This window comes from Cupressus sempervirens, chromosome 2, assembly GCF_028749045.1.
Source record: "Cupressus sempervirens isolate cs-2001-9-10 chromosome 2, ASM2874904v1, whole genome shotgun sequence".
In the NCBI taxonomy this organism is placed as follows: Eukaryota; Viridiplantae; Streptophyta; class Pinopsida; order Cupressales; family Cupressaceae; genus Cupressus; species Cupressus sempervirens.
The window spans coordinates 246,761,112-246,833,200 of NC_143119.1; the positions used below are offsets into that span (position 1 = coordinate 246,761,112).

General features: G+C 34.5%; 1 pseudogene; it reads right to left on the reverse strand.

Annotated features, from left to right (window-relative positions):
- Nucleotides 1-19,691: 19,691 nt before the first annotated feature.
- Nucleotides 19,692-44,879, reverse strand: LOC149571965 (calmodulin-binding receptor kinase CaMRLK-like; annotated as a pseudogene).
- Nucleotides 44,880-72,089: the final 27,210 nt, after the last annotated feature.

Sequence of the window (72,089 nt, forward strand, 5' to 3'; positions counted from 1 at the left end):
CTAAGGGTGAGTGTTCATCATGTTTAGTGGCTATGCATCTCAAGGAGAAGTATGATAAAGGAAAGTCTTCCAAAGCACCAATTTTTCTCTAGTTGGTTCACATGGTATTAGCAGGACCTTTTGTAGTGACTTTAATCAGCCAAGGCCGCTACATCCTTGCATTTGTTGATGACTTTTCACTCTTCACATGGGTCTACTTCCTTCACCAAAATAATGAAGTGGTTGATAAGCTTCAAGCCTTTAAGAATCATGTTGAATGCAAATCAAGGAAAGCCATCAAGGTTCTATGGGTGGACAATGAGAATAGATATGTGAATAGAAGACTTAGAGACTTTTGCAAACATGAGGGAATTGATCCCACTAGCATTCAGTCTCTATAAGACAGATATTGTAGCTATGAGGATTAGAACTCTCAAAACCATGGCAAGTTGCATGATAAAAGCCAAGTCTCTTGATTCTACATTAAAATTTGAAGCCATTAGCAATGCTACTCACATACTTAACAGGTCTCCTCATAATGCCTTAGACAAGAAGACTCCTTTTGAGGCATGGTGTGGTAGAAAACTAGTTGTGAGACACTTTAGAGTTTTTGATTGTCTAGCATGTGAAAACCTATCTTCTAGGGGATGCAAGGCACTAGCACCTAGGCCTTGTACTTTCATAGGATATGAAGACAATGTGAAGGCTTACAGACTAATGGATCTAGAGACTTATGAGATTTTTGTGGAGAAGGATGTTCACTTTGAGGAAAGTTCACCCAACTTATCCTCTAATTATCTTTGCACTTCATACACAATGGAAATGAATAGTGACACCAGTGATAGTGCTTCAATAGATTTAGACATGTTGGGTTCTATTGATAGTTGCAGTGAGCGATCACATCATCAGTATAGTCCACATGCTTATATTGCCATAGTAAAAGGTCCAGCAAAGAAAGCTACATGTTGTCTTCTAGCTCTAGCTTTAGTTGATGACAACATGGTAGACATTGCAGGTTTGTTCATGGAGTCACACACTGCAGATTTGGGAGATAGCTTTGATGATTTTCATCTTCTTTTTGATGAAGATGATAGTTCTATTATTGTTGCAAGGGCTCACTTTGACCCTCATGTCCATTCTCTACATGATTAATCTTTCTAGGTTAGCATGATTGTGGATCCTTATGAACAACATTTGTCAGAGGTCTCTTTTTCAGTTGAGGAGATAGATGGTTCATTGGAATAGGTTCAACAAACATCCTTTCCAAATCTGCATTCATTCTTTTCAACACAGTTGGAAGGGGTGACCATCAGTATCAGCACAGGGATACTTGAGTAGGTTTCAGGGCCACCATGCATCTTCAAAAGTACTTTTGCCTTTTTTTCTTCATAAAGGGGAGGAACATCATCCAGCATTCATGGACCAGCTTCTTCCTTGGAGTAGCAGTCACTAGTTGGCATTCTTCATTTGGGGGGGGTGTGGACTACCTTGTCTCTCTTCCTCTTCTTTCTTATGGGGGGGATTTTTTCCTCTTATGAGGTTCTTGTTCTTCTCATTCTTCACTTTTGTATATATTGGATGTATGCCATAATGGTTGGGGGGGCGGCGGGGTGTCTTCATTACTCCATCCATCCATGCATCCCTATTCATCTCTCTTTTTGGGGGAGGGTTTTTCCCATGAGGTTTTCCCTCTTTCTCTATTTTATGAGAGATTTCATTTTCATTATGTACATGGGTACCTAACATGGCCTAGTAGCCGGGACCCATTTTGCATTTCATCCTAGTTTTTTTAAGCTTAAGGGCATTCCCCTAAGTTGCACTTAAGGGGGGGTGTTGGTGTGAAAATATATTTACTATTTACACTTACTTAAGTTTACTTTTGTTAATGCATTATTTTATTATATTGCATTATTTTATTATTTTATTTTGTGAGACACTTAGGAGTTTTCTCACCTTTTTGAGTTGTCATGTTGACAACATAGAAGTACGCAACTCTATTTCAACATATGGTGTTCACAACATTGGAATTTGCATCATTCACTGAGTTTTTATGTAGACAACACAATTATTCACGCTCCCTTTTTAGCACATGTTGTCTATAACATTGATTTGTGTGTTACACCCTTGTAGGCTTATCCTCTCATCATCACACTTACTTTCGTGCTTAATGGAGGATAACCCATATCCAATGGACATTAGCCTGGTTGTATGACTTATCATGTAGCTAATTCTGAGGCATTCTAAATGCATCTCAGAGGCCTTTATATACAGGCACTCCTAGTGTACTCACAATGCATATTGAATGAATATATCATCATTTTGATTATGCTCTCTCTTTCTAGTCTACAGTTGTGCTTGTGTTTAAGTTTTTAGTTCTTGGGTGAATTTTTCCCTAAGGAAAATTCTTACAGTTTTCAAAATAGTACATGTAATTGATAAACAAAGAAACAGTCACATATTTGAAATTAAGAATGATTCTCTAATGAAAAATTAAAGTGTATGATGAAAAAGAGAAAACAATTCAAAAAGTCACCAATTCATTTAAACTAAAAAACTATTCAAGAGAATAAAATATCCTTAAACATAAATTAATTAATTCTACAAAGGTTGTTCATAACTACCTTTGAACATTGAGAATTTACAAATTCAAAAAACCAAACAAACCTCAAAGTTTGATGTAATAAAATACAAAATGAGTAAATTATTTCCATTACTGGGTAACAAGTATAGTGCCTAAGTTGTAGGTTCAACATATCACTATCACAATTTTATAAACCATGGTAAGGTAATAACCATGTTCCATATCTAAATTATTACTATCAAAACCTTTGGAAAATAGAACTTGCCTCCTTACATAAACTATGTAATGTCCCCTCCTTGGGGCTATCTATTTCCCATGTTTAACATACATTACTATGACACTAAGTTAATAATAATAATAAATAATTCATAATTTATTTGAAAATTAACATATTCAAACTCTCTTACTCCTATTCAAACTCAATCCTAAGGAGGAGAGGGAGTACTTGTCATAGGGTACTCAAACACCAATCTACAAGTGGACTCCCTCAAGGTCTTCAAAACACATTCATACCAATCTTGGAACTAATTATGATGGATTAGAAATAGATGTTGGATGTTGGATGTAGGTAGTAATGCTACTTTGACTTGTATGCAAGGATGAAGTTCCTATCAACAACATTGACCTAATAGTACTAACCAAACTGGGGTCAAGTTTCCATGGTTGGATGACATTCCTGGACTTTTTGAATTAGACACAAAGGTTTCTTGTCAACCCTTCATCCTCGAGATAGATGAGCAATGTTTAGAGAAACATCACAGATGGGTCTGAGGAAACAAAGAATTTTTGCACTAGGCAATGTGCATTAAGCAAGATAGGTTTCTTTGATCAAAGGATTTAACTTCCATGGTAAGTTTTGAAGCCTTATACAAAGGTGATTAAAAAGTGTTAATGCAGTTGTGGTCTAGTTTGTCTTTTTTAACATTTTGAAAGTTGTCCCTTGGTAGCCAAATGATGCAAAATGTAATGCCCCACCCAGAGATCCTTGGAACAAGGATTCAATACAAGCCAAGATATTTTTTTTTACAAGTATGAATGCACAAGACAACATTATATAGGGATTGCAAAGATTGCAACAGAAAACTTCACCACAATCTCGGCAACCAACGGATCTTCGAACGCCACTACCAAACTAACACACACAAACAAAAGTGAACAACAACCGCACACAAGATGAGGGCTCAAAGAAATGACCACACATCAACAAAACACCAAGCTAGGGTAGAATTTAGAATCCTGAAATTTGGCTAAGTCTAAAATCTTGAAGCCATGAAAATTGGTTAAGTCTAAATTTTTGAAGCCCTGAAATTTCCTAGAATCTTTATCTTATCTTCAAGAGGTTTGAAACCTATCTCAAAAGATTTGTCGCATATATTAAAATATATCTTAATTATAATTTTATGTATATTTAATTATTTATACTTTGATGGTATTAAATATACGTCAAAGTATAAGGAATTAAATATACATCAACTTATACTTAAACAATATATTTTAAACCCTAAGAGACAAACTACTTGAAACACACACAATGGAAATCAAAAAGAAACACCATAAGGTTTAAGAACACCAAAGAGGGTACCTAAATCAACTCTCAAAAAGTTTGAACCAGACCGAAAAGTGCCCGATGCCCGTCCACACAGGTTTTTACAAAAACTAGGCGATACTTTAATACAAAATAGAAAAGTATCGCGCGACATTTCTAAAGAAGGAGGGTGACAGTTTCAGGGATTGGGCGATACTTCTCCTAAAGGCATGTGACACTTTGAAGGTGTCATACGACATTTCTCACAAGGAGGTGCGATACTTTCCAGTATCGAGTGATATTTTTCCAAGAGGCATGCGATAGCATCAGGGGATGCATGACAAAGTTTCAATGGGTGTGTGATACATTTTTGTATCACACCATGCCGATAAAATATCACCCATAGAAACACAAAAACACTTAAGGAAACCACAAAAGAGGAACAATAGAGAAAAACTGAGTTCAAAACCTCCACACCAAGGAGTACTGGATCCACATAGATCGAGGAGCGAACACTAGAGAGCATAATCAATAATATTCCAAGGAATAAGAAAGAGGAACATCTATCCATCTAAATCATATAAATAATAGAATGTATTGAAAACAAAATCACAGTGAACATAAACAAGATCACAATGTACAGAAATAACATCATAATAACTAAACAACCAAACTAAGTACATAGTTCCTCCCAACCATCAATGGCATCATAAGACCATCATGGGCCCTAGCCATCCCCTGTGCATAACATCCCAAGCCACCAATCAAATCGTCAATACCGTCTTAATAGGGATGTCACTACTAAACATGCTAATAACCAAAAGCATAAGGAAATCTAACATGCTAGTAGTACAATAGAAGATAAACCTACAAGTAGATAACATCACCTATCACATGCTAATCATCATAATAAGGAATGCATCAAAACTAAGATCATCTAAACATGATAAACAACATCCCAATAAAAGCATAAATCACAAGAAGCATACACCATAAACCAAAGTACCAAGTGAACACATCTAGCCACAATTGCACTAGGATATAAGATTGTCTCTATACATCAGTCCCTAGCAATGGTGAAAGTAGCTACACCTCCTAACCACATGGCACTCGTAGGTCCACACCCACCATGTTGATGGAGATAATGATCTAACCACAAACACACAAAACAACATCCATGGCTAACACTCACGCAAGATAGTATGATGGCTATAACCAAGAACCTAAGACAATGCAAGGAGTATAGGTCTTGGTTAGACACTCAGTAGGCCACTAAGTAGGGGCTGACATCATGGAGAGTCACTTAGCATCGAAAAGCCTAAGCTAAAAATTATGCAAATTCAACATCCCTAAATGGAAAGGCTCTAGCACCCAACATTTTTATTATCTTAAGTTTTAATAAAACTCACATATTTTATTTAGTTATCACTTACTTAAAACTTTCTCTGCCAACCCTATGGTGTCATGACACTTGGCTGCAAGATAGAAGCCCCCTCCATATGCTACCCTACCCTACCCATGCTCATCCTACAACAAGTGCCCGTGGGCATGCATACTCCCATCCCAACCACAATTATCATAAATTTTGAAAGTACCACGAAAGATCGGGCCTCGCAAGTCACCTGACAAATGTACGCACATGTACTCATGTGTGGCACACCACCATCATGAAGATCAAAACACAACGACAGGATGAGAATACAATGCAAAAGATAACATCCAACTGAAAGCAACATGAGAAGGATAGATTCTACATGAATCCCAAAGCCAATAAAACCATACATCATGAAATCACTCAATCAGCCTCAATCTAGGAGTATGGATTCTACACAAATCCCAATGATGCAACAAGACCAAACATCATGAACTCACTCAACCGGCCTCAATCCGGGAGCATAGATTCTACACGAATCTTAGTGTCCATGAAACAATAACAAAGATCCAAAAGAAACCATAAAACCACTTATAAAATCACTCAACCAACCACAGTGTCAAGAGTACATATGCGACATGCACCCCAATGCAACATAAAAGTGCAATAGTGGTCTGACTAATATCCGTGCTAAGAAAATATGAGAAAAATAGGGTGGCATGCAAAACAAGGTTTAAAACTTCAAAATTAAAATCCATTTGACCTTTGGGTACAAAAATCCCAAAAATCCAAAAATAAACAAGTTTAGACACCGTATGCAAAAATAGTCAGCATAATGGCACAAAACCCCAAACACTCATCCTAAAAAATAGGGAAATGTTCATACTCGATCAACCAGGTAGAACCAACATACAGAAATGGAGGGGAACACTAGTTCTCAGCCTCCAAACAAATGGCTACCAAAAATAGAAGCTAAAATGGAGTAGAAACAATAAAACAGGAAATCCATACCTCACAACCAAAAGGGCAGAATGGGAATCTGAACCATAAAATAAATAGCCCACAAAAGTAGCTATAAATCATGGCAATCCAAGGTTTCCTTGAGCTAGATCCAATGAGCCCAACCTCGCAACGATCCCACGCCCGTAGCTCCCACAACAAAAAAAATAGTAAATCCTCATGAAGAGGATTTTGGATTTTACTCTCCAACTTTCTAATTCAAAAGTGAGAAGTGAGGAATTAAATTCCTCTTTGGATATTTATTCACTTTTCGAGTGAATAATTGATTAGGGCAAATAACTAACCAACCTAGTTAAACCCCGAATTGACCCAAACAAAAATAGGTTATTCCTATAAATACGAATTCATCTATGGAAAAGGTGCAAAAAATTAAAATAAATCAATTAAGAATCCAAAAAACCCAAAAACAAAGAAATTGCCTTAACAACTTTCATGACTACGAAACTCTAAATGCACAGACACGCTCACTGGTCTAATCACATAATGCAAATGAGTTCAAATTTAATAATAACTAAAAGGTTTAATTAAATAATTAAAATAAGGATACATTGACCATACAGGGATGACATTGGTAAAATATGAATAACTAAATCATTAACTCTGTGTGCCACTGCCAGGGATATAAATCCTGTACACTAAACAACATGATCAAGTGCAATTGCATATAATAACATAGCCAAAGAAATAAATGCATTAAATCACCTAATTTAACCATTTATTTAATTATATTAAAATAATCTATTTACATCACTCACATTGGCATAAAGCATAACAATGCAGGAATGAAGTAAATAACCATAGCATTAAATCCATCACCTAACATAATTAGAGGTATGTCTAAATACCAGATAACCAAATCTCATCATAAAGAACATTGTCATCTCAAAATGGCATCATATGCAAAATGATCAACTGAATAGCATAGTAGTCAAAAATCTATGATACTAAAATCAAGGTATAACATCTGACCCTCAAGTCCTCTCGAATGTAAAACACAACATAAGTAACAAATATCTCTTAGATCAAAATATAACAAGGTAAATGTCCATAGCACATAACCAATGAATTCAACACAGAGAATCCATTTCTAATCATTTAAGTATTTAATAATGGTTGTTTAAACAACATTAAAAAGGCACTTAAAACACATAAGCAAACATAGTCATAAACATGACTATCCATTACTATAGGAACCTAGTCTAGTGTAGCATGGTAATAGTACATAGTGCAATCTCTGCACACATCTCAAGGTAATCATGGAACAACCTCATGATACCACATTGATCTTGGTAAGCACTGGCACAAACCTCAATGAACCATAAATCATATCATAATCTCATAAATCAGTCAAAGCATAATCAAGGCAACTGATACAGAAACATACATCAAATCACCTCTACACTATAGACCACTCATGGTCACAATCATGATCCATCACAACAAAAGATCAACAAGGTTGCATCCATCAGGATGACTTATAGAAGTCAAATGGGAGAGGCACTACATCATCCCCCCCAAAGACTAGGCTTACTCCTAGAAGCTCGTAATCCAAGAATAGAAACCAAAACACACCAAGAGCAAAATCAAAACCGAGCAATAGGAATGACTCAAGAAACTCTCCACAAGTCAAACCAAAACACTCCAACATTCTCAAACCATCATGTCAACCCCAAATAGTTCAACAACAAGAGGAAGGTGTCACACTGGCACAAGGTCCTCCAATAAGGAACCTTCAATGCACTAGGAAAAATCCATCTAGCCATAAAATCAACAATACAAGGCAAGAAAAATCCTACTCTACCTTGTCCACAGGTGCCCAACTACGACATGCACCTAAAACATGACCACAAATCAAGGTCAAAACACATCACACTTCCAACAAGAGTTGGAATCATGGGGAATAACCATCCCAAAATTCCCAAGAATATTATCATGTCACACATGATCATTCTAGAATCCGTGTAAACTCACCCTTAAAACAAAGTGGATGGCATTTTACCAATAAAAATTATGCACTCCAAAAATTATACTCACCACTACCAACCACCAAGCATAGGAGCACAGCGCCCCTCCAAAGGACAAAAGCTCAACTACCGCTGGTAACTAGGGTTACACAACCCAACCAGACAAGGTATCACCTTCTTACAAGGTTTCAAAGAATTCCACTAATGGACAAAATCATGTAAAACTTCATACCAACTCTCAAGATGGTAACATCTGTCCAACAATCCATGCCCCTCCAGCACCATGCTAATAAAACCACACCCACCCTACCGCTAAACTCAATCTCCAACCTCAAGTCAACAGTTAATGAGAAAACTTGACCGAGACAATCCACATGAAGATATAAGCTTAGGGAGAAAGATACCATAGAGTATTAGGACTGAGAGGGAGTAACTCTCAGCCTTTGCACAAAATTAGTCCAAGATGCATTAGGGAACTCACCATTCCACCAACCATCAACATACTCATCTGAAAACACTAACTGAGCTAGTGGCATAACCATGCTAGCCTACTCTCACAAAAGAGAAAAGGATATGGAGATGCACCAAATTCAACATCCAAAAAGGAGAATCTAGACTCATCAAGAGCTGAGTCACTCCCAAATGACAAGGAAACATCAACCTCGAGCAAGGAATGCTCATAAACCACACTTCACCTCACAAGGGTGGTTCTATGCTATAGGAAACACACAAACCTCAGCATGAACTCCTACAAGTACCTAGTAGATTATGAAAACCAAATAACACTTCCATTAAGAATAACATGAAGAGTTAAACTTCTCCAATGGCCATAAATATGATATTTCATGATTGAATTGGCCTCTACTCAGAAAAGGTACTTGGAACATTGATCAGCAACTCCAAAAGTGTGAAAGAGTTAATAAAAGTTTCCCTAGGAGAAATTTTACATTAGCACAATCTCGCACAAAGTTTCTCAACAAAGCAGGCAAGAAAGTGCAATGAACCAGTTTCTCATGTGAAATGCCAAATCAGCACAAAAATTGCCTTCACTCCAAAGACCATAACTAACACGTCCAAACTCCAATCGACTCCCTTCAAAAGGTGTCAAAAAGATATCGAAAAGGAAAACAACATGACAAGTCTTAGAGAGTCCTAAGATCTAAGAGTTTGAGTCACCACTCAAAACCAAACCACAAAGGAAAAAAAAATAGTCTTGATTACCAAGACAAGTGACAGACAAAACGTCCAAAACAACTCAAGAACACACATGCCCAAAAAAATCATAAGACATGGAATGAAAGGTAGTTCACACACTAAAAACCATCATTACTTATCTTTCATAATTTCATTAATTAAACATAATATAAGCACTAATGCACAATGAAACTGAAAGGTTTTCAAAGCAAGCATCCAAGAATCACTTACCATAAAACAAATACATATCTTTCAATTTCTTTCAAAAATAACATTAATTTTAATCACCATTTAAAACATTCAATTACTTTAACAACTTTAATTCTATCAAAGACACACTAGCATGTTCTCCATGATATTATCTCTTGAATGTACTACCAGAGGTTCAAGATGAACATGATAGATTCACAACAGACAATTGGGCAGTAGCTAAAACACATCCAAAATAGTCATCATCAAACATAATCAAAAAGCCCAAATGGGGGAATCGCCAATTCCAATAGTAAGTATCAAAAGAGCTCATTTCAACAATAAGTCAAATGTGACAACTATTAAAAAGAGCGCAATAGATAAATTTTGATGACATTTTGATGAGTATTCCAAGAGAGGAAAATACTGAAAACCAATGCTAGCCCAACAACATGAGGAAAGTACCTCTAGCCAAATAAAATAAGGCATCAAAAAAATCACATTACAGGTGATGACTGAGTACAATCACACAAGAGGGATAAATCACCACACAATGTTAAGGAATACATCATCCTAGCAATGTTAGAGAACACACTCACACACATCAAGCAGTATACCATCAGTAACCTCATGCATATGCAAACAACAATAATTTCCATGCAATGTAACATTTAGATATCCATCAAATTAATACCATTTTTCACAAGCTTATGAAGCAAACAAATTGGGGACTTAAGTTATTAACCCAAGGATATAATGCAAGCCTACTTCTTTGCAATGATTCATAATATACACTCATTTCTAAATGAAAGGAACCATTTCATTACTATAACGACAAAATATAGAATCACAAATAAGATTCATCTATTTACTTACAATTAGGAGAAAAATAGGGAATCAATACACCTTACTCCACAAGGAGAACAAAAGAGGCACTCAAAGCCAACACATGGACACCAATCAGTGGTTCCATCCAAAAAGGGTCACACAAGCAATCAACCAAACAAAGGCACATCGATTCTACTAAAAAAACTAGGAAGACTCACTCCCTTCTCCATACACTAATCTAGTTGCATCTACTGGATAAGCAAGTCCATCACAAGTAGATACCAAAGCAAAAAAGATCATGAGTTCTCACCATGACACTCACACTCAACCAACATAGCAACAACTATATGAGCAACATATACATAGAGATCCCAATGTTTGAACATGGGCTCTGATACCAGATGTAATGCCCTGCCTGGAGATCCTTGGAACAAGGATTCAATACAAGCCAAGATATTTTTTTTACAAGTATGAATGCACAAGACAACATCATACAAGGATCGCAAAGATCGCAATGGAAGACTTCATCATAATTCTGGCAACCAACAGATTTCTAAATGCCACTACAAAATTAACTTATGCAAACAAAAGCCAACAACAACCACGCACAAGATGAGGGCTTGAAGAAATGACCACACATTAACAAAACACCAAGCTGGGGTAGAATGCAGAATCCTAAAATTTGGCTAAGTTTCAAATCCTAAAGCCCTGAAAATTGGCTAAGTCTGGATTTTTGAAGCCCTGAAATTTCCTAGAATCTTTATCTTATCTCCAAGAGGTTTGAAACCTATCTCAAAAGATTCGTCGCATCTATTAAAATATATCTTAAGTATAAGGAATTAAATATACGTCAACTTATACATAAGCGATATATTTTAAACCCAAGAGACAGACTACTAGAAACACACACAACAGAAATCAAAAAGCAACACCACAGGGTTGAAGAACATTGAAGAGGGTATCCAAATCAACTCTCAAAAAGTTTGAACCAGACTGAAAAGTGCCCACTGCCCGCCCACACAGGTTTTTACAAAAACTAGGCAATACTTTAATATAGCATAGAAAAGTATCGCGCGACATTTCTAAAGGAGGGCAACACTTTCAGGGATTGGGTGATACTTCTCTCAAAGGCATGCAATACTGTAAGGGTTTCGTACAACATTTCTCACAAGGAGGTGTGATACTTTCCAGTATCGCGTGATATTTCTCCAAGAGTCGTGTGATAGAATCAAGGGATGCACAACAAAGTTTCAATGGGCTTGCGACACATTTTTGTGTCGCACCATGCTGATAAAATTTCACCCATAGAAACACAAAAACACTTAAGGAAACCACAAAAGGGGAAAAATAGAGAAAAACTGAGTTCAGAACCTCCACACCGAGGAGTATTGGATCCACATAGATCGAGGAGCGAACACTCAAGAGAATAATCAAAAATATGCCAAGGAACAAGAAAGAGGAACATCTATCCATCTAAATAATATAAATAATAGAATGTACTGAAAACAACATTGCAGTTAACATAAACAACATCGCAATGTATAGAAATAACATCACAATAACTGAACAACCAAACTAAGTACGCAGTTCCTCCCAATTGTCAATGGCATCATAAGACCATCATGGACCCTAGCCATCCTCCATGTGTAACATACCAAGCCACCAATCAAATCATCAGTACTGTCGTAATAGGGATGTCACTACTAAACATGTTAATAACCAAAAGCACAAGGAAATCTAACATGCTAGCAGTACAACAGAAGATAAACCTGCAAGTAGATAACATTACCTATCACATGTTAATCATCATAATAAGGAATGCATCAAAGCTAAGATCATCTAAACATGATAAAAAACATCCCAATGAAAGCATAAATCACAAGAAGCATACTCCATAAATCGAAGTACCAAGTGAACACATCTAGCCATGGTCACAATAGGATATAAGATCATCTCTGTACATCGGTCCCTAGCAGTGGTGAAGGTAGCTACACCTTCCAACCACATGGCACCCGTAGTTCCACATCTGTGGTGCTAATGGAGATAATGATCCAACCACAAACATACAAAACAACATCCATGGCTAACACTCACACTAGACAGTATGATGGTTGTAACCAAGAACCTAAGACAATGCAAGGAATACAGGTCCTGATCAGACTCTCAATAGGCTACTAAGTAGGGGCTAACATCATGGAGAGTCACTTAGCATCAAAAAGCCCAAGCTCAAACTTGTACAGACTCAACATCCCTCAACAGAAAGGCTCTAGCACCCCACATTTTTATTATCTTAAGTTTTAATAACACTCACACATTTTATTTAGTTATCACTTACTGAAAACTTCCTCTACAAACCCTATGGTGTCATGACACCAGGCTGGGAGATAGAAGCCCCCTCCATATGCTACCCTACCCTACCCATGCTCATCCTATGAAAAGTACCCATGGGCATGCATACTCCCATCCCAACCCCAATGATCATAACTTCTGAAAGTACCACAGAAGATCAGGCCTCACAAGTCACCCAAAAAATGTATGCGCACATACTCATGTGTGGCACACCACCATCATGAAGATCAAAACACAAGGATAGGATGAGAACACAATGCAAAAGATAACACCCAACTGAAAGCAACACGAGAAGGATAGATTCTACATGAATCCCAAAGCCAATAAAACCATACATCATGAAATCACTCAATCGGCCTCAATCCAAGAGTATGGATTCTACACAAATCCCAATGATGCAATAAGACCAAACATCATGAACTCACTCAACCGACCTCAATCTAGGAGCATAGATTCTACATGAATCTTAGTGTCCACAAAACAATAACAAAGGTCCAAAAGAAACCATAAAACCAGGTATAAAATCACTCAACCAACCATAGTGTAGGAGGACGGATGCAAGAGATAGCCCAATGCAACATAAAAGTGCAATAGTGATCTAACTAATATCCAAATGGATCATCAAGGTCCACGATCCACATTGTGCCAAGAAAATTTGAGAAAAATAGGGTAGCACACAAAACAAGGTAAAAACTCCAAAATTTGGAAAACTTCAGAATTAAAACCCATTTGACCTTTGGGTACAAAAACCCCAAAAATCTAAAAATAAACAAGTTCAGACATTGTATGCAAAAACAGTCAACATAATGGTGCAAAACCCCAAACCCTCATCCCGAAAAATAGAGAAATGGTCATACTCAACCGACCATATAGAACTAGCATACAAAAATAGAGGGGAACACTAGTTCTCAGCCACCAAACAAATAGCTACCAAAAACAAAAGCTAAAACAAAGCAAAAATAATAAAATAGGAAATCCCTACCTCACAACCAAAAGGGCAAAATAGGAATCTGAACCATAAAATAAATAGCCCGCAAAAGTAGCCGCAAATCATGGCAATCCAAGGTTTCCCTGAGCTGGATCCAACAAGCCCAACCTCATGACAATCCCATGCTCGTAGCTACCATAATGAACAAAACAATAAATCCTCATGAAGAGGATTTTGGGTTTTACTCTCCAACTTTCTAATTCAAAAGTGAGAAGTGAGGAATTAAATTCCTCTTTGGATATTTATTCATTTTTCGAGTGAATAATCGATTAGGGCAAATAACCAGCCAACCTAGTTAAACTTCGAATTGACCCAAACGAAAATAGGCTATTCCTATAAATAGGAATTCATCTATGACAAAGCTTCTAGAAATTAAAATAAATCAATTTAAAAGCCCAAAAACCCAAAAACACAAAAATTACCTTAACAACTTTCGCAACAATGCGAAACTCTAAATGCACAAACACACTCAATGGTCTAATCACATAATGCAAATAAGTTAGGATTTAATAATCATCGAAAGGTTTAATTAAATAATTAAAATAAAGATACGTCGACCATACAAGGACAACATTGGTAAAATATGAATAGTTGAATCATTAACTCCATGTGCCATTGTCAAGGATATAAATCTTGCACACTAAACAACACGATCAAGTGCAATTGCATATAATAACATAGCCAAAGCAATAAATGCATTAAATCACCTAATTTAACTATTTATTTAATTATATTAAAATAATCTATTTACATCACTCATGTTCGCATAAAGCATAACAACGCAGGAATGAAGTAAATAACCATAGCATTAAATCCATCACCTAACATAATCAGAGGTATGTCCAAATACCAAATAACCAGTTCTCATCATGAAACACATTGTCATCTCAAAATGGTATCATCATGCAAAATGATCAACTGAATAGCATAGCAGTCTAAAATCTATGATACTGAAATCAAGGTATAACATCTGACCCTTAGGTCCTCTCGAATGTAAAACATAACATAAGTAACAAATATCTCTCAAATCAAAATATAACAAGGTAAATGTCTACAGCACATAACCAATGAATCCAACACAGATAATCAATTTCTAATCATTTAAGCATTTAATAATAGTTGTTTAAACAACATTAAAAAGGCACTTAAAGAACATAAGTGAACACAGTCATAAACATGACTATCCACTGCTACAGGAACCTAGTCTAGTGTAGCATGGTAATAGTACATAGTGCAATCTCTGCACACATCTCAAGGTAATCACAAAACAACCTCATGATACCACATCAATCCTGGTAAGCACTGGTAGAAACCTCAATGAATCATAAATCATATTATAATCTCATAAATCAGTCAAAGCATAATCAAGGCAACTAATACATAAACATACATCAAATCACCTCTAAGGTGTAGACAACTCATGGTCACAAGCATGATCCATCATAACAAAAGATCAACAAGGTTGCATCCATCAGGATGACTTATAGAAGTCAAATGGGAGAGGCACTACACAAAAGGTCTCGACTATACAGACAACTTGTTTTGGTATTTTGATAAACAAAATATTACACATATATATCAAGTATTGGAAAAGGATTCAAAAAGGTACATCAGGTATTTAGCATCTCCATAGTGTACATATCTGATGTTGTATGGAATATTATAATATTGTAAAACATGAATTAGTTATGAATAACTAAAGAAAAATACTACATTAATATACTTGAGAACTAGATTTTAATATACAGTGTTTTTAAAGCCAAGAGCTAGCACATAAGTTCAAGTGAATACAAAATTCACAAGTTACTTGTGACTCTAGTATTTGTAATAGGTTGCGTCTCTATTCTTTACACAATTTGTTGATCTTGGAATTGACAATTGCCATCTCATTTTTGGAAAAAAAGAAAAGAAATATTTAGTTAGTAAAACATATTTCTTTAAATTATTTACAGTAAAAGTAAAATGTTGAGTTATAGGTGTAAACTCCAATTTGCATGTTTCTTATCCTTAAGAATCGCATTCTCTACAAATAAAAATGCTGCAAAATCTAGTTATTCTACTTTTGACATTGAATATTGCAATATATTTTCCATTTTTGTTAATGAATTCATTCAATGTAGAACACCAGTGTGAACATCTTATTGTGTGCTAAAGTTTTAAAATTTTGAATTGGACTTTATGTGCCACTTTGTTTTACCTCATCTATTTTATTTTATGTATGAAGTTCATTGAGAGTTCTTGTGTTAAATCCATCACAAAGTGGCTTCATAAAGAAAGTTTAATATGTTAGCAAATGAGAAGGTTAAAAGTGATGGAGCCCTGATTTTTCCAAAAATTAGAGCATCCATTTGAGAAATAATGTAGAAGATTTGATAGCATTGTTATTTCCACTCCATGGACATCATTCATCCTACTAGATGTGTGAAATAAATTATGAACTTGGCGATTCAAATAATGTATATCAACAAATACAGCTCTAGCAACACTTAACATGGCTTGGTAAAATTGTAATGAGCAAAAACACATCATGTGAGAAAAGTTGTCATATCAATCAATTTGCAGTAGTTACAATCAATATCAGTATCATCAATATATACATAGGCAAAGGGGGTAAGATTTATTGTTGACTTGTCTATCATATCAATTCTATTAGAGAGATTTGCTATGGATTCAGAAGAAGATTCAAAATAATGAAGAAGTATGCAACTCCAATGCAATCAACTCAAGTAAAAGAAATAAGAAGCAATGAATTTTATGAAAAGGAAACGGAGTAAGCATCTGATCATTTTAGTGGTTGGATAGAGATGTCTATTATCACACATGACACCTTGTGTTTGATACTAAATAGAATGAGGAATATATCTATGAGAAACATGGTATAAGTAGGATGATATGAAGATCTAGGACAAAGATAGATAAAGGCCTATGATGGACAAAGTGTTGCTTCCCCTAGTTATACAAAATTTGTTAGTTGTGATATCGATAAATTTCAGGCACTTTTAAAGAAATAAAGATATGTGTCTGGAAGCATTAAGCTTAGTTCATTAAAATTTGAAGGCATCTAGTTTAGAGGAAGCTTATCTTGAAGCAATATAATAGAGAAAAGCATTTATACATAAAATAATACTTCCAATGTAGCTAGCCAAAGTTTAGTGTAGAACTGTAATATTTTGAATAAAGTATTTGAGTACCAGTTTCTTTTCAAAATATTTGTATAGTCACAAAGGTGGTGCTGAAGGTTTCACTATCAAATTTATTATTACCTTAGAATACTCTCCTACAAGATATCAATAGTCAATCATGCAAGAACATTTACTGCCAAATATGGAGGTCACCATTAGATACAAAATCTAAGGAGGATGCTTTTTTTTTTCTATTCAGCTCATACATGGAGGTTACATTTATTGCACCAATGAAGGCAATTTTCAAGAAAATAATGAATGACTAGCAGAAAAGGCTTGAACCAACTTTGAGGAGAATAGAGGTCGAGATGATTAGAGACTTTGATCCAGATTTCATGGTATTTATTTTACTAGACATAATCTTTTCAACCCCTAAAGAATCGATGACTTGCACAACTTTCAGTTGTTGTGATTCTGATAATAAAGGCAACTGGGGAAAGCATGTATCAAATATGAAGTCAGAAAAGAACAAACATGGCAGAGATGGAAAAGTCAAAATAGGAAGATAATCTGCAATTGACATGTTGACATGTTGAGTATAATCTACAGTATCTTTATGTTGGGCAATTTCTCTCAAATCAAAAATGTACTAGCTATTTATTAAGGGATAAAACCTCTAGTCATTAAAAAAATGATATGTTGACCATAAATAGGTGCAAGCTAAATACAAGATTATGTATGAACATTGATTAAGGTTGAATGATTATACTTCGATTTGTATGCGTTAAAAAATCTAGATACATATGATCCAAACTATTGTGCTCAAGTGTTGGAATTCTTTAAAATAACTGAGAGGGGGGTGAATCAATTATCCAAGGTCCAAAAGTACAAATAAAACTTTTCAATCATCCATAGGATCATGCAATCACTTAAACTTATAGGTTACTGTCAAATCAACTTTGTAGAAATGTAAACATGAAATATAGTAGATTCAATAACACATTTGACACAATGATTTAACATGGAAACCCAATTTGGGAAAAACCACCAGTAACATGCTACTAATTCTCACTCTTCTGAAGTGATGCTCTATGAAAGATCAAACCTATTAAAGGTTATAATGCACATTGTTAAATATGACCTAGTTAAAGGATTTCAATCACCCTATTAGGAGTGAGCCTTGTTAGAGGACTTTTGATCATTCACTTGGAATGTCACTCAGTTAAAGTATTTACAAATGAATATTAGGTCAACCTTAATCCAAAAGATTTACCCTAGACTAGTACAATGATTAGAAAGTAACAGTAAGGCTTGATCTGATAACAACTTACAACTCACTTTGCAGATTACAGATCTTTGTTTCAGTCCTTTATTCTGCTTGGCTTTCACACACTTCAACTCTTATAGCGTGTTCACCCTTCAAGAATCCATACTCTTAAGCCTTCTTTATTTTCTTGCTAATGTAGTCTCTTCTCTTAGGTCATTGAATGAAGCAATACCCTAGACTCCTTGTCTTCCTTAGGTTCTTGCACATGACAACCTTTTCTTCTAACCAGCCATCTCTATAAATAGAGAATTAAGATCTTTTGTTGTTCATCCTCTGTCATCCATTTTAGGTTTAGGTTAGATTAGGTAGGATTCAATGAATCTACCCCTTATTTTATTTTATTCCCTTCTGGAAACTACTCCCTAAATCCTCTTTGAATTCACTTGAAAATGGTTCACCATGAATTCTATGCTACCAACTCATCAACCTTATCTTCCACATAGTTCACACAATTCTAGAAATCAAACTTGTCAGCTCAGATTCATCAAATTCTCAATCTTTCTCATAATGCTGACACTTAGCATTAACTGGCCTTTGATGCTCAACACATACATAATTGCTCGACATCCTCTATCAAATCACTTAGCATGAACTAAAGTTTACTAGCACTCAGCTTACACTATTTCACTCGGCATACACTGAAATTGACTTTTCTTGGCTCCAAATTATTTTGTTCTTGGCTTGCACTAACTTTTATTGGCACCTATTGTGTAGATTTTCATGCTTGACAGACAAACTTTGTTTAATTTGTTCTTCTGAACTTAATTAGTGTAACCAACCTTTTCAACCTTAAGTAGATTATCAATGCATTATGATATCACTATCTTAATTGATCCTTGTACTCCTTTTCATATCATAACTCAACCTTTCCACTAGGTGTTATTGTTACCTCATTTGATCAAATCCTCTTAATCAATCAAATAAATGATAGTACTCAAATCATATAAGAAATTGTTTTACCAACAAGTAGCATGTTTGACATTAGTGAGAAAATAATGATTGAAACACATTTATCATACTTGTATCAATTTTTTTTCAACATCAATTTCTTGTAGAAAATAAAGTGGTAGGTGTTTTTTTCTTGCATATGTTTTCGTGGAGGGAGGCATGGTTGTTCAAGTGAACCTATTGCCTGCCTATAGATTAAAGTCATGTGGACCCATCTACTCCAAGATTTTGAATTGGAACTTGTTTCTCCATTCCCAATCATTGATTGTAATGCTATAGTGGTTGGTGTCAAGGATAATTTAGGATTAAGTATTCACATCCATATCCTTATCCTACTCTAGGACATTGATTGCCACATGCAAATCCCTTGACAAAATGGCTCTAAAAATAAGTTCACTTTATCCTTCATCCATTTGTGAATCTTTTTTGAAGTGGCCAATGAGGGCTAAAAGATCTATGAAGATGATGTTCATCAAAGTTTTATCAAAAAGTATAACATGAGAAAAAGTAGAATCCTTGATGTCTGCAACCCATGTACCTATATCTGTCACAAAGGAAAATGGCCCTACCTTAGGTTTAATCATGGAATCTCCATTTTATAGGGGAATAAAGACCTTAAAAAATACCATTTCTTGGACAAGATTTGACTACTCTTTTCTCTTATGCGATAAAAAATAGGAAATATCACCATTATTATCATGATATCTACAACTACCATGACTACATTACCTACACAATTGCAGGTTTTTTCAATTTGTGTGATACTAATGGTGATGGTGATGATTCTTTTGATGGATTGCAAGTGATGGAGCTGGAAGTCATGACCCCATAAGAAGATGTAGGGGCAAAATAAGGGGAATTTTTAGGTGTGCATTTATTGTAGAGAGATTGCAAGGGTTTACTACACATTTTAGAATCAATGAAGGCTTACGTACAAAAAAATTTCATATGCTCTGCACTAAGATTACCTCTAAAATTATTGCCAAAAATATTTAGGTATTATAGAGTTTTAAATCACAGAAATCATTTTGAATAACCCAATTAAATTGTTAGGAAGATCCAGATATTGTAATGAATGCACTTGAGCTAAAGATGAAATGTGTCCTTTGAGATTAATATTAGAGAGATCTAGATGCTGAAGATGGTATAAGGACTTGATCCAACAAGTTCATTGAATCTATGTTATTACCAGCAAGAGAAATTGTGTTAATATTTCTTAATCAAAAACATTTTGCCAGTACCTTGCTACCAGAGATTTGTTTATGTGACATGTCCACCTCCTTGAGAGTTTAGAAGATAGAGAGATTGAACCCATTGTCATCTATCTTGAGCAAGTTGAAGGAGAGATTGAGTCTTTACAAATGGGTGAATTGATGCCAAACCTTACTCCAATCAAACATAATATTTCCTCCCAATTAGTTCATAGCCACATCCAATATTTGCAAGCTCTAGATTGTGAAAAGATCGACTATTATGGGCTCATAGAGAGAATTGTAGGAGAGGTCCATGGTGTTGACTTGGCTCAATTGAGCTAACCTTACATTACAAAAAGTGACATGAAATCACAAAAACAATTTATTTTGTTAAATTTAGAATCAATTGAAACAACTTTATTCTTTAACTTCTATCTAAAAGTCAAAATGAAATTTTCATGTAATCAAGTGAAATGGCTTACTCTAAAAAGGTACCTCAAACCATCTCAAAAAATTAGATATTTTAATTTTTTTTATGCAAACCAAATTTTAGGGCACAAGAAGTGAATACATACATGTAAATGTGCAAAATAATGAAGAGTTATGATAACATAGAGAAAATCATATTTACTCCATTAGCAATTAGCACATTGATTATAAAGACAATCTCAATTGAAAACTCTATTATAGTAGATACTTTAATACAGAGATAGGTGAAACTAAATTAAGTCAAATATCACTGCACCTAACAAGAAAAACAACACACATCACTACTAAATTTTTCACCTAGTAAAGCAAAGCAATAAATGACACATACCTTCAAAGAAAAATTAGGTGTGATAGATGGGTAATATTGAAGCATGGTGTTGTCCTTGCCCCTCAATAGAGAAAACACTTCCTCATCCTTGATTGTCCTAAGAATTCAATACAGCATTCCCTTAAACCTTCTATGTTTTCCTATTGTAATAGTGAGATTACCCTCTTGAGTTTGTAAGAGCAATTTGGCCCTCTCTACGGGAGCCACATTATATGTGCAACCCCACCCATTAGGGCACTAGCCAACAAATCTCTTGGAAAATTTGTCCCTGATTCTTTTTTTCTGATAATTGCCTTATCTTGACATCAGCTCAATACAAATATATTGAATTTATGCTCATCATCATCAAAAATAACAATAATAGGAGGATCTTTTCCATAACATAAAATAACTACTACAATAAAGTCATCAAAACTCAAGCCTTTGCAATTAGAAAATAATAATGAAAGTAAAAAAAAGGCGTAAGATGTTGGGTAAATGGATCTTGAATAAGGAGAAGAGGGATTTAAACTAAGCAGACTATTCTAACTATATATAGAGAATGTTTAATTACCATCTAAATTGAGTTTAGGGTCTTTTAAAAGGAACTCCTACTAATTTAAGAGAATAAAAATTAATACAAGACCTTCCTTATTAAGGATATATTTAAAGTAGATGGATCATATGCCAAAGTTGAATTTGGTAAAATTATATTATTGATCATAGATTTGTTTAAAATTATATGTACCATTCTCCCTTGCACTTGAAATCTGACCTCCTTCACTTTTATTCAAAACAGGTCTGCAACTCCCCCTACCAACTCCATGACCTATCGATGAGCCTCCCTTTGCACCATTAATTGATTTCCTAATCTTGATCTAGCATATGCTAAAATTGGTATGGTTGTATTTTGTATCAGCTTTTTTTTTTTCTTGTCATGTTTCCTCTTAACCTCATGAAAAGGATTTTTAGTGAGAAACTTCTAGGTTGTTTCATCAAGATCCATTTTGCATTCCTGAAGCATTACATGAATATCATTGTCACTATAGTGTTAGGATTGAAACTCAGATAGAAATAACAATTACATGCAAATATAAACAATTAAAAAAAATAGATCACATAGAAAAGAACACAAGACACCAAGATTTAACGTGGTTCACCCAAACTTTGGGTTACGTCCACCAAACAGCAAGTCCAATATTATTATGATCCAATAATTACAACCTTATTACAATCTATAATCCCTTACAGCTTAATATTGCCAGAAGAACCAATTTTCACATCACACCTTATAAAAAAATCCCTAACCCTAAGCCCTTTTACACAAGTATTTTTGTCACTTTAGGGTTAAAACTAGTTACAACATGTCAGCCATAAATTGGTGAATATTAGTCATTAGCGAATAGTAGCCCACCATTGGTTAATAGTAGCCCAAAAAAAAATTCCACAAAGAATTTATGAATTATCACTACAAACTAACAATCTCCCACTTGGGGACTGATCAAACTCCACACTAGACAACAATTTCCACTTGGAGACTGATCTTGTAGCAATACCGCTACCACATGGGGCTCCCACTAGATCAAACCACCCTCAACTATGTTATTTTTTTATTCTTGTTCAATCTAGAAGACCAACCAAAGCTAAAGAGAAATTTAGCTTCTCTCTTGTCACTACCTTTGTAAACATATCCATTGGGATTTTCATCTATATGTATTATTGGCCAAATTTTCCCTCCTGCCAAAATCACCACATTTGAAATTAAAGGATAAATGGCCACTCCCCATTTTATATTCAATTCCATGGAAATAAGATATCATAAGGTCACGAGCTGAAATTCAAGGGCCTGCAATGCTACAAAAGTTCGTAACATCACACGAGGAAAGGTGAAGGCTTGCGATGTTATGATGGTTGTAAGATCGGGGAGCCCAAGAAGTAAAGGTGAGATGCTATGACCAAGATACCCACTGTAAGATTCTAAGATCATAATAGCAAAGGTCATTGTAATATCATAAGACAAGGTTTTAAGTTCTAAGATGAAATGTGATTGGGAGATCATGGGGCAATTTTCAAGGGTTTACAATGTTACGCCAAACTCATAAGATCGGGGAGTCATAGGATCAGGGAACCGTAGCATTGGAAGAAAGAAAAAGGAGCATTACAATGCTACAAATTTGAGATGCTCCATAGGATCATGAAAGGAAAGAGATTGAGCTCTAATGTTATGCCAGAAATAGCCAAAGAGGATATCATAGGATCATAAAGCCAAAGGTGAAGATATAAGATCTTATGAAATTGCTAGATTTTGTAAGGTTGTAAAGGGAATTTTTCTTGCTTCCGATCTTATGCTTGAGAAACATGTGGGTTTTGTTATTCTGAAGGGTGCCAAGTAGGTGCTGAGGTGGTTAAAGTGATATGGTCAATTGCATGGAGACTTTTCTGAGGTGGCAAAATGAAATAAGATTATTGGCCCACGTGGCCCATCTTGGTTGCAGGATTTAGTTGACCTATTGACTATTGGTTTGTCGAGCCAACTATGAAGAAGAGATATTTTTTGCATGATCTGATCTTCATGATTGATTTCAACCACTCTCCAATGAATGCCATGCCTAGTGAATGGCGAAAAATACTCTACCATCTCTATTTTTATCCATCTACTTGGTTAGAATGACTCAATGGCGTCATTTTATCTTCTCAAGGATCTGTTTTGGCAAAATATTGGATTTCATTGTATTTGAATCCGTACCAGGATCATATTTTCGCCAAAGCTGTATGATTATTCTCTGAAGCATTTAAGATAGTGGTTGGGGAGTAACTCTAGTTAGAAACTTCTCAGCTATGCCTAAGCTATACAGGAAAATTTTGTAATCTTGTAAGGGGGGATCTTTTTTTGACATTCGAATGACATTAAGTGGAGTTTCTTCATATAGCACTCTTTTTTTGTCTGATCTAAATGTAATTGTTGAATTAAGCAAGGTTTGAATATGTATTCTTTGAGGTTACAACTGGTTGACCATGCATTCATGGGCAGAGATAAATTCAAACACTCTATTTTGGTGCATCACCCCTTTGGGTTAGAGTAGGTAGATTTGCTTTCATGCATCCCTTCTCCCTTTTCCTCTCCAAAAGTAGTTAGGTGCACCTTGGTAGCAAAGGAAGTCAGCCTTATCTAGAGACTCAACCTCATAGTTCAAGTCCCATAGCTTGGATGTTGTTTCCATGTTTCACATGGTTGTCCTTAGGCAAAAACTTAGGACAAGGGTGCAAAATTTTGTGACAACAGTTTTTGGCATGCCCAGTGGGATTAAGTTCAAGAAGATTTCAAGTTGATGCTAAGGAAATAGTGTTGCTCTTAGTATTCCATGCATTAAGAGACTCATTTCCACAAGCACTTGGCAACTCTACACCCTTCATATCTGGTTCCAAACTAGAATTGTTGTGATTCATGCCCAAAACTAAAACAAGGGCATCTTCTAGAGGTAATTTTTAGTATCAAGAACTCTCATTTTCAAATCCTAGAAGAAGAAAGACTAGATTGTGCCTATCACTGGTTAGGAATACAAAAGAAATACATACCCCTACAAGGTCAATTTCCACTGCTCCTATTGTTAGATCTTAACCTAGAAAGCCATCAGCTCATATTAATAAACTACTTTTTTATATGGCTAGAGCTCATGATTTTGCCACCTTTAATGGTGGAAGTCCTCTTTTATTGACCCAAAGACATGACATACCAGTAGCTACCCTCAAAAGTATACTTGAATTTACTAGTGAAACTTCTATCTCTCTCTTGGAACATATTCAAGAGGTCACAAGCGTTTATAATATCCATGGTATTACAAAAGATGATGTGGCCATTAGACTCCTAGCTTCATCTTCAAAAGGAAAATCCCTACAATTGTACAAAGGTCTATCACATGGTTCTATAATATATTGGGATGGACTAGGAGCAAGATTATGTAAACAATTTGAGGACAAAAGTGACTATTTGTCAATTTTAGAGCAGCTAACTACTATAAAAAGAGCCCCCCATGAATGTATCATCGATTTCAATTATAGATTTCAAAAAACATGGGACAAAATACCTACTTCAATGAAGCCTATCCCTAGTAATGCCTTCTTACATTAACTCAAAGCTTTTAATAGTGACATCGCCACCACAATCCAAACCATGGGAGGAGACACTTTACCCAATGCTTATGAAATCATAATAAGGGTAGAAAACATATTAATATGAGGAAAGTTAGCCCTAAGGCCCCCTATGCCCTTCTTCCCTAATGTCCCAAATCACCAACCAGCAATGGCCCCTATTCCCATAACTTCTACATCACAATCCCTTGCAATAGTCCCTTAAGCTTCCACATCTTCAAATGGAATAGATGAAATTAAGGAGATGATGTAGTATGTGATGTTGAACATAGATAAAAGATTGCAAGGCAAAGAGAAGGAATTGAAAGATAGCTTCTCTATGATGCAAAGGGTGGGCAATAAGGTCGTGACATTGGAAAGGCAGCAAGCTCAAGGTACTAAGGCTCATCAATTGCAATATCAAACTTCAAATAATGGTAGGCCTCCAAATCCTAATTATGGTAACAATTATTTTTATCACAGTAGGAAAAATAGCATGCCTCAACCTCAAATGCAAACCAAAGTAGGGCCATAGTCCCTCAAAACAATATGGCCCAAGATCAAGATTTTTGTCCCTCCTGTAATTACTCCTATTCCTATTGCATGTGTCAGAAGGTTGAATCTTATTTGGCTTTGACCATTCAAGATCCTACAATAGGACAATCATACAAGGATAACCAATCCAAAGATGCCTCATATATGCAAAGACAGGGTGATTGCTCCTTTATGGATCATCAGGTGGAGGAACATTGTAATGTAAACCAAGATTTCATTGCTCACAACACTAGGAGAAAAAGAAGAGCTATTGAAGATGCTACCCCTCCTCCTCCTAATCAAGCTTCAACATCAAATCTATTGCCTCATGTACAAGCAGCAAATGATCGAGCCAACACTCCTCTACAAAAAAAAAAGAGTAATTCTAGAGGAGATGTGAATAGTCCCCGAGTTGTTCCATCTCAACCTCCTACACATGTAGTTCCCAAGGCTTCTACCAAAGTACCTAATGCCTCATTCAGTGTGGTAGAATAGATGAAGAAGACAAATGTGAATATTTTCATGTGGCATGTTGTTCCTACTATACCCATGCAAAAGAGGTTGTTGGAGCAGGAGTTGGAAAGTATTGAACCAAAGGATCAACCACCTAGCATGGAAAGTCCACAAGCCTAGTATAGCCATCAAAGGAGGTAGAAACAAGTAAAAAGGTTAGATCTCTTCCATTTTATGTTTCTCTAATTATAGGGGATAAGCTAGTCCACAATTGCATGATTGATTCAAGGGCTAGTAGTTCAGTGATGCCTAGGTGTGTTGTTGATGCTTTAGAAATGAAATATGAGCCCATTGTTAGGGATGTACTACAGTTGGAAGATAGTATTGTCAAGACTATAGGGATACTTAGGAATGTGGGAATGGCCCTACATGCATGCCCTACTTGTATTGTGACTCAAGATATATTTTTTGTTGAAGTGAAGCCTCATTTTTCCATTTTTCTATCAAGAGACTTCACAGCCCAAATAGGTGGTTACATATCTTCTGATTGGTCATATATGTTTTTTAGAACAAGATATGGGACCAAGCCTTCAATCAAAGTAGAGCCTCTAGCCCTCCATCATATTTAACTTATACCCCTAATCTCATCAATATGAGTTGCACTATCCTAGAAATTGATAAGAGTGACATAGTGAATGAGTCTGCCACTTCTCTAGCAGAGATAATTGATTTTCTCTTAGATGAATGGGCTAATTCATATCAATTTGATCTCATATCAGAAACCTGTGAGATAGGTCTTGGTACATATTGTATGTCAAAAAAGAATGCTCTTGTCCCTAACCTTATGAAGACCAAAGAAAATGTGAGTGGGATATGGAGTATGTATTTTGATGGATCAAGGAATAAGAATGGATCAAGGGCAGGTGTGATGTTGATTTCTTCTGCACAAGTAAGGTACTACTTCTCTTTTAGACTCCTTGAAAGTTTCAATGCATTTAATATTCAGAGCATCCCTAGAAAAGAAAATAGACATGTTGATAGGCTTGCAGTAGTAGGTGCATCTTATGATGTACCAAGGAATCTTGAGGATGAGAAGAGGCAACAAATAAAAGTGGTAGTTAGGCCTATAATTCCTAACAACAACACCAATTGGCAAGTTTTTCAATCTAATGCACAAATTGTAAATTTCTTGTAGAATGAGGTAGAATTATCATAGAGAAAATAGTCTAGGTTACATGACCAGTATGGAGATCAAATCATCAATCTCAGATCCAACAAAGTGTCAAAAGGTCTTATTACCTTAGAGATTATTTTCAACCTTGATGACCAAGTAAAAGGTAGAGTCATGAAATTAGCTACTGACAAAGATGATTATACACCAGTTGTGATTGTTGATGGAAAGACCTTAAACATAGGGAAGGTATGCTTTGAAACTAAGCAAGAGAATTTCATTCACCGATGTCAAGAATTTAATGATATATTTTCTTGGACATATAATGATTTAAAAGGTTTTGACCCAAGGTTGTTTCAGCATACCATAGACTTAATTGATAGTGTCAAACCAGTAAGAAAAAAATAGAGGCTAGTGAATCCTAAAATTGAGCCATTAATGAGAAAAGAGCTATCCAAGCTAATTGAGGCTAATATAATTTTCCCTATCAAGCACTCATCATGGGTAGCAAACCTTGTCCCTATTAGGAAGAAGAATTGAGAGATTAGATTATGTGTGGATTTTAGGGATCTTAACCATGCTTCCCTTAAGGATCACCATCCCCTTCCTTCCATGGAATAGATTTTTTCCAAGGTCAGTGGCTCGAAGAGGTTCTCATTTCTTGATGGATTATCTATTTATAATCAGATACTGGTTAAAGAATATGATAGATACAAGACTGCATTCACCACCAAGTGGGGCACCTATGCTTATAGTAAGATGCCTTTTGGGCTAACGAATGTAGGTGCCACATTTCAAAAGGAAATGGAAATGGCCTTCAAAAACATGATTGAACAGTTTGTATTGGTTTACCTTGATGATATGACAGTGTATTCAAAGAATGTAGAAGATCATTTTGGTCATCTCAGACAAGTGTTCATAAGGTGTAGAGAGTTTGATGTATCCCTTAACCCAAGCAAGTGTGTCTTTGCTATCAATCAAGGAAAACTATTAGGACACATTGTTTCAAAGGATGATTTAACTATTGATCCAAAGAGAACAGAGGCGATACTTGCTCTCTCTCTTCCTAGTCATAAGAAGGGTCTGCAAAGTTTTCTTGGTATAATAAATTTTTTGAGGAGGTTTATCCCTAATTTTGCTACCATGGTGAAGCCTCTTATAACCATGCTTAAAAAGAATATGGTCTTTTTGTGGACCAAGGAAGGGAAGGTAAGTTTTGAAGAGATCAAAGAAGCAATAGTCTCAGCCCCTACTCTTATCAATCTAAATTTTGAGAAGGATTTCATTCTTTATACATTAGGTGGTGAGTCAAGCACTAGTACAAAAACAACAATATATTACTAAATAAACCAATAAAAATTATAGATATGTGACTAATTTTGATCATGTGACCAATAGTAGTTTATTGCCAGACATTTATCTCCCAACCAAATTTATGACTAAACTATTTTAATCATTGATTAGGTCATTGATTTAGTCGTTTATTGTTGTTACTTGGTAGTTTATTCGGTAATTTTGGTAGTATATACGGTAGTTTTGGGGTAGTATATATGGTAGTATATTGGATAGTTGATTTGGTAGAATATTTGGTAGTTTGTTTGGTAGTTTATTTGGTAGTCTTTTGGGTAGTATATATGGTAGTATATTTGGTATTTTTTTTGGTAGTTTATTTAATCAATAAATTTAGTCATATTAGGGCATAGTGGAATAGAACCACCATCCTCCTACTTATAAAGTAGGTGCTCTTCCATTGAGCTAGTACCCTCTAAAGAATAATGCAAAAAATTGACAAATTTGTCTTCCCAACAGTAGATCTACCATGATCATGGTCACTGTAACATGATATACTCTTCTCAAAGAGCATAACTTTTAGTTATTATAAAAAACAATAATCTAAGCCTTTATCAATAACAATTCAACAATTTTAAATTCTTCTATTTAAGCATTTTAAAATTATATTTCATGTCAATTACACTTCTCTAAATTATTGTAGTGATAGACTCTTATAAAATATAATTTGGAGTACTTTGGCCACACATGTGTTGTTTCTTGGGTTAACGTACTTCTTAGAAAAAAGATACAAATGATTATGCAATTTATGTCAAGAAAATAGACCTTTGCATTAAATAAAAACATCAAACCCCATTAAAAAATCACATCTATTAAAAACTATGAAACACAATCAATTGAAATACTCACTTTTTAACATATGAAGGTGCCAAAGGATCAAATATTTCCTCTTCCTCATACTTAGGTGGATGCTAAAAGTTTTCATTACACCTAATGTTGACATTTACTGAACCTTAGTCTACAAACAACATAAAAACAAGAATTTGATCAAAATAAGGCACATGAAAAGAAATTTTTATCAATGATCTAAAATTAAGTTATTCCTAATAATAGGGAAAGTGGTGTCAATTCATAAATGTAACAAAGAACTAAATAATATGTTTATGATAAATTGCTTTAAAAAATCTATAACAAAAGGAAATAATGGACTAGTAAAGACTAGTAGGCAATGGCTATGCTTCACCTGTTGATAACCCCACTTATAGGATAAGCTCCAGAACAATACATTGATGGATCCTGAGATGGTTGATCATAACTATAAACTTCATATCCTTGACCATAATGTAATGTCCCCTTTTCAAAGTTAGATTTGAATGATAATAGAGCCTAAATACAAAGTTAAATGAAAAATTTAATTAAATATAATCATAATCATAATAATAATCATGTTAATCAAATAAATAATAATACACTATAAAATATTACTATTCAAATTATTATAATAAAAAAGGAAAATATTGTTAATAATATTACAAAATTATTATAATAATTTGAATAATAATATTACTTAATATAATTTATTATTATAGATATGATTAAGAAGTAACATATAACATAATATTATGAATCATCTATTTTAAGATGATGAATAAAAATAAAATAAAATATTAAATTATGATTATAATCTTATTCCAAGTTAATATTTTAATATTACAGATATAATAATTAATATAATTAATATAAAAATGTTACATATCATTATAAATAAAATAATAACAAATATCGAATATGATAAAGCTACAACAGAGTTTTCCCATCCTACATATTAGTTGAACAATTAATAACATTGTTATTTGATGTATTATATCAAGATTAAATTTCATGTGAGAGATCTAGTAAATGAACAATAGAGATTATAAATATCAAGTTCTATTTAAAATTTCTCAGATATGATGTAAGCCACCCATTTAAAATTATCTTGGATGATAGGATGAAGGCTTATCTATTTACTCCATATTGTAAGGGTTCATTTTCATTTGCATACTGTGGCAATAGTCACTATGGTTAATTTTTGTTTTGAAAAAATAGTCTTAAGATCTACTAAAATACTTCTTCAAAATAGTTTTATTTTTTTGGCATCCCCCCATATCATAACACTTCCTGGCTTCTAAGTCTACAACCCTCTTTCACAAGAAAAACCTTTGAAATAAAGCAAGTTGCATTTTTCTAAACTAAAAAGCAAATTTGCCTCCACCTATTTTCCTTTTCTCAATATCTACAAAATCCTAGCTATAGCTATATACTTATGACATTACAAGTGAGGCATACCTCAGAGCTATTATTGTCAGAAATGCATTTAATGCCAACTCTGCTCCATTAATGGTAGAAGCAAAATTAGTTTCCTTATTTTTTGGTTCCAAAGTCATCTTTATATTGGATTGTACCAGGAAAAATCACAATCTTGCATCAACAAAATATTTGTCTATTTAATCTGTCTTCCCTTCAAGGTTTTCTTTATTTTATTTTGAATTTTTTATTCTCTATTCTAAGCCAAGGAGCTCGCCATCTCATTTCCACAAAAAGGGTTTGCTAATGGCCTAGGCTCAAAATGTCTCAGTAGAACTTTGCCTTTTAGATGGCATTCAAAACTATATTTTATATAAAAAAAAGCTCCATTAGCCTTTCAGAACCAAAGTGTCACTTATTCAACCTCTAGCTTTAAAGCATTCGAGACTCCCAAAAGTCAAGCTGAATATCCAGATTTACCTCATTTTTTTTCTGAATTTCAATAGATTGGAATCGTGTCACAGCCAAACAACTAGATAGATTAGAATCATATCACTCATTCACATAACTATTGGTAAGCAAAAAATAAATGAGTTACAGCCTTTTAAGTTTTGGGGCTATCCAAAACAAATTGTTGGTAATTGGACCATCTGCAAGATAATTGTATAGTAAACAAGATAATCAAAAAGAAGTGATTGATTAACTTTAGATATTTATGTTGGCACTGTATGTTTTAGGGGTATTCAAGAAATGCATATGAAATGGATCTGTGAGATCCAAATTTGATCTAACTTTTTCAAAGCCTATAACTTCTCCTCATTAGTGAGGAACCCTATTTTGTTCTTGCCTTTGTCCAGTTTGTTTTTTGGGATTGTATTATTCTCATTATCTTCTTCATTTTACTTGTTCATGAACTCTAGCAGGCCTTACATTAAGTATATATTTTCCTCATTAAATTTCCAAGTCTACCCATTCAAAACCTCAGAAGAGTTAACTAGAACAACTCCATTCGAGTGCCTTCAAGAACTTGTGTATCAAGATTTCTATTGTGACTGTTACCTGCTTAACAAAAAAGAAGAAAACGAGTCTCTTTTTAAACTTAGTAAGCACCATCCCTCTTCCCTAGTATTTCTTCTCATTCCTATAAATTCAAATTCACCATAAAATCTCAGAAGAGAGAATGAACTAGAAATTTATTTATTTTTGTATGATTTAATTAACTTTTTTTATAATTCTAAATGGAATTCTAGACCAGAATATATTATTATTCCATCCATTGAGGGTAGAATAGAATATGTTCCAGATTTCTTTAGTAATAAAACAATTGAGAAAATATGTTTAATGGATCCTAGAATATTGCAGACATTACAAATTTCAATATCATTATTGTCAATTTTAAAGGCACCATTAAAAGGATAAATGGCCAGTTCAAGAAAGCCTGCTTTATCTCCATTGCACTAGCCCAATCATTTTTAAAATGCTTTTCCAATCCTTGTTTGAAAGAGATTAAATTCCATAGACTATTAAGATACTCAAAGATAGCATCATTTTATTTGGTAGGTAACAAATTTTTCATTTTATTAAAGTTGTGCACAGAGTTCAAAGACCAGAATATATTATTATTCCAGAATATATTATTATTCTAGAATATATTATTATACCATCCATTGAGGGTAGAATAGAAGATGTTCCATATTTCTTTAGAAATAAAACAATTGAAAAATATGTTTAATGGATCCTGGAATCGTGCAGATATTACACATTTCAATATCATTATTGTCAATTTTAAAGGGCACCATTTGAAGGATAAACAACCAGTTCAAGCAAGCCTTCTTTGGCTCCATTGCACTTGCCCAATCATTCTAAAAATGTTTTTCCAATCCTTTTTAGGAAGAGATTAAATTCCATAGACTATTAAGATACTCAAAGATAGCACTATTTTATTTGGTCGGTAACAGATTTTTCATTTTATTAAAGTTGCACAAGGTTCAAAGATAACATTATTATTGCAAAGAATTTTATAGATAATTTTTTCTTAGTGGCCATTAGATGAGGAGAGAGATGTAAATCATTTAGTATCTGACTAATAGGGTTTGAGAAGGCTAAGAGAACATCATTGGAATTGTTGAGAGAACATGATTTCTTGAGGATACAATAGGCTCTCCAATGAGATTGAATTCACTACTCAAAGGAGACCAAGGCTTCAATTTCCCATCAATTAAATTACCATTAAACCATTTTGGTAAACCAGTTTCTTGTGGAACAACCTTGAGGAAGGGTTAAAGACTTATCTTTATGTAATGTCCCTTTGATAGTTGTCTTGGGAAATTAGAAAAATCCACTTGAGTTCTTTCATCTAACCTCTTTTATAATGAATTCAATTCCTTACATTAGTATTATATAAAATTATTATTATTATATTATTAGTTTTTATATAAAATTGGTTTAACCAATTGTTGTTTCATGCCTTTTAAATAACAAGTTTCTCAATTGTCCTTTACCAATGAAATATTGACAACTTTAGTTATTGATATGGATAATAGATCAAGTCACAAATATGTATATATAAGCTTTATAAGGATATCCTTCTTTACTGACTACGACATCTAGTATTTCTGTTCCATATTGGCATAAAATTGATAGGTTATGAGGTTCATTATACTACATTTATCTCTATTACATAGTGTATTATGTTTATCAATGTTGTCACTACTTTCAACCTAAAATTATCATAAACTTCTCCCAGCGATATCTATGAAATGTCCTCCTGCATGATATATATTATGTTGGTCTACCACTATCGATATTCCTTTGTCTAAACTAGATATTATGTTGGCTCCTTGTTTATCTACTTAATTCTTTTGTATTTCCCAAATCTAATTTCCATCTCCTGCAATAAATATAAGACCATATTTATTCTCCTTATTGTTGTCTAGTTGTTAGATTATTCTAATTGTGTTATATGACATGATTCACCCAAAAGCTCGTCCTAAAAAGATTGGTGCCACAAATTGTGTTGTTCAAATGTGACAAGTGTTACTGTATTCTTAGGATGTAAATGATGGTATTTCTCCTTTCGTGGACAATACTCAATCCTCTAGTCTCTGGCCTTATTTGTATTCAACTTCATGAGAAAAGTTTCCATTGAAAATAAAGTAGACAAACAAAAACCCTAAAGGCTAGTTTTGTGTGAGACATTTTGTTAATTAGTGCACATGCTTTGTCCATAGTTCCACACTTTCTACACCTATTTACTAATAATGGCCTATTAGTGACCACTCACCTTTGCGTAGCAAAATACTCATAGAAACCCCACACTCTTTATTTATAAAAATTGGTCAATTTCTCTTTTTAATTAAACCTTATCTCTTTGCTTAGTTCCCTTGTTCTAATTTACTCCCTGTTCTTTCAACCTAGAATAAGACACACTATTACATTAGATAAATCTCTATTTATAAACTATGATGACTGAATAAATATTATTGATTCTTCTTCCAAAGGGGTGGATTTATTTAAATACCTCCTATATGACCTCTATTTGAGATTTTCTAGAAGTTAAATCGCTCATCCACATATTAACTGTAATTAGGTTTTTATTTCAAATTCAATTGATGCACATCCACATTGAAACTTCATATAGAATTGTATACATTCCTTTCTCAAGTCACCCAAGTTTTAGAAGTGATTGACCTTAAGTTGGCTCATAGGCATTTGAAGCATTTCATGTCACACGATACTGACTATCGACATTTCCTTCAAAATAATAATTTTGTTTTGCATGTCAGAATTGTAGTGCATTTTGGTATTGTACAAAATGTTACCATAAGATATGTTGCGTATGGGGATTTATTTGATTTATGGTCGCTACTGCAAATGGTCATTTATGTTATTCTTATACTATGATTATAATTGAAACCCTCGAAAACATTCAAGTAGAAAAGCCAAAAGAAAGTTAAAATAAAGGAACAAGTGTGAAGCATTTGGTAGGAAAGATCAAAATAAAGCAAAGATGAATTTATTGCGTTCTACTTTCTTCAAAAAATGTTTATTGGAACAATACCAAAAAAAATCTCACCTGTTGAAGACGCTCCCATCAAATCTGCAGAGTAAGCTCGTGAAGATCTATGGAAATGTTGCCAAACCCTAAAAAAAAATTCATTTTCCAAGCCCTAATTATTTTTTGGGCCAAGCCACAACCTTCATTCGTGGCTACAAACCACGAAATGGATTATAGAAAATGAAAATTGCAAATGGTTATTCCTTATCAATGGGATTTTTATAGTTACTATTTTCTTATATACTTATATTATATTTGTTAAATTATATTTAATAAAAAATAAATTATTCATTATCATTTTAAAAAGTCAGAAAATTCTTCTACAATTCTTCTACATGCAATGTAATGTTAAATATTAACAAATAACATTCTATAATGCTGTTATAAATTAAAGAAACATAATTAGGAATAATTAAAAAATCATGCGGTATACAAAAGGAATATTGCTTAATTTCTATGGGTTCAATTATTATTTGTAGTGATGTATTACAATAACTTTGTAATTCTTATAAATGAAAACAAGATTTTTTGGGGTTTTTTCTACATGCATTTAATACTAAAAGTGTTATTGTTAAGATTCAAATCTTTTCAAACAAGTTGGGGTCAAAGATTTTAATCAAGAATGACTTAGATAAATCTATGTGAAAAGCTTCAAACTCTCAACAAATTAAATGCATCAAAAATCTTGTAGAATAATATCCAAATTCCACTTACAATTCAAAATCTAGATCTACTCTTCTTCCTATTATATGATATGTCTAACTACAAAATAAATTTCAATATATAGTTGTGTGTGCAAAATGTGGCCAATACAATCAATAACACACTTCAATAATAAGTCATTAAATACAAGATTGATCACAAATGAATATGGAAGAATCTTATCAAAATGAATTATTGCCTCTTATTCAATGGAAGTTTGATTGCTCTCAGAACCAAGAGCATCCAATGACTTTAGACTCCATTAAAATGAAGGATTTAAAATGTATGCTTTGACCATGCTTTTGTAGTTTCTCTGTTGCAAGTAAGATAAATTAATCTAGATGAGGCATTCTATTCTATCAAATAAAAAAAATTCAATTAAACTAGATGATAGGCAAATTCTAATAACAAATAAAAAGTAATAAGAAAATATCTAGACGACCCTAGCACAAATTTTGCAGAGTTTCAATACTCAAATTTGCACTTGTCAAATAAGAGGCAAGATGCCTTGTTTTATAGAAATCCTAGATAAATCAATGGTTGAAATTGATCTTGATAGATGGTTGAGATCAATCCAAAGTTGAGTTAAAAAATAAGCAATTTCTATTAAGAGGGAGTTAGCTTTCCTAATTTTGGAGTGAATGTAGGAGTTAACTGAATAAATGAGTTGACCAGAATGTTTCCTTTTTTTATTTAAGTAAACTAATTCATTTCCTTTTTTAACTGAAGATATGATTTTTCTCAAATTTTGGAAGATAATTTAAAGGAAATTAAATTATTTGTCTCATTTTAATTGATTTTCTTATCTTATGAACTTTTAATTCAGTAAATTGATATTTTAAGATATTCAACTCAATTAAATCAATAAATTCTTTTCTCATGTGTACTTGACAAAAGGGGATTAATTTAATTGAAATGCTAAGACTTTTAATTAAATTAATTGATTAAAGAGGTTTAGTAGCCAACTTCAATTAGGAATTCATCAATGTCCAATGATTATTGTAAATTAAGGATTTTGTGCAATTCGATACACAGATCAAATAGGAGAAATAAGACTAGAAATGCCTAATGAGTTAGGACTTTTAATGAATGTTGATTGATATTTGAGATTAGGTGCAATTGGTTTATGAGATCAGTTTAAGGGTATTACAATAGCCATTAGGACACATAGGTCCTATGATATATACATTTATTACAAATATAGGTCTTGTTCCAAAGGGAGAAGTAGCAATCCCAAATAAAGTAAACAAAGGTCAAAAAGGTCAAGGATAGGTTCACATGTGATCCAAGGGATGCCTCTCAAAGCCACATAACATTTTTTATCTACACCATAGTTATTATTATAATATATAGAAAAATATTGAAGTAATATTTAAACCTATAATGTATTAGTTGTATATTATATGTTATTTTATAATTAAATTAATTTAATTATTATAATGTTTATTTTATAAAATATAATGATGTAGAAAGAAATCATTATTATTCTAGCAAAAAAACTCCATCATAGTTTTAAAAAATAGAAAAAAAAGCAATCAAAACCTCAATTAAGATTTTACTCAATATTAACACATGGAAGATGTTAAACATGATGAAAAATAAGGCCAACCCTATCCCACAAAATAAAAATAAATGTCATGTAATGTAGTTTTACCATATAATTATTGCTCTAATGTTAAGTTTGTGTTACTTTGTGATGGTTGATACAATCTTGAAGTTTATAATCCATCACCCATCTTAGCCTTTGATGGTTTGAATCAAACCCCATTGTAAAAAAAAATTTATGATTAATAAAAATTATATATTAAGATTGTAAAATACTTAATTGATAATTAATCTTTTTGATATGCAAAGATCGACTAAGAGTTTTCTTTTGAGTTCATGGAGTAGTTTTATTTTCTTGAGGAGCCCATAGACAGAGTTTAGGGAGTTTGAATACAGATTGGGGTGATTTTGAGTTTATTTGTAGTTCAATATCAATTAAGAGGACAATCAAGGAATTTAATTAATAATGATATTATGGGTTATCAGTGAGTAATAAAAGTTATAAAAAACTATAAAAAAATGTATTAATATGATTAAAAAGATATTGATCATTCATTTAGTCATTTATTTGGGTGATTAACTATTAGTGACCAATTTTTTAGTCATTTATTTAGTCACTACTCTTTGCCCAACCTTGTGATTTTACCTGATGATCAAATTAGTCATTTATTTAGTCACTTATACTTAGTAACTGCAAAATATTACTATATTTTGATCACTTTTAGTCACGTGACTAAAATTTTTAGTATTCTGACTAAAAGTTTTAGTCACATAGCCATTTATTTATCAATATTCTACTAGTGAAGTATCTCTGCTATCTTGACTCAAACAAATGATAAGAATGAAGACCAGCCTATTGCCTTCTTTAGTGAAGGGCTTAAAGGATATGAAGACAAATACAGTTATGTAGAGAAGAAAGTCCTTGCAGTCATCAAAGCCTTGAAGAAATTTAGACACCTTTTGTCTCATAGCAAGATCCATTTGTTGGTACCCCACGCCAGTGTAAAGGATTTCCTTTTGAGCAAAGATATTAGTGAGAAGAGAGCTGGTTGGATTACTAAAGTAATGAGATATGATGTTGACATCCAAATTACCAAGTTGATAAGAGGGAAGGGATTATGCAAACAAATGATTTTGTCTTAGGAGTCAGATGAGGAAGTTGCCATGATATTGACAGAATAGCAAGAAGCAAGAAATAGTAATCCAAAGAATTGGATGAATGAAATGATAACCTTCTTGATAGGAAGTGGATACCCTCAAGGATTGGATAGAACTAAAAGGAGACTGTATAGGTTGTAGTCAATTCCTTATGTCATAGTTGATGGTATCCTTTTTAGGAAAGATTTTAATGGAGTCCTATTAAGATGCATTGACACAAACCAAGTTGAAAGAATGATCAAAGAGCTTCATGATGGTCCTAATGGTGGCCACTTCTTAGCAAGGACAACTGCAATGAAGATCATGAAGGCTGGTTACTACTAGCCATCCTTGTTCCATGATGGTCATGATTATGTAAGGAAGTGTGAAAAATGTGCCTTCTTTTCTGGTAAGAAAAAGCTTGCAACTCTTCATCTTCATCCCATCCAGGTGGACTAGCCTTTTGCTCAATGGGGGTTGGATTTCATAGGCCCTATCAATCCTTCTTCCAGCTCTGGTCACAAGTGGACTTTAGCTACTACAAATTACTTTACCAGATGGACAGAAGCAATAGCATTAAAGGATGCCATAGAATCTTTTGTTATTGAATTCCTTGATGGAATTGTGACTAGGTTTGGTGCCCCTTCAACCATTATTTCAGATAATACAAAATCTTTATAGGAGCTCAAATTTGTGCATGGGTAGTTGATCATAATATATACTTGAGCACATCCTCAAACTTACCTTCAAGGCAATAGATTGGTAGAGCCATCCAACAAAAACCTAATCAGGATTATGAAAAGGACTATAGAGGACAATCAGAGATGTTGGCATCAAAAGTTAAGGATAGCACTGTGGGCTGATAGGATAACACCTAAGAGGGCCATAGGAAATTCACCCTTTATGTTGGTATATGGCATGGAAGCAAGGCTTCCAATTTCATTAGAGTTTCCATCCTTTGAACTAGCTCATCAATTGGAGCTAATGGAAAATGATGCCATGACAATAAGAATAACAGAAGTAATGGAACTAGAAGATAAGAGGAAACAGGCTATGCAGACCCTAGAAACACATCAGCAACAAGTGAAAGGGAGTTTTGATAGGAAGGCTAGGGTCAGAATCTTCAAAGAAGGTGATCTAGTATTAAGATGGGATGCAGACAAGGCGAAACTGGGGAGGCCCTCAAAATCTGATACACTATGGAGTGGTCCCTATGTACTTATCAGTTGCAAACAGGCCAATGATTTTCAATTAAGTAGGCCCGATGGTGAAATTCTGCCTATTCCAATTAATGGAATATATCTTAAGTCCTACTTATGAGAAAGGATGAACACTTCATGTATATAATTTAGGATAGTTTCCTTCCTTGTTTTTTGTTGTCCAAGAAGTGCATGAGCACATGTGTTTTGCAAAGGTTGCAGAAGGGTTTTGGGTTCCTGGTTCCAATTGCAAAGAGGCAGTTTTGAAGTTTCCTAGGTATATTTTCTACCATTTTTTAGGGTTTTGCTAGGCAAATTCTTGCATTTTCACGATTCTGTAGCCCAATGGATGCTTCAGGTCACTAGTCTTATGCATAGTCGGCTTGCATCCCCTTTGAGTCGCCAGAATTGTTGGCCAAATTTGCCCTCCTGCCAAAATCACCACATTTGAAATTAAAGGATAAACAGCCACTCCCCATTTTATACTAAATGCCATGGAAATAAGATATCATAAGGTCGGGAACTAAAATTCAAGGGCCTACGATGCTACAAAAGTTCATAAGATTGCACTAGGAAAGGTGAAGGCTTGCAATGTTACAATGGTCGTTAGATTGGGAAGCCCAAGAAGTAAAGGTGAGATTCTACGATCGAGATGCCCACCGTAAGATCGTAAGATCGTAATAGCAAAGGTCATCCTAATATTGTAAGACAAGGTTTTCAGTCCTAAGATGATATGTGATCAGGAGATCACAGGTCAATTTTCAAGGGTTTATGATGTTATGCCAGACTCGTAAGATCGGGGAGTCATAGGATTGGGGAACCGTAGCGTCAGGAGAAAGAAAAAGGAGTGTTACAATGCTCCAAAGTGTAGATACTTTGTAGGATCGTGAAAGGAAAGAGATTGAGCTCCAATGTTATGCTAGGAATAGCCAAAGAGGATGTCATAAGATCATAAGGCCAAAGGTGAAGATGTAAGATCTTACAAAGTTGTCAAATTTCATAAGGTTGTAAAAGGAATTTTGCTTGGTTCCAATCTTACGCTTGAGAAACATGTGGGGTCAACTATTCCGAAGGGTGCTAGGTAGGTGCTAAGGTGGTTAAAGTGATATGGTCAATCACATGGAGACATTATTGAGGTGGCAAAACAAAATAAGATTATTGGCCCACATGGACCATTTTGGTTGCAGGATTCAGTTAACATATTGACTATGCCAGTTCGTCGAGCCAACTATGAAGAAGAAATGTTTTTTGCACGATCTGATCTTTGTGATCGATTTCAACCACTCTCCAATGAATGCCATGCCTAGTGAACGGCAGAAAACACTCCACCATCGCTGGTTTTATCCATCTACTTGGTCAAAATGACTTAATGGCGTCATTCTGTCTTCTCAAGGCTCTGTTTTGGAAAAAATATTGGGTTTCATTGTATTTGAATTTGTACTAGGATTAGATTTTCCCCAAAACTGTATGATTATTCTCTGAAGCATTTAAGACAGTGGTTGGGGAGTAACTCCAATTAGAAATATCTAAGTTATGCCTGAGCTATAAAGGAAAATTTTGTAATCTTGTAAGGGGAGATCTTTTTCTGATTCTGTAATATTGCTTTCATGCATGCTACTATAATTTCTCATGCCTTTGAACCATTGTAATCCTCTATTGAGTCTCTTTTAGCCATTAGCACACTGTGCAAGGTTCTTTGCCTCTAGTTAATGTTTTTTGTCATGTTCTGCAATTTGCATGATTGTATCTACTTTTGACATTCGAATGATATTAAGTGGAGTTTCTTCCTATAGCATTCTTTTGTTGTCTGATCTACATGTAATTGTTGAATTAAGCAAGGTCTGAATCTATATTCTTTGAGGTTACAACTGGTTGACTGTGCATTCATAGGCAGAGATAAGTTCAAACACTCTATTTTGGTGCATCACCCCTTTAGGTTAGAGTAGGTAGATTTGCTTTCATGCATCCCTTCTTCCTTTTCCTCTCCAAGATTAGTTAGGTGTATCCTAGTAGCAAAGGAAGTCGGCCTTCTCCAGAGACTCAACCTCATGGTTCAAGTCCCACAACTTGAAGCTTGTTTCCATGTTTCACAAAGTTGTCCTTAGAAACTTTGGACAAGGGTGCAAACTTTTTTGACAACATGTATCTTGTCTAGCTTTAATTGTCCATCATCCAAAATAGATCGAATGAAATGAAACATCTGAAAAATCCTTCTGTCCAACAATTTCACATGCCCAAAATCTACCAATATCCCATCATAATAGAAAACCCAAAACCCTCAGATCTGCAATAAACAACTCATATATCTTGCCTTTTGTTTTATTCTCTCATGCATTCACATGGATTCAATCTAAAAAACTTGCAACAAAGAACGTAACCATTTCCACATAACCCATAATAGATCTAAAATAAATATGTAATTAAAATCTACATGCAAGAGAATAGACAACATATCCACAAAAAATGTGACACAAGATATACCCTAGGAAACCCTCATTGAGGGAAAAACCCAGCCTCCAAAAGCATCCATCACCATGTATTATTCAACAAAAACACCATTGCAATACAACCATGGAAGCCTTTAAAGTCATAGCCACAACTAAGCAATCCATGTGAATAAGCATGAATCCACACATCTCATGTCATGCTTTCAACATTTACAAATGCTCCCTTGGATAACTTGTCAAGGCTTGTCCCGCTCGACTCTTGTTTTTTTCCTTTCTATCTTCTCTCTCATACAACAACTACGTTTGTGGCTGCTTACATAGTAGTAAGTCTCACAAAAGCACCAAGTGTTATTACATAAACTATGTACTAAAACCATGTGCTACCTAACCCATTGACCCCACATTTAATATTGAAAATTTAATTCTTTTCTCCAATATTGAATAATTACATGAACTATTATCACAATGTTAGAATACAACTCATCAATTCTATCCCATGGGAATCTTTACATGTTACACGTCCATCAGGTGCAACATTACATAATAAAATAAAATAATACAATATAACAATATTATGCAATGGGTGCAACACTTATTATCTCAACATGTAGCACTTTACTATTTCTTTTATACCTTCAATGACTTTTTGAACCTCGGGCCCGATCACTCCTCCTTGTATTTCTTTGATTATTGTCTCCCTCCTATTCTCCTTTTTTCCCCTTCTATTTAGTCTTGTTCTTGATAAAATGACCCTAGAGAGGGTGGTAATCACTAAATACTCGAAGTTTATTAACAAACTCAAATAATTGTTCAAGGTGGTATATTTAACAAGCAAAATGCACTTTTCAACTTTTCAGTATGATGGAAGAGAGATAAAAATTTCATCACCTTTCACAATACAAGGAAAATTAATTGAATCTAGAAAATACCTCACTAACTTCATCTCCCAAGACAATTTCTCCCAACTTGCAAAGATATCCTGTGTCTAGGGATGTGATTTGTCTTCTATACAAAAATCATGTACCATTTTATAACCTTCAATCCAACTATATTCATGGATCTTTTTTATTCCTATATCTTTCATCAATCTTCTTAACATGTGAACCTCACCCCACCAACACATTTCTGCATATATGTTTGAGAGAACATAAGTCATGGCATTTTTAGGATCCAAATAAAAAAGCAGGATTGCTATAAAGACTCCTAAACCTCTATTCATATGTGATCTACAAGCACCAAGAAAGCACATACACACAACCACCACGAGTTTAACTAGTATCTAAATGATAAATTTTAGGGTGTCCTCAAGATAACCAGCACAAGCAACGAGGTCAACCCTACACACATAATGATTAGTTGTAGGTGTAATGTGATAAGGTCTACTCATGAAATTGAAGTATGTACAACCCTCATTCACTAAACCTACATGGTTGCATGCACATAAAACAAAACCAAAGCTTACAATGCCAAAATATGTCCCAGAGTGCTTCATTGATTTATAAATGTTTATAGCATTCTTGCAAAATCCATTTTTTGTATATCCTCCAATTATAGCATTCCATGAGATCACATCTCTTTGAGGCATTTTGTCAAACACTTCATTGTCTTGTCTATAATACCACATTTTGCATATATTTCTACCAAAGCATTCAAGCTTTAATACTGAAAAAAAAACCCCCTTCCATTATGCTTTGATGGATGTTCATACCCAGCTTCAACACTCCCATTTGGCCACAGGCAGGGATGGTACTGACAAAGTTCGTTGAGTTAAGTTGTACACATGTTAATTGCATTTTCTTGAAAGTTACTAGAGCTTTTTCAACAAATCCATTTTGAGCATATCCTGCAATCATTGCATTCCATGAAATGACATCTCTTTGAAGCATCCTATCAAATAGTTCATATGCCTTATCTATATGCTTCCACATTTTGGATACATGTCCACCATAGAATTTCCAACATTAATATCTAACAAAAATCTCCCTGCGCCCCCCATTATACTTCGGTTATACTTCGATGGATGCTCACACCACGTTCCAAAGAGCCCATTTTAGCACAGACAAGGAGGATGCTGACAAAGATTGCGGAGTCTGGTTTTACACCTGCCGAATGCATTCGGTTGAATATTTCTAAAAACTTCTCAACGAATCCATTTTGTAAGAATCCTACAATCATTGTATTCCATTAAACTGTATCTCTTTGAGGCATTCTGTCAAACAATTCACGTACCTTGTCTATGCTTCCGCATTTTGCAAACATGTCTACAAGAGAATTTCCAAGTGTGATCTCTAGAAAAATTCCACTTCCCTTACGATTTGATGGATATCCATACCCTGTTCCAAAACTCCCATTTTGGCACAGGCGGTAAGGATGCATATAAAGGTTATGGAATCTGACCTCAAACTCGCTAATTGCATATATGCGAAAGCTTCTAGAGCCTTTTCAGTAGATCCATTTTGTGCATATCCTGCAACAGACCTCAAAAACACGTCTTTTTCAGACATTCTGTCAAACAGTTCGTGGGCTTCGTCCGTGCTTCCACTTTTCTCATCCATGTCTACCTGGGTAGTTGCAACAACAACATCGGACAAAATTCTCGCATCTGTTATACTTTGGTGTATCCAAAGATCCAATTTTAGGACAGGCTGGGAGTACGCTGGAAAATGTAAACCGATCTGGTTGGAGTATGCTGAACCAGAGTGACTTCCTCATGAGGATAACCATGTTTTCCATACCCTGCAATAATCGTATTCTATGATATGACGTTTCTTTTTAACATGTAGTCAAATGCTTTACTAGAATTCACCAAACTTTCGCATTTGATATCCTTGTTAATTAGATTACTCTGAAAAGTTGTGGGCATAGCAGTTACAAACTTCCTCTGAGCAATGAAATAGTGGATTTTTCACCCGTGAGGGAGCACTTTCTTGAGAATGCATGTCTGCAATAATTGAAGATATGTAGAGTGATCTCCAGGAGTATAGGGTTGTATGAATGTGTAGCGCCTCGTTCAACTGGCTCTCTCCACATAATGCTATGAAATTGAGATGACTAGTGGAGGGCAATGAGTTTTTATGATTTCAATTAGAGGGTGAAAAATGTTCATCATTATTCCGAACACATTTAAACGAACGAAAACCTTCCAAAGTAATCTATCGAGGACCCTGAGCTTTCAGAAGCGAATAAATATTAACAAATGAAAACACCGAGAGAATGAAAATGATTACAGGGTTCTAAACCCCTACATCCTTTTCATTTCTTTTCAGGCCTCTCATTTGTTTTCTTCCTTTTTAGCTTAGGTTAATTTTAGAAGAGAAATTGTATACACTCTTTAAGGGGGTTAGGTTTGTTTTTAGCTGTGATTTAACTCAAAAAAAAAAAAAAATTAAAGCTTTTCTTTGGTTTTCTTTATGGAAACAATTAGTTTATTTATGAAATGTCAAGATCTCATTTTTCACCTAAATTTTAGTTCCTAATTCAATTCTTACTAGGATAAATGTGTTCTTTCTTTATTGTTATTCTTTGAATGCAACATCGCATAAGCAAATAGATTGTGTGATAATGAATATTACATCAAACTAATCCAAATTTCACATAAATGATCCCAATATACATATATTGAGTCACTAAAGCTAATAGGAAAATGCAGGTATCATTATTTTACATGAGATGAAATAAAAGCAATAATTTTCCAATTTACAACTAATCTTGCAATAGAACTCACTCTCGCAGACAATTTTTCAATTCAAAACATTTTCTTAATTATTGTCAAATGTTTGTATAGAGAAGTAATAATCATTTTTATTTGTGTGTCTTTTAATTGTGCTTTTTAACCCATGGTCAAATTAGTTATTTTTTAAATCATTTATAAGTATGTTGTAAAGAAAAGTAGTAGAATTTAGTCATTTTAATTGTTATGACTAAAATTTGTAGTCATGAGGTCATTTAGTTGTCAAATGGCTCACTTGGTTCCATGAGGGGAATGGATGATATCTCCAAGAATCTTCATGGAGATTAAATACAAATGATATATTTCCACTACCTTTGTAGTTTATGATTATTATTTCCTCTACTCTTAGTTTACATTACCTATGGCAGAATTTTTGTGTCATGTTGAGGTGGTTGATAATCATTGGCAACTTCAATTTGTCATTCCTTTATTAGTCCCACCTATATAGGCGGAGACTTATGTTTTCATCTCATTTTCTACAATTAGTTTGGCCACCTTCTAAAAAAATTACATTATATTTATAATGTTTTACAATTATCTTATTTTTATTTTTATTTTTGAAAGATTATTTCTTATTTATGATTGGTTCATCATATTTTTGTTGGTGGTTCTTTTCATTTTTCTTCTAAATAATTTAAAATATATTAATATTACACTTTACATATTCTCAACTATAGATTGATGTAAAAAATTTACTTTTTATAAAAGTTTATTTTAATATTTATATAATTCAACATATAATTATATTTACGTGTTTAAATATTTTAAATTACAATAAAATTATGTTTTACAAAATCAACATTTTATTTTCTAGACTTTACATACTCTCACAACTCTCAAATAAAAATATAGGTTGATGTAAAAAATTTACTTTTTTTATAAAAGTTGATTTTAATATTTATATAATTCAACATATAATTATATTTATATATTTAAATATTATAAATCACATTAAAATTAAGTTTGACAAAATCAACATTTTATTTCTTTACAAAATATTTATTAATAATATATCTAAACTTTAGTTTATATACAATAATTATCTATAATTTATTGATAGAAAAATGCAAAAGTATATATATACACACACTTGTAATAAAATAATATTTTTAATATTATATATTATTTATAAAAATTCACATTAAAATTAAGTTTGACAAAATCAACATTTTATTTCTTTACAAAATATTTATTAATAATATATCTAAACTTTAGTTTATATACAATAATTATCTGTAATTTATTGATAGAAAAATGTGCGTGTGTGTGTGTGTGTATAATTTATTAATTTATAATAAAATAATATTTTAAATATTATATATTATTATTATTATTATTATTATTTATAAAAATTCACAATACTAATTTCATTTCAATCTTAAATCATTTTCCAGTTGTATCTCTTGTTTCTATTGTATTCATGAATAAGCACTACCAAGGGGAATAGATGAGCACAAAAGGGGAATCCAACAATATATTCTAGATAATTATTCAAACATTAAGGGCCCGTTTGGTTGCTGGAATACAATCAGAATAGGAATAGAAAATTAGAATTCATTTTTAATTCTTTGTTTGGTGTGTCAAATCATAATTAAGAATAGGAATACGTATTCCCATTTTGTCCCAAAATGAGCATTTGTCCATTCTCCAAAATACTTGTAATTGGAATTGCTATTCCCATTCCCATTTTGAAATTTTTTTAAGATCTGCTTCATTATAACAGAGCCGCTACATTTCCCCCTACATTTCTTAGAGGTGCCAAATCTAAAATGAATTTTCTCGCTCTTTTCCATGGAAGCGAAATCCAAGGCTCAAACTTGTTTGCTAGATCGATCGCCTGTGTTTGTCAGAGTAACAGGGTAAAGCTTCAGCTAAAACTGCCGCAATCGACCATTACCATAGGTAATGGCAGCTGTAACGAAGTTGAAACCCTAGAAACCTTAAAAACCCTACGTAGTAATTACGGTTCTTCTATGTCATCTGTGCCTCGTAAGGTCAGCCTGGACCTGAATCTTCCTCTAGAGGACAATGAAGAAGAAAATTATCATCTTGAAGCTCATCAGTTTATATCTCATGTTGCGTCTTCTTCCGCTCAAGTTTTTCTAATAGAGGTTTTAGCTTTGGATTTTTTTATCATATTCTGTGAAATGCAGATTGTATATTTTTTCATTTATAAAATTTGATGGGTTCGAACCTTCAATCTTCAATTCAAGTTTGTGCAACCAAACAAGAGATAAATGGGATTGGATTCTAATTTCCTATTCTCATTCCCCATTTCCATTCCCATTCAAATTTTCTCTTCTAATTCCCAATTCCTATGCCTGCAACCAAATAGGCCCTAAAGAAAGGAGTTTTTAAGTTTGACTTCCAACATGCACTAGATTGATGGTTGTGGCGTAAAAAACAAGTGCCACATAGTGGCTAAGAACTTGTCGTTATAATTTTGTAGTGCAACTATTGATAAAAACTAATATTGTAATATTTTAAAATTATTTGAATAGGTTATTACAAGCATGTTGGATATTTTACTTTGCAAGATATTAGAAGTGGCCCCAATGTGTAAAACACTAAAACAAATAAGAAAAAGAATGAAAAAAGAATATGAGACAATTAAAAAGGAAAGGTAAGAACCAACTCCCAAAGCATTATATACATACATACATACATACATATAACAAATGAATAAATAATAAATAAAAATAATAAAAATAAATTAATCTTTTATCTATTAATGAAAAATTATTAAAATTATTTAAATAGGTTATTATAAGCATGTTCAATATTTTACTTTGTAAGATATTAGAAATAGTCCAATCCTACAAGACACTAAAATAAATAAATAAGAAAAAAATGGAAAAAGAATATGAGATAATTCAAAAGGAAAGAACCAATCCCTAGACACACACACATACATATACATATATACACATACATACATACACCTACGCACATATATATATAAATTTTGACATCATCAATTTGTCATTTAACATGCACGTTTAGTTAAATTTTAATTTAATTGTGATGTCTTTTTGCCAATACATCATTATTATTATTTTTATATTCAATTGTATAATAATTTTCTTATTACATATTCTATGTTTAGAATCTTCATTCTTTAAAACTCCATCAAAGCAATTCTTATGAATAATAAGAAACATTATAAAAATAAAAAAAATCATTTAATAGATTATTTTTTAGATAAAGAGATATGTGTGTGTGTGTGCGCGCGCGCACGCGTGTGTGTGTGTGTGTACACACATATATGTATATATGTATATGTATATACATATATGTATATGTATATACATATATGTATATGTATATACATATATGTATATGTATATACATATATGTATATGTATATACATATATGTATATGTATATACATATATGTATATGTATATACATATATGTATATGTATATGTATATATGTATATGTATATGTATATACATATATGTATATGTATATACATATACATATATACATATACATATATGTATATGTATATACATATACATATATGTATATGTACATATACATATACATATACATATATGTATATGTATATACATATACATATATGTATATGTATACATAGATGTATATGTATATACATATACATAGATGTATATGTATATACATATACATATATGTATATACATATACATATATGTATATGTATATACATATACATCTATGTATATGTATATACATATACATCTATGTATATGTATATACATATACATCTATGTATATGTATATACATAAATATCTATGTATATGTATATATATATGTATATGTATATACATATATACATGTGTGTGTGTATGTTTGTGTGTGAAGAGAACATGATTAAAAATTGTTAATAATTAAATCTTGTATAAATTTTTTAGATAGATATATTCTTATAGTTAATTTAATTAAAAAGAAAAATCAATCTTTTAAAATATATCTTCTAACTAATGTACTAAAAGGTGAAGATTAATGCTCATCAAATTTTAAAATAATAAATAATATAATAAAATTTCATGGGGGGAAGGAAAGAAGATTGATGAATTCAACTGCAGGGGGACGTAGTCGAATCAAGAAGGGCCCCTACTATTCATAGCCAGGTGGAGTTTCTTCCACCTATCCTTCCTCCCCCCCTACCTACCCAACTTTGGCAATGTTACGTCTTTAAGGATTTTGAGATTTCTATTTCTTCTTAGTTGCACATTGAAATCTCATTTAATTGTTAAGTGCCTAAAATTATGCCACATAGCTGAAAAAGATCCTAGAAAATATAAAGTGAGTAACAAAACCAACAAGTTGGTATATTTTCATTGGTCTACATACTTCAATTTAATCACTAGTTAATATAGTAATTCCAAAAAGTGATGCAATAGTACTTAGCTTATGGAAAGTACTAATAAGGTATTGGTATTGTTTTGGCTACATATATCTAAATACATATTTGTGCTTAGTAAAAAATTAAAAAATTATCATAATGTGCATATATACTAAATGCAAAACTGAATATTTGGGATGTTTCTTATATAATTGTTGACTAAAAACCTATTTTGGAGAATAATATGAGAGATATAAGAGTTATCTACTATCTAGTAGAAACAAGAAAGGGTGAGGTAATTGTTTAGGTTGACTATTGTGGCTACCTTGAAAATATAGATACAACTGTCTACATGCATCATCTCCCATAGAAAATTTGGTTTTTTTCCAAATGAATCCCCATGGGTCATATGTCTTATATGGATATTATTTATAAATTAATTTATGTTTAAATTTTGTTTGTTTGTTCTTAAATCCTTATAAATTATTGGTAAATATAATTTAAATTATTTCATTTCAAGATTTAATATTTATTAAATAGTGGTTCTTACTATTTACTAAATACTAAAATATATTAAATGTAAATATAATATAATATTACATTGTATTTTAAGATGATTATTACATGACATAATGTGATTAATAGAAATTATATCTTTAGATTATAAAATACTTAATTGATAATTAATCTTTTTGATATGTAGAGATAGACTTGGGGTTTTCTTTTGAGTTCATGGAGAGTTTTTTTTTCTCTAGGAGGTCATAGATAGATTTTGAGTAGTTGGGGTGTAGATTGGGGTGATTTTGAGTTCACTTCTAGTTCAATATTAGTTGAATGGACATTCAAGGAAGCTAATTGATTCTAATGGGATAAAAATGTCATCGGTGAGTAATAAAAGGTATAAAAAAGCTAAAAGAATGTATTAATATGATAAAAAACTCATTGACCATTTGTTTGATCATTTATTTAGGTGAATATTTGCTAGTGACCACTGTTTTCATCATTTATTTGATTATTAATTTAGTCACTTGTCTTTTTCTAACCTTGTAATTTTACTCGATGACCAAATTAGTCATTTATTTAGTTACTTATAAATTTTTTTAAATGACTAGAATTTGATCACTTTTAGTCATGTGACTAAAATTTGTAGTCTTGTGACTAAAATGTTTAGTCATGTGGTCATTCATTTGCCAAAATTCTACTAGTGCTAGTATTGAGTAACCTAGTCTTTTGTTGGCTACTAATATGGTTGTATGTAAGCCACGTGTACCATGTACTATGTATACAATACCCTTCCTTTTCCCTTTCTTCTTTCTCCACTAAAAAGGATCAGTATAGAGACATAGATCACAAGGGCACAACAAGAGGCAAATAATATATTCACTCTTGAATCATAAATGAATGAATGAATGAATGGAAAACTAGGTGGGGGCATCAAAATTTAATGATGTTTAGTTTCCCTTCCATTCCCCCAACTCAACATTTTTTATTTTCAAATTACATAAACTTGAAGAAATCCACGTCCTTACCCATGTAGTATCGATGTTATGTTGACTTGCAATGTTGAGTCACTCATACATATACATATACATATGCATATACATATTACAAATGAATCCAAAACAAAATTGTGAAACGGTTGTCTAAAACCTTTCTAACGAGATAATGTGTTATGAGCTCTTCATCAGTGGGATGGAACCTAAATCCAAATGGTGGGTATACATCACCCTTATCATGACTATAACCAAAGTTAAGAGCCCCCAGTAGTGAATTATCTTATCAATCTACTCATACAACATAAGAAAACAAATGGATTATTTCAACATTCCTCCACTATATAGGTTAAGGCATCTTTGCCCAATTTTACGGTTGTCAACTTAGCCTTTTGCAAAATCTAGTATGTGGTTTATGGGGAGATTTTGTATTGACTTCTTATATGACTCTTAGGAGAGGTGAAAAGATGGGACGAGATGGCATGTGTGGAGAGGCATAGATCACATATGAATACAAATGAATCTTATTGCCAGTCTAAAATGGATTACTTTGGCTTGGTGTGTACATGTGTAAGAAAAGCATGACATAGACTAACTTGCTTAGTGATAGAAGAGTGTGTGTGTGTGTGTGTGTGTGTGTGTGTGTGTGTATATCATTATCATTCCATGAGGGGGAGGGGAAGTTTGGGGTTTGTGATGTGGGGGGAGTGGGTATTAAAAGCTATTTCTATGATGTATCTTAGAAGCCTAAGAGAGAGAATGCATGTGTGCATAAATATGTGTGTTATTTGTAATGATAGAAAGCAAGTGAATGCAAAATTAGGTCATAGGGGAAAAGAAAGGAATTTTTGGGGTTGTAGCTAAGATCAATAAAGGATTATTTGGATTGCTTGTTGTATGTAAAGAGGAGAGAGCAAAGATCATGTGGTCAGAACACCGAATCAAATCTATGTACATCAAGGAACTACATTGTTTAGTGCCTAGTAATTCATGACTATTTATATTCTTACGTACCTTCAAAAAATCCCAACTATTTCTCATTAAATTCCACCTCACTTTATAAACAAAATCCACACAAACTAGAATTTAAAAAAATCATAATCGAGGTTAGCAGATGCTAAATGAATATATGAATGTCATGGGAATGGGTGTATTATATAGTTGGAATAGGGGGTTATGTTTATGCTGAAAATTAGTGATGATAGGAAGTCATCCCAAAAAATTGGTGCCACAAATTGTACTACTCAAATGTGACAAGGGTAACAATATTCTCAGGGAATAATTAATGATATTTTTGCATAAATTTTTTGTGGTTTCAAGCATTCATTTTGAAATAAAATAAGGTTTTAATCTAGGTTATTTTATTTTCAAATCACCTCAATTAGGTTTCAAACAATTTCATTTTTAAATCACAGAAATTAGGTTTCAAGCAATTTCATTTTTAAATCACAAAAGCTTGAATGACATAGGGATAATGAAAGGAAGAAATATGTGGAATAAACTCAACATAAACCTTCCAATATTTCCCTTCTCATAGTTACACATGAAAGCTTCATACATGTTTCAAATAAACAATAGAGAACACAAGGCCAGATGCAGCAAATTTATAGGTGTAATTATTTTACTTCACGTAAAAAGCAACCAACATGCCTGACTATGAGGCCTTATGGGTTATGGCCATATACAAAGGAAACAAGGAAACTAGAGTCCAAGGTCACAACTCTCTATCCTCTATTATCTTCGACTACTTCAAATCAAGTTTTCCTATATCTAGCCAATATTCTTATAGAGCTAGCTAAGCCACAAATTGGCTATTTAGGAATTTAATTATAATTTAGGTCCAGTCTTGGAAGAGTAAATCAATACCCAAGTAAAGGACAACATAATATCATGTGCACTTAAGGATAGGTCCACATGAGAGTTAGGAGTCAGCTCCCAACTATGCAAGACACCAAGTAAGCATAGGAAACTATGCTAATCAAAACAACATTCCTTGCTAAAAGGAAACTGCAAGAAACATAGACCGTGAAGAATGACACAAAACTTGAGAAATACAAAACATTAGAACTAGCACACTTAGGAAACTAATATATGATAGTTCCTTGACATGATAACAACTATGTACAACATGAAACCAAAAGCAACAATGACTACTTTGCAAACAACAAACTAGCACAAAAAACAAGAAATACTTCTGGTTTATGCAATATTGCTTAAAGACCCAAGGTGTTCCTACATCATACACCTCAAGTAAGAAGAGAAATCATGTCCACATCATGAATCAAGAGTGTTCTGACCTGAATCATAAAGATCTAGTTTAGCCTATAATATCCATGAACTATATTCAAGTGATTTTCCTTTCCACTGAACAACGTATTCCATATAATCCTTTCCTTTGGTTCTTCTTCTTATTCTAGTATTCAAGATCTATTTGATGCCTTCCTCTTTCTTCTTTGGATAATCTGGGTACCAATCAACTTACTTTTAGGCTCATGTTACTTGAATATATCAGAAATGTTAAACATAGGTGAAATATTCATATCCTTGAGTAACTCCACTTCAAAAGCATTTCCACTGTCAAACTTTCTTAGAATTTTACAAGGTCCAGACTTTTTCATTTTCAATTTGTTGTATGTTCCAAATAGAAATTGGTTTTGCTTCAAATGAACCATTACCTGATCACCTTCATTGAAAGATTTATGTCTTCTCCTCTGATCAACTCGATGTTTATATTTTTGAGTATTTTTTTGTAAAATGTCTCTTACATCATCATGTAAATCTTTTATGAAACTAACAAAATATGCATAAACACTAATATTTTCTTCCTTACTCAAGTTTCTTAGTTTTGTAGTTCCTCTAAGATGTAATCTATCTATGATCTCAAAAGGCTTCTTCTTAGCACTTCTGTTCATAGAGTTTTTGAATTAAAATTCAAATTATGTCAAGACCAAGCCTCAATTTGTACGCTTACTTAAAACCAAACATCTCAACGAATTACCCAAAATTCTATTCACAACTTTAGTTTGTCCATCAATCTGAGGGTGAAATGTAGAACTAAACTTAAGTTCACTATCCAACTTCTTCCAAAGTGTCTTCCAAAAGTATCCATGAACAATTTTCTTTGATAATCCATGCAACCTTACTATCTCTTTGAAAAATAGCTCTGTTATGTGTATTGCATCAATTTTTTTCTTGTAAGGTATGAAATGTATCATTTTATAAAATATATCTACTACCATAGATAGAATCAAAACCTCTCTGAGTTCTATGCAATCTAAGTACAAAATCCATACTTATGTCCTCCCAAGGTCTCCTAGGAATAGGCAAAAGTGAATATAACCCCAAAATCTAATTAGTTTCTTTTTCTACTTGACAAACTCCACAACTTCTCACAAATTTTTGAACATCTTTCTACAATTGCAACCAATAGTATCTTCAGGCAACTCCACTTCAAAAGCATTTCCACTGTCAAACTTTCTTAGAATTTTACAAGGTCCAAACTTCTCCATTTTCAATTTATTGTCTGTTCCAACTAGAAATTAGTTTTGCTTCCATTACTTAATCACCTTCATTGAAAGATTTATATCTTCTCATTTGATCAGCTTGATGTTTATATTTCTTAAGTATTATTATGCAAAGTGTATCTTACATCATCATGCAAATATTTTATGAATCTTACAAAATCTTTAGCATCAACAATACTCTTTTATTCCTTACTCAAGTTTCTCAATTTTTTAGTTCCTCTAAGGTGTAATTCATCTATGATCTCAAAAGGTGTCTTCTTAGTACTTCTATTTACAAAGTTGTTGTATGTGAATTAGGCTTATGTCAAGACCAAGTCCCAATTTGTAGGCTTACTTCCAACCGAGCATCTCAACAAATAACCCAAACTTCTATTCACAACTTTAGTTGTCCATCAGTCTAAGGGTGAAATGTAGAACTAAACTTAAGTGCACTATCCAACTTCTTCCAAAGTATCTTCCAAAAGTATCCAATGAACAATTATCTTCAGTAATCCATGCAACTTTATTATCTCTTTGAAAAATAGCTCTGTTATGTGCACTGCATCAAATTTTTTCTTGCAATGTATGAAATGTGTCATTTTAGAAAATCTATCTACTACCACAAAGATAGAATCAAAATCTCTTTGAGTTTAGGTGATCCAAGTACAAAATCCATGCTTTTGTCCTCCCAAGGTCTACAAAGAATAGGAAAAGGTGCATACAAACCCAAATTCTAACTAGTTCATTTTGATACTTGAAAAACTCTTCAACATCTCACAAATTTATGAACATCTTGTTGAAAGGAGATTGTTGAAGAGAAGAAGATTGGTGAAACCTATTGCGGAACAATAATTATTTTGTCACTGATGTCAAACCTACTACTTGTTGGTAAGAAAATTTCTTACATTGGTATGAATGCTATCATTTGTTTGATTAATGAAGAGGATTTGAAAAGAGAAAGGATAATAAGAGAATCTAGAGAAAGGTTGAGTTATATGGTGTATAAAAGGAGCATTAAAACCAAGCAAGAAATTGATGATATAGTGTATTTTTTATCTACTTAAGGCTATAATGAAAGGATACTTAAGCAAAGATTAGAAGAAGGCAAACTAAAGAAATATGCCTGCCAAGCCTAACTAAGCAAACAGTACGAGCTGAGCAAAGTCATTGTAAGCCAAGTAGAAAATTAGTTGAAGCTAAGTTGTAAGTTTAGTATGAACTGAGCAAGAGAAATATAGTTGGTGTTGAGTGAAGAAAGTTAGTATGTGTCGAGCACTAGTAAAAACTTAATGGATGCCAAGCAACCTAGTGTTGGTTGAGCATCAGAAGATAGTGTTTATTGAGAAAACAGAGTGTTATTACTGAGAAAACAAAGTGTTATTGCCGAGCAAATAGAGTGTTATTGCCGAGTGCCACTAAAATGAGTTAGATCAAAGATTTAATGAATCTGAGCTGACAAAGTTGATTTCTTGAATTGTGTGAAGCATGTGGAAGATTACTATGATGAGATGGTGGCACAAAATTCAAGATAAATCACTTTGAGGTGAATTCAAAGAGGATTGTAGAGGAATTTTCTAGAAGGAATAAAATGGAAAAGTGGAAAGATTCATTAAATCTTACCTAACCCTAGAATGGACAATTGTGGTTAAGAAACAAAGACCTAAATTTTCTATTTATAGAGATAATGGGCCAAAAGTAGTTGTTGTCATGTGCAAGAAACTAAGCAAGACAAGAAGTCTAGGGTGTTGCTTCATGGTGGTTGAATAGAAGAGTCTGTAGTTGGCATACAAAGCAAGAAGGATTAAGGTGATGAAGGCTTGAAGGGTGAACAAGATATCAGAGATGAAAAGGATGAATGCCAAGCAGAATGGAGGATTGAATGTGAGATCTGTAATCTGCAAGTGAGTTGTTATTGTTATCAGATCAAGTCATATTGTTACTCTCTAATAATTGTATTAGTCTGGATAAATCCTTTGGACTAAAGTTGACCTAACAGTCATTAGTAAATCCTTTAATAGGGTTCACATAAAATCCTTGTGTCAAAAAGTGTGATTGATTTTGTGGTATTGCATGTTTACATTTCTACAAAGTTATTTTGACATAGGACAACAATATGCATACGTTTAAGATATTGAATGATTAATGCATGCATAAGAATAAGTTACAGTACTAAAATATTTTATTTGTACATTTGGACCTTGGATAACTTATTCACCCCCTTCCCCTCCTCCCCCAAATTTAGTTATTCTAAAGTATTCCAACAATTGGTATCAGAGCACCAAGTGCTTAGGAGAAAAGTTTGAAGGTACTTAAAGCTAAAGATCAAGATGTACAGAAAGGAGGTGCCCAAGTTAAACAAGGAAAACTTTCCTGCATGGTAAAGTTTGATGAAGCTATATCTAGGAGGTCTTGGAGATTATGTACAATAAACTATCACCACTGAGCATGTTGATCCAAGTAGAGCCCCAACTGTTGAACAATTAAAACAGAAGAAGGAATACAATTAGGCAATGTTGGAGATTGCATCTACCCTAAGCTACTCAGAGTTTGATGAAATCAAAAGATGTGATTCTACTAAGAAGACGTGGGATGCCCTATAGAAGATCTATGGAGGAGACAAGAATGTGCTAAGAGCCAAAGTTGAAAGCCTAAGAGGAAAATTTAATGAAATTAGAATGCAAGATGGTAGGACTATAGTCCAGTATTGTGCAAGGATCAAAGATATTGTTAATGCAATTCGAGGCTCTACTAGATGGATTGAAGATGAGACTATGATCAACAAAGTATTGAGAGTCCTATTTCCTATCTATGTTATTAGAGTCTCTTCTATACAAGAACTAAGGTGTACCCCTGGTAGTAATCTGACCCTTGAAGGACTGGTTGGTAGACTCACTACTTTTGAGCTTTTCAATTTTGATAATTTCAAATCTGAAAAATGTTGAATATGCTTTCAAAGCTAAGCTCACACTTACAGAACCTAAAGATTAAAAAAAATAAAAAGGTCAAACCTATGCTAGTGACAATGATATAGATGATAAAGAGCTAGAAGAACTGGAAGCATTGTTGGATAGGAAATTTCACAGAGGCAAAGGAAAATACAAAGGTAAGTTACCCATCATATGCTTTAATTGTCATGAGGTTGGTCATATTGCAACAAGATGTCATGATAACTCAAACAAAAAGAATGAAGACAAATTTAGAGGTAGAGAAGATGACAGTAATAAAGTCTACAAGGACAAGGGAAAGAAGGTGTGTTACATTACTGAAGAAGAATCCAATGATGAATTTGAAGATCATGATGATGAAGTTGTCTATGTTGCTATGAAGAATGATTTTGATGAAGATGGAGCAATTGCATTGATATCTTATGTGAACAAAAGTGATAGATGGATGATTGATAATGGTTGTTCACATCACATGACTGGAGATAAAGTAAGTTCATTGCCCTTGAGTATTACAATGGAAATAGTGTTAGACTTGGTAATGATGCACCTTGTCTAATTAAAGGAAAAGGATCAATAAGATTGACAGATAAGATCATGTTTAAAAGAGATTTTTTGAAGCTAAACCTATTAGGGAACAATCATTATTTTGTCATTGATGTCAAACCTACTACTTGTTGGTGGGATAACTACTTTTTTGGTTTTAATGCTATCATTTGTTTGTTTGATGAAGAGGATTTGAAAAGATAAGTTAACAAGAGTACCTAGAGAAAGGTTGAGTTATTTGGTGTATAAAAGGAGCACTAAGACCAAGTAAGACATTAATGATATTATATATCATTGATCTACTTAAGGCTAAAATAAATGGTTACTTAAGCTAAGCCTTGAAGAAGAGTTTTTATAAAAAGTATCTACTAAGCCTGGCCAAGCAAACAATGTAAGCTAAGAAAACTTAGTTTAGGCCAAGCAAAATTTAGTTGGTGTTGAGCATCAGAAAGTTAGTATGTGTCAAGCATCAAAAAAATATAGTAAGTGTCGAGAATCAGGTAAATCATAGTAGTAACCAAGCAAGGAAAACTTAGTTGATGTCAAGCAACCCAGTGTTGGTTGAGCATCAAAAGACTATTATTATCGAGTGAATAGTGTGGATGTCGAGTGACAATAAAAATAATTCAATTGAAGATTTGACAAATCTGAGTTGACAAAGTTGATTTCTTGAATTGTGTGAAGCATATGGAAGATTTCTATGATGAGATGGTGATACAGAATTCAAGATAAACCATTTTGAGATGAATTCAAAAAGAATTGTAGAAGAAGTTTCTAGAAGGGACTAAAATGGAAAAGTGGATAGATTCATTGAATCTTACCTATCCCTAGAATTGACAATTGTGGTTAAACAACAAAAGACCTAAATTCTCTATTTATAGAGATAGAAGGCTAGAAGCAACAGTTGTCATGTGCAAGAATCTAAGAAAGATAAGAATTCTAGAGTGTTGCTTCATATGGTGGCCAAATAGAAGAATCTACAATTGGCATGCAAAGCAAGAAGGCTTAAGAGGATGAATGCTTGAAGGGTGAACAAGAGGTCAGAGATGAAGAATCTGAATGCCAAGCAGAATGGAGGATTGAACCAAAGATCTAAAATCTGCAAATGAGTTGTGTTTTATTATCAGATCAAGTATTGTTGTTACTTTCTAACAACTATATCAGTTTGGATAAATCCTTTGAATAAGGTTGACCTAATAGTCATTTGTAAATCATTTAACTAGGTGACATTCTAATGGAATGTTCTAAAGTCCTATAATAAGGCTCACTCCTAATAAGGTGATTGAAATCATTTTACCAAGTCATATTTAATAGTGTGTATTGTAACCTTTAATAGGGTTGGCCTTTAACAGGCATCACTTTAGAAGTGTGAAAATTGGTGGCATGTTACTGGTGGTTTTTCCCAAATTGGTTTTCCACATAAAATCCTTGTGTAAAATTGTGTGAATGAGTTTGTTGTATTTTATGCTTACATTTCTGTAAAGTTATTTTGACCTAGGACAGTGACCTACTAAGTTAAGGTATTGGATGTTCTAATGGATGCATGCATGATATGGTTTTATGAATATGAATCTATGTCCTAAAAAAAATTATTTGTACATTTGGACCTTGGGTAATTGATTAACACCCCCTCCCCCTCTTAGTTATTCTAAAGTATTCCAATAAATCATGTGTGACAATGCTTATTATGTGGAAGGACTTAACTATAATCTATTGAGTGTGTCACAGTTGAATAGTTTAGGTTGTAAAGTTGAATTTAATAATAGAAAAGCTAAGATCTATGACACTGATGGAAAACTAATTGGAAGTGGAGATCAAACTAGAGGTAATCTACTTTATCTTGATATGAATGATGCTTCTTGTCTTGTTGTACAATTTGATGATGTGTGGCTATGGCACAAGAGGTTATGTCATGTAACTTTTGACAATTTGGTTAGTATCAGTAAGATGAAAAGAGTTGGAGGTTTGTCGAAACTAAAGAAACCTGTTAATGTGATTTGCAAACAATGTTAGTTAGGCAAGATAACAAAGTCTAGTTTTAAAAGTAAGACTCGTAATTCAAAAGAAATTCTAGAATTAGTTCATACTAATTTATGTGGACCAATTGATGTGCAAAGCTACAAAGGTGACTGTTGCTATTTTTTGTCTCCCGCCAAAAATTCAAATTTGTATGCCCAGCCTGTCCAACGGTCACTTCCCGATTTAATATTGTTTTAAACATCCCAGGGATATTAAAAAAATTAAATGCTAACCTTATAATTCTTCTTTCCTTGTGCATGTTAGTGTTTCGACGGGCCTACAAGTCCCCAGCGTCAGATCTCGGTAGATCAACGATAGGCGTTAACTCGCTATGGAAAGATGCAAGGAGATTACCCATAGTGACATAACGCCTTTTGATCACGTGGCAGGTGGGTCAACAATTCGTAAGTTGGAAGTGATACTGCGGCAAGGTGACAGCACTGAAGGGCACTATGGCGCTATCAAAAAATCCATGCTTCTCGCCATTAGCAACATAGCACCCAGTCAAAAAATGATACTGCAGTGACATCAGGCAGGTGTGGGTCCTACTTCCCTCAGTAGACCACAAATGAGGATTTGTCTGACAGTTGGCACGTGGCCAATTCTTATTGGTTGATACACTAACAAGGCAGGCCCATCTTGCTCGCTGCCAGATTAAGGAACATCTACGATAAGCATTATCGTGCTATGGGAAGTTGCATGATATATACCCATAGTGACATAACGCCTTGTTGATGCATGGTACAATTTACATCATGGGCCCACTTTCTCAGAAGGTATCAACAGGTGGCTTGTCTTCTGTGGCAGCTATCAGGTAGGTTAGAGTACAAAGGCAGATCTTATTGGCCCATCCAATTGACCAGGTATGCAGTCCTGCACAGATTGTAATCACCGTCAGATCTTCAAGGATTGAGGGCTGGCACTTCCCCGCATTATCAAGATGCAAGGAGATTAAATAATGCAGGGAAGCGGTTTGGCAAGACCTATCTCAGTTGACATCATAGGCCCACCCTTCCCAAAAGTAATATTACGGCTCATCCTCTGTGGCGGATTGTTAGGTGAGTCAAAGTATGATAGGGAGCATCTCATTGGTCAGTCCAACTGACTTGGCTTATAGTTCTATGGAGTTTTGAGCACCGTAGATGTGAATCTGATCCACGATTGGCATTATTTCACTATGGAAAGTTACACGTTGTTTTTCCATAGTGACATAACGCTTTGACGCCACGTGTCTCTACAAGACCAGTTTCTCTGTGAATCGCCAATTAGATGCCAGGTGTTGTCCAGTGTGGTACGGTTGCTGAGTCAGATGCCAAGTGGTCCGTGGGCCTAGAGGTCTTAAGGGAAAAGCGCAGTAATTCGACGAGTCTTCGTGATCGTCAAATCTGTCTAGATCCACGGCAGGCACTATCACACTATGGGAGACCGCTCGAAAGATACACATAGTGACATAGCACCTAGGTGACACGTATCTCAGTGGGCCTGGTCAAGTTTGACAGTAAAGGGTTGGCGGTTATGTTGTAGTCGTCGCGGTCAGGGTTTTAAGAAGATGGCGCAGTTAATGAAGAAACATGGTCAACCGCGTGGACTCTGCTAGGTGGCAGAACGAAATAAAATAATTGGTCCATGTGACCTATTTTTCTTACAGAGTTCAGTTGACCTGTTGATCATGTTGATTCACGAACCAGAATAGGGGGAGGCCAGGGATTTTTGCGAATCCGATCTTATGATCGATTCTAACCACCCTGGAGTAAATACGAAACAAAGAGGAACATTTCACCCCCCTAATCCAATCTATCTACCTAGTCAGAGTGATTTAATGGCATCATTTCTGTCTTCTCGAGGCCCTGTTCTGAATCATTGCATCTGGATCCGCCAAAAGATCAAATTTTCTTTAGATCCCCATGATTCTTCTCTACAAGACTTCAATGCAGTGGTTGTAAAATAACTACAGTTAGAGGACATCTCATTTATGCCTGCACTATAAAGGAAAATTTTGTAGATTTTTTTGAGGTCGATCATTCTCTGTTGTTCTCCATTGTTGCTTTGCAATTCCAGTGTAAAATCCCTTGTGCCTCTGAATTGTATGATTTCTGCCTTATCTCCTTTAGCGATTGGTATGAAAGTGCAAGAATTATTTGCCTCTTACTGGTGTTTTGTAGAGATCTATAATCTGCATGACTATATCCCCCTGGCCTATGAATGATAATATAAGTGAATCTCTCTTCCTTGTGTCATTCATCTTGGTTTTCTGATCTGCATGTGACTATTTGATTAAAGCAAGTCTGAATGTGTATATCCTTAGTTTCATTCTGGTTCAAAAGTGCATATATGGGCAGAGATTGATCTGAACACTCTATTTTGGTGCATCACCTCTTTAGATTAGATAAAGTAGATTTTCTTTTATGCTCTCCTTCTCCCTTTCCTCTCCAAGAGTAGTTAGGTGCATCCTGATAGTAAGAGGAAGCCAGCCTTCTCCGAAGACTCAACCTCACAGTTCAAGTCCCACAGCTTAGAGGTTGTTTCCATGTTTCACTAGGTTGTCCTCATGCATAGGCTTTGGACAAGGGTGCAAACCTAAGTGACAACAATTTTTGGCACGCCCAATGGGACAACTTTTCAAAAAATTTCAAGCCTACTAGTGTCAAAAGGGAAGATTTCAAGATCAATACCGCGGAGGTGGTACTGGCTTCGGTGTTTAAGCCTTCAAGAGGCTCATTCTTCAAGTACTTGGTGACTCTAAGCTTCAAATACATATCTAGTTCTAGACCAAAGTTGTAGTGATTCATGCCTAGAGCTCAAACAAGGGCATCTTCTAGAGATAAGTTCCGATATCAAGAGCTTTCATTGTCAAACCCTAGAAGAAGGAAGACTAGAATATCTTTATCACCAGTTAGGAGTGCAGTAGTAACAAATACCCCTGCAAGATCTATCTCTACTCCTCCTGCTGTTAGATCTCAGCCTAGACTACCATCAATACACATCAATAGATCACTTGTCTATATGGCGTTGCCTAGAGCTCATACTTTTTCCACCTTTAATGGTGGAAGCCCTCTCTTATTAGCCCAAAGACATGACATACCAGTAGCTACCCTCAAAAATATACTAGAGTTTACTAGTGAAACTTTTATCTCTCCCTTAGAACACATTCAAGAGGTTGCAAATGTCTGTAATATCCATGGTATTACAGAGGATGATGTTGTAGTTAGACTCCTAGCCTCATCCTTGAAAGGAAAAGCACTATAATGGTATAGAGGTTTAGCTCATGGTTCTATAACAGATTGGGATTGATTAGGAGCAAGATTATGCAAACATTTTGAGGATAAAAGTGACTATTTGTCACTTTTAGAGCAGTTGACTATTATAAAAAGAGCCCCCCATGAATGTATGATTGATTTTAATTATAGATTTCAAAAGACATGGGATAGATACCTTCTTCAGTGAAGCCTACCCCTGGTAATGCCTTCTTGCATTACCTTAGAGCTTTTAACAGTGATATTGCCACTACAATCCAAACTATGGGAGGAGATACCTTGCCTAATGCTTATGACATAGCAATAAGGGTAGAAAACATCCTAATACAAGGAGGTAAACTAGCTCCAAGGCCTCCTATGCCTTTCTTCCCTAATGTGCCAAATCATCAACTAGTAATGGCTCCTCTTCCCATAACTTCTACATCACAATCCGTTGTCCCAATCCCTCAAGCTTCCACATCTTCAAATGGGATAGATGAAATCAAAGAAATGATGCAATCTATGATGCAAAACATAGATAAGAGATTGCAGGGCCAAGAGAAGAAGCTAGAGGACAACTTCTCCGTGATGCAGAAGATGAGCAACAAGGTGTTGACTTTAGAAAGACAAGCTCAAGGTAGTAAAGCTCATCAATTGCAATATCAAACTTCAAGTAGTGGTAGGCCTCCAAACCCTAATCATTGGAATAATTCTTTTGATCAGAGTAGGCAGGGTGGCCATGCTTCAACCTCAAATGTAAACCAAAGTAGGGCCATAGTCCTTCAAAACAATATGGCTCAAGATCAAGATTCTTGTCCCTCTTGTAACTACTCCTATGCCTATTGTATGTGTCAGAAGGCTGAATCTTATATGGCTTTGATAGTCCAAGAACTTGCAACGAAACAATCATCCAAAGAGGACCAATTTAAAGATGCCTCAGATATGCAAAGACAAGGTGATTGATCTTTTATGAATCATCAAATGGAGGAGTATTGTAATGTAAACCAGGATTCCATTACTCATAACGCTAGAAGCAAAAGAAGAGCTATGGAAGATGCTATTCCTCCCCCTAATCAGGCCTTAACTCCAAATGCAATACCTTATGAACAAGCAGCAAATAATCAATCAAGTACCTTTCAGCAGCAAAGGCAAAATCATGGCAGAAAGGATGCAAGTGATCCTCGGGTTATTCCATCTCAACCTCATACAATTGCAGCTCCCAAAGCTTCTACCAAAGCACCTACTATGCAATTCAGTGTGATAGAGCAAATGAAGAAGACAAATGTGAATATCTCCATGTGGGATGTTGTTGCTACTATACCCATGCAAAAGAGGTTGCTGCAGCAAGAATTGGAAAGAATTGAACCAAAGGATTAGCCACCTAGCATGGAAAGTGCCACAAGCCTAGTACAACCATCAAGGGAGGTAGAAATAAGAAAAAAAGTTAGACCTCCTCCATTCTATGTTTCTCTAATTATAGGGGGCAAACTAGTCCATAATTGCATGATTGATTCAGGGGCTAGTAGTTCAGTGATGCCTAGGTGTGTTGTTGATGCTTTAGGAATGAAATATAAGCCCATTGTTAGGGATGTATTACAGTTGGATGGTAGTACCGTCAAGACTGTAGGGATCCTTAGGAATGTGGAGATGGCCTTACATGCATGCCCTAGTTGTACTATAACCCAAGATATCTCTGTTGCTAAAGTCAAGCCATATTTTACCATCTATCTGTCAAGAGACTTTACTACCCAAATAGGTGGTTTCATATCTTTTGATTGGTCATATATGTCTTTTAAGACAAGATATGGAGCCAATGCTTCAATCAAAGCAGACCCTCAAGCCCTCCATCACACTGAGCCCTACACCCCTAATCTCATCAACATGAATTGCCCTATTCTAGAGATGGATGAGAATGACATAGTGAATGAGCCAACCACTTCCCTAGCAGAGATACCTGATTTTTTCTTGGATGAATGGGCTAATGCATATCAATTTGACCCTATGTTAGAAATCCTTGAAATAGGTCCCAGTACATATTGTATATTAGAAAAAGATGCTCTAGTTCCCAATCTTGTGGGTGCTAAAGAAGATATGAGTGGGATATGGAGTATGTACTTTGATGGATCAAGGAATAAGAATGGGTCAGGGGCTAGTGTGATGTTGATTTCTCCTGCACAAGTAAGGTACTACTTCTCCTTTAGGCTCCAATTCAGTTGCACTAATAATGTAGCCTAGTATGAATCCTTGATTCAAGGTCTCCTACTTGCTCAAAAAAGAGGAATCCAAGCCTTAAGGGTGTATGGAGACAGTGATTTGGTGCTTAATCAAGTGAGAAATTAGAATACCACCAAGAATGGTTTGCTCAAGTCTTATAAAAATAGGGTATGGGATTTGTTTGAAGGTTTCAATGCATTTAATATTCAACGCATCCCTAGAAAAGAAAACAGGCATGTTGATAGACTTGCAGCAATAGGTGCATCTTATGATGTGTCAGGGAATCTTGAGGAGGAGAGGAAGTAACAAATAAAAGTGGTAGTAAGGCATGCCATCCCTAATAACAACATCCATTGACAAGTGTTTGAGTCTGATGAGTAAATTGTGAGTTTCTTGCAGATTGAGGCAGAGTTTTCAGATAGGAACCAGTTGAGACTACAGATCAGTATGGTGATCAGATCATTAACCTCAGCTCCAACAAGCTACCTAAGGGTCTCATTACCTTTGAGAGTGTTTTTAATCCTGATGACCAAGCAAGAGGTAGGGCCATGAACCTAGCTGCTGATGAAAGTGACTACACTCCATTCATGATTGCTGATGGAAAGTCCTTGAACATGGGGAAGGTATGTTCTAAAATTGAACAAGAAAATTTTATTCATCTATGTCAAGAATTTAATGATGTATTTGCTTGGACATATGATGACTTAAAGGGCTTTGACCCAAGGTTATTTCAGCATACTATAGATTTAGTTGATCATGTAAAACCAGTTAGACAAAAATAGAGGCCAGTGAATCCCAAGATTGAACCCTTAATGAGAAAGGAGCTATCTAAGTTGATTGAGACCAACATAATTTTTCCCATCAAACACTCATCATGGGTAGCAAACCTTGTCCCTGTTAGGAAGAAGAACAGAGAAATTAGATTGTGTGTGGACTTTAGGGACCTTAACCAAGCTTTCCTTGAAATTCACCATCCTCTCCCTTCTATGGAGCATATTTTGTCCAAAGTCAGTGGTTCAAAGAGATTTTCATTTCTTGATGGATTCTCTGGTTACAATCAAGTACTGGTTAAAGAGTCTGATAGGTACAAGACTACATTTACCACTAAATGGGGTACCTATGCTTATTGTAAGATGCCATTTGGGCTAACTAATGCAGGTACTACATTTCAGAAGGCAATGGAGATGGCCTTCAAGAATTTGATTGACAAGTTTGTCTCAATTTACCTTGATGATATCACTGTGTATTCAAAAAATGTAGAAGATCATTTTGATAATCTAAGACAGGTATTCCTAAGATGTAGAGAGTTTGGGGTTTCCCTTAACCCAAGCAAATGTGTCTTTGCTACTAACTAAGGAAAATTATTAGGACACATTATATCTAAAGATGGCTTAACCATTGATCCAGAGAGAACAAAAGCAATACTTTCCCTCCCTCTTCCTAAACACAAGAAAAGGCTACAAAGTTTCCTAGGAAGGATAAATTTTGTGAGAAGATTTATCCCTAATCTTGCTACCATGGTGAAACCTCTTACAGGTATGCTCAAGAAAGGTATAGTCTTTGCATGGACCAAGGAAGGGAAGGAAAGTTTCTAAGAGATCAAGACAGCCATAGCCTCAGCCCCTACTCTCATGGATCCAAATTTTGAAAAAGATTTCATTCTTTATACCTTAGGTGGTGAGTCAAGTATTTTTGCTGTCCTGACTCAAACAAATGACAAAAATGAGGAGCTGTCCATAGCTTTCTTTAGTGAAGGGCTTAAGGAATATGAAGATAAGTATAGCTATTTTGAGAAGCAAGCCCTTACAGTTATTAGAGCTTTAAAGAAATTTAGACACCTCCTGTCCCATAATAAAATTCATTTGTTAGTACCCCATGCCAGTGTGAAGGATTTCCTTTTGAGCAAAGATATTAGTGAGAAAAGAGCTAGCTGGATTACTAAAGTGATGGAATATGATATTGACATACAGATTACCAAGCTGGTAAGAGGGAGGGGGTTATGTAAATAGATGTTATCATCTCAAGAACCTAATGAGGAGGTTGCTATGATACTGACAGAGCAACACGAGGTAAGAAATGGCGACCCAAAGAATTGGATGGATGATATGATGAATTTCTTGCTAGGCAATGGATACCCTCAGGGATTAGACAAAGCTAAAAGGAGGCTACAGTCAATTCCTTATGTCATAATTGATGGTATCCTTTTTAGGAGAGATTTTAATGGAACCTTATTGAGATGTATTGATACAGACCAAGCTGAAAGAATGATCAAAGAACTTCATGATGGTCCTGATGGTGGTCATTTCTTGGCAAGGACAACTGCAATGAAAATCATGAGGGCTGGTTATTACTAGCCATCTCTGTTTCATGACTGTCATAGGTATGTAAGGAAGTCTGAAAAATGTGCCTTTTTCTCTGGAAAATTAAGGTTTGCAGCTCTTCCCCTTCATCCTATCCAGGTGGATCAACCTTTTTATCAGTGGGGATTGGATTTCATAGGCCCTATCAATCCTCCTTCCAATTCGGGTGACAAGTGGATTTTAGCTGCTACAGATTACTTCACTAAATAGGCAGAGGTAGTTGCATTGAAGGATGCCACAAAATCTTCAGTTGTTGAATTCCTTGATGGGATTGTGACCAGGTTTGGTGCCCCTTCAACTATTATTTCAGATAATGTAAGGTCTTTTGTTGGAGCTCAGATCTATGCATGGGTAGTTGACCATAATATCTATTTGAGCACATCCTCAAGTTACTATCCTTAGGGTAATGGTTTGGCTGAGTCCTCTAACAAGAACCTAATTAAGATCATGAAAAGGACAATACAAGATAACCAAAGGTGTTGGCATAAAAAACTAAAGATAGCACTGTGGGCTGACAGAATAACGCCTAAAAGATCAATAGGGAATTCACCATTTGTGCTGGTATATGGTAGAGAAGCAAGGCTTCCAATTTCATTGGAGTTCCCAGCCCTAGAGCTAGTTCATCAGTTGGAACTAATTGAAGATGATGCCATGACAATGAGAGTGGCAGAATTGATGGAGCTGGAAGAGAAAAGGAATCAGGCCATGCAGACCCTATAGACACACCAGTAGCAGGTCAAAAAGAGTTTTGACAAAAGGGCTAGGGTCAGGATCTTCAGGGAGGGAGATTTAGTTCTAAAATGGGATGCAGATAGGGCAAAACTAGGAAGACAATTGAAATTTGACACACTGTGGAGTGGTCCCTACCTGATTGAAAGTTGTAAACAGGCCAATGCTTTCCAGTTAAGCAGGCCTGGTGGTGAAATTCTGCCCATCCCAGTCAATGGGATTTATCTTAAGCCATGTTTCTAACAGGGTTTGAGGTTCCATGTACATATTATAGTAGTTTTCTTTCTGTTGGCTTCCTGCTTTCCAAGAAGTGCATGAGCATAGGCTGTCTCTCTGTTAGATAGCCAGTTTTCAAAATTTTGAAGGTTGCAGAAGGAGTTTTGGTCTCTGATTCCAGTTGCAAAGACAGGGGTTTTAGGGTTTCCCTCTCAAAGGTAGGGTTAGGGTTTCACAGTGCTGAAAATCTACATATTTTATGACTCTGTAGCCCAATGGATGCTTCAGGCCACTAGTCTTATGCGTAGCATGCTAGCATCCCCTATGAGTCGCCAGAAATGTTGCCATTTTTTGTCTCCCGCCAAAAATTCAAATTTGTATGCCCAGCTTGTCCAATGGTCACTTCTCAGTTCAATATTGCTTTAAACATCCCAGGGATATTGAAAAAATTAAATGCTAACCTTATAATTCTTCTTTCCCTGCACATGTTAGTGTTTCGACGGGCCCGTAAGTCCCCAGCATCAGATCTTGGTAGATCGACGATAAGCGTTAACTCGTTATGGAAAGATGCAAGGAGATTACCCATAGCGACATAACACCTTTTGGCCGAGTGGCAGGTGGGTCAATAATTCGTAAGTCAGAAGTGATACTACGACAAGGTGACGGAACCGAAGGGCACTATGGCGCTATTGAAAAATCCATGTTTCTCGCCATTAGCAACATAGTGCCCAGTCGAAAAATGATACTGTAGCGACATTAGGTAGGTGTGGGTCCTATTTCCCTTAGTGGACCACAAACAAGGATTTTTTAGACAGTTGGCACGCGGCCAGTTCTTATTGGTTGATACACTGACAGGGCAGGCCCATCTTGCTCACTGCCAGATTAAGGAACATCTACGGTAGGCGTTATCACGCTATGGGAAGTTGCACGATATATAACCATAACGACATAACACCTCAGTGACGGGTGGCACAGTTGACGTCATGGGCCCACTTTCTTAGAAGGTATCAACAGGTGGCTTGTCTTCTGTAGGAACTATCAAGCAGGTCAGAGTACGAAGGCAGATCTTGTTGGCTCATCCAATTGACCAAGTATACACTCCTGCACATTTTGATCACTGTCAGATCTTCAAGGATCGAGAGCTGGCGCTTCCTCGCATTATCAAGATGCCAGGAGATTAAATAATGCAGGGAAGCAGTTTGGTGACACCTATCTTAGTTGACGTCATAGGCCCACCCTTCCCAAAAGTAATATTACGGCTCATCCTCTGTGGCAAATTGTCAGGTGAGTCCGAGTATGATAGGGAGCATCTCATTGGTCAATCCAATTGACTTGGCTTATAGTTTTGCAGAGTTTTGAGCACCGTAGATGTGAATCTAATCCATGGTTGGTGTTACGTCACTATGGAAAGTTGCACATTGTTTTGCCATAGCGACATAACACTTTGATGCCACGTGTCTCTACGGGACCAATTTCTCTATGAATCACCAATTAGATGCCAGGTGTTATCTAGTGTGGTACGGTTGCTAAGTCAGATGCCAAGTGGTCTGTGGGCCTAGAGGTCTTAAGGGAAAAGCGCAGTAATTTGAAGAGTCTTCGCGATCGTTAGATCTGTCTAGATCCATGGCAGGCACTATCGTGCTATGGGAAACTGCTCGAAAGATACACATAGTGACATAGCACCTAGGTGACACGTGTCTCTGCGAGCCCGGTCAAGTTTGACAGTAAAGGGCTAGCAGTTATGTTGTAGCCATCGCAGTCAGGGTTTTAAGAAGATGGCACGGTTAGTGAAGAAACATGGTCAACCGCGTGGACTCTGCTAGGTTGCAGAATGAAATAAACTAATTGGTCCACGTGACCTATTTTTCTTATAGGGTTCGATTGACCTATTGATCATGTTGATTCACAAACCAGAACAAGGGGAGGCCAGGGTTTTTTGTGAATCTAATCTTATGATTGATTCCAACCACCCTGGAGTAAATACAAAACAAAGAGGAACACTCCACCCTCCTGATCCAATATATCTACCTAGTCAGAGTGGTTTAATGGTGTTGTTTCTATCTTCTCGAGGCCCTATTCTGAATCATTGCATCTGGATCCGCCAAAAGATCAGATTTTCTTCAGATCCCCATGATTCTTCTCTGTAGGACTTCAATGCAATGGTTGTAGAATAACTACAGTTAGAGGACATCTCAGTTATACCTGCACTGTAAAGGCAAATTTTGTAGATTTTGTTGAGGTCGATCATTCTCTGTTGTTCTTTGTTGTTGCTCTGCAATTCTAGTGTAAAATCCCCTGTGCCTTTGAACTGTATGATTTCTGCCTTATCTCTTTCAACCATTGGTATGAAAGTGCAAGAATTCTTTGCCTCTTACTGGTGTTTTGTAGAGATCTATAATCTGCATGACTATATCCCCCTGGCCTATGAATGATAATATAAGTGAATC